The 67,180-nt window shown below is 36.2% G+C and overlaps 1 protein-coding gene and 1 long non-coding RNA gene across 2 annotated transcripts; both read left to right on the forward strand.

Moving 5' to 3' along the window:
* The first annotated feature begins 10,613 nt into the window (after positions 1 to 10,613).
* LOC133517429 (protein timeless-like) lies at positions 10,614 to 43,726 on the forward strand. The gene is made up of 16 exons (XM_061850745.1): positions 10,614 to 11,186; positions 13,604 to 14,151; positions 25,693 to 25,846; positions 25,936 to 26,180; positions 26,269 to 26,540; positions 26,635 to 26,995; positions 27,084 to 27,275; positions 28,610 to 28,710; positions 30,203 to 30,401; positions 30,958 to 31,127; positions 33,292 to 33,749; positions 35,787 to 35,987; positions 38,844 to 39,024; positions 40,242 to 40,346; positions 41,004 to 41,270; positions 43,269 to 43,726. The coding sequence occupies exons 1-16, from the start codon at positions 11,090 to 11,092 to the stop codon at positions 43,474 to 43,476; spliced, it is 3,759 nt and encodes a 1,252-aa protein (XP_061706729.1). The 5' UTR covers positions 10,614 to 11,089; the 3' UTR covers positions 43,477 to 43,726.
* LOC133516909 (uncharacterized) lies at positions 15,504 to 18,129 on the forward strand. Its single transcript, XR_009799300.1, has 2 exons — positions 15,504 to 17,557; positions 17,970 to 18,129. It is a non-coding gene; the product is annotated as an uncharacterized LOC133516909 (long non-coding RNA).
* Positions 43,727 to 67,180: the final 23,454 nt, after the last annotated feature.

Below are 67,180 nucleotides of genomic sequence, written 5' to 3' on the forward strand. Positions count from 1 at the left end.
AAGCAAATACTGTTATTATTAAATACAGTTGAATGGTATATGAGGTATTTACATACACGGTGTTTTTTAGGGTTCCGTAGCCAAATGGCATAAAACGGAACCCTTATAGTTTCGCCATGTCCGTCTGTCTGTTTGTCTGTCTGTCCGAGGCTTTGCTCCGTGGTCGTTAGTGCTAGAAAGCTGAAATTTGGCATGGATATATAAATCAATAAAGCCGACAAAGTCGTACAATAACATCTAAAAATTTAATTTTTTTTAGGGTACCTCCCCTATTCGTAAAGTGGGGGTGAATTTTTTTTTTCACTTCAACCCTACAGTGTGGGGTATCGTTGGAAAGGTCTTTCAAAACTAATAGGGGTTCTCAAGAAACATTTTTTGATAAAGTGAATATATTCGGAGATAATCGCTCCGAAATAAAAAAAAAATGTGTCCCCCCCCCTCTAACTTTTGAACCATAGGTCCAAAAAATATGAAAAAAATCGTGGAAGTAGAGCTTAAGAAAGACATTAAATGAAAACTATAGCGGACATGATCAGTTTAGCTGTTTTTGAGTTATCGCAAAAAGTTTTCCCTTCATAGTAAAAAGACTTATTTTAATTAGGTACTGATTATGCAAATTTGCCTATTTGTTTAACTCAGGTGAAAGGTACCGTTTCATCCCTTGGTTAACAATTTACTATACTTTAAGCTCCAGTTTAGCTTATTGTGACGGAAGAGTAACTACGGAACCCTACACTGAGCGTGGCCCGACATGCTCTTAGCCGGTTTTTTTTAAATCCGTTAACTTTGGGGTACGGCTAATTATATTTAAAGAAACGAATGGCATATTTATTTTTTCGTAAAAAGTAAATAATAGCGTTGTTATAACACGAACATTATATTTAAATTTTAAATCCACCAAACAATTGAAAACTATGACATATCAATGACATTTCGAATATCGATCGTCCGAGATACCTAGTGTACTTACAATAAGTGCGGGCAAGGTATTTAATGACATAATATTACTCCCCACTCTGCCCTGAGCATTTCGTGAGCATCGTATCAAAATAATATCAAAACCTTACAAATTTGTTAATCAGAATCGCATTTGTAACATTTGTGTTACAGTTATTATTAGGAGTAGTAAAACAGTTTATTGCACACAACAATTTATAGGCTCATGTCTCTCTGTCACACTAATATTATGCATGGAAGAGTGAGTGTGCATGAATAATAAGCCCCCAGGGCAGCTTGTGGCGAGCTGAATGGGAAGTCACGTCCTTTGGGTCCCATACCCCGAGAGTTGGTCAGGCCCCTCTCTCCGGCTTGCCTTCATTGGCTGGCTGGAGTGAACACTGAGTAGGGGCCGCAAGACTCTCACCTCTGGCTTGCCTTTACCAGCCGTCCAGAGTGGGGTGTCAGAGCTACATATATGCTCGCAGGGTGGAAGTGAAATATGCATAAGACGCAAGTTGGCACAGTGACTGCTTACAGCCACTGGGTAAATAGCGGCGCACACCTCTCCACACCCTGAGCCGCTCACGCAATGTTGTCCCCTTGTCGCTCCGTGCGAGCGACCGTTTTCGGGGATCCATATATTGTGAGTTGGCGAGTGACCACCTGTCCATTTTTTCGTGTTTTTTAACATATGATCAGGGCAGGTGCCATAGTCTCCTCCATAGTCTCGGTTACCAGTCCACTAGCTACTCAACCCAATAGCCTGGTTTCTCTTTGTACCTTTTCTTACAATAGTCCTACACTGACCGGGGCTTGTCCTTGGGTGCACTATTATAGTGCAAACAGGGATAATCGTCGGTTGGTGTCACATTAATTACTCTTACAATAAATTGTCTTATTACAAGGGGAATCTACGTGTTGGCTTCGGCCCCACGCACGCCTTCCAAATGCCCGGGACCCCATGGTCCCGAGAATTTGTAAGAGACATACAAATAATAATAATATATTCTTACAAAATAAAGGAAAATCTACATCAATGGCAATATTCAAGATCTTTATGCACATATGGGATGAGATTAATAATAAGAGACCATGTTTTGCTCTTTTGTTGGACCTATCTCAAGCCTTTGATTGCGTTGTTCATAATACTGTTTTATGTCAGCTAGAAAATTTAGGAATACGAGGAAATGCTCTGAAACGTTTAAAAACTTACTTATGTGACAGGAAGCAGGCGACAGTTATAGAATCGTTTAATAATTTAACAAAATCTATAGAGCAGGAACTATATGACTTTGAAACTATCAACGTAGGAGTACCGCAAGGAAGTGTATTGGGTCTAATATAACTATCGTATTCCAAAGGTAAATAATAAACTTATGGATAAAAGTGCCTACATTGCAGCAATAAAAGTTTTTAACAAGTTGCCTGTTGAAATAAAGTCTGTAGAGAGTAAAAACAATGCACTCCCAATCCTCCACTTTTACTCAACCGGTGTAACTTGAAAAGCGACGGGACGTCTATACCCACACAATTTAAACAAAAATGTAAAATGCTCGGAGCTATGAATTGTTATTGACATGTATAATAAAATTAACATTTTAATTTAATCTTCAATAACTGTTTATTTATATTTCGTTAACTAAATACAAAATCCGACGTAATTTTGTTTATACCACGTATTGCACGTCATCATTTTTATCAGTTATGTTTACATTTATTTATTTAATAAATAAATATTATAGGACATTATTACACAAATTGACTAAGTCCCACAGTAAGCTCAATAAGGCTTGTGTGGAGGGTACTTAAATAGACAACGATATATATAATATATAAATACTTAAATACATATTTAAACTTTATTGCACAATAAAAATAAGTACAAATGGCGGACTTAATGCCTTAAGGTATTCTCTACCAGTCAACCATAGGGCAAAACAGAAATTCTCGAATGTGGGTGCAGTGAGAAAAATAATTCAAAAGAAATGACAACCATAAAAGTAATTACATTATGTAAAATTTATTTTTCATTTCAGCAGTTCGAGCTTAGGTGCAGTTAGGACTTTTGCTAACTTGCGCACTTCGCGATTGTCTCTTATGATGATTTCGCTGTATGTACATATTGCGCATGCTTGGGATACCTACATAATTAGCACCCAAATAACCAACGAATAAAAAACGAAAATTATATGCTTAACTGTTTATATTTTTTCATTACTATGAAATCCATTGGTATCCTACATTTCGATTTTAAAGTTACCCATAATATTCGAAAACAATTTTTTTGTGTTTTTAATATTCATCCCTTAACCCCAGAATGCTCGGGCTCTCATAGCGCTATGAGCATTTTGCCGCCCCGCCCGCGACGAAAAATCCGTGATTCCTTGAAAACTTTTTCAAGGCCAAGCGTCCTAGTAGCTGTCCCCCCCGTTTCTCACCTCTGTATTTTTGCAATTTGGAGAAATTTATAACGGTGGTGACCGCAGGAAGCAAAGGTTGTTTGTTGCCCTTGTCTCGCGTTTGACGTAAGTAAAATTTGTGTCCATTTTTTTTCTTTAGTCAATATATTAATAGTTTTTTTTTTACATTTAATGTTGTTTTCATATAAACATAGTAAAAATAATAAATAATAGGTATTAATATTTAAATGATTAAAAAAAAATCAAGAAAATACTAATACGATCTTTTTTGAAAGATATTCCTCGCGCTATTAAGCAGTCGGGTTTTTGTTTTTATAATAATTATTATTTTATTTCGGACTTTTTAGTGTTACTAACATATATTTTTGAAATGGGCTTTAATAGATTTAATTTGATACCCCTTTTGCTATGGTAAAAACACCCCTCTTTTTTTTCCGGGCGCAATTTTTAAAATTAATGTAGCCTAAATCAATACTACAATTCTGACGAATTCAACGACGTGCCAAAGAAATGGACAAACATACATAGGTACATACGCTCGAAAACTTTACCCTCCTTCTGACCCAGTGGGGTAAAAAGGACGTTATTGGAAATTATATGATAGTATTTTGTGCAACTGATAGGGATACCTTGGACCTAGTTTTACCTCGGATCGGACAGTTGGCAATATTTCCACATTGCCACGGATATTGAAATATTTTATTTAAAATATTTTTAACGTTATTATTAATTATCAAAATCAAGCTATCAACGAAAAAATAATAATTGTGTAATGAAAAGTCAGTATTTCAAACTTGACATCACGGATTGTTTCAACTGTAAGAAGTGTATTTTTTTTAACTTAAGGTTTAATATTTGCCATTTTTCTAATTATTGGTCTACGTTGTAAGTTACCAAGTAATCGACCCTTCGGCCGCGTACGCAACCAGAGCTTCGTAACCAGATGCGGTCGAAAACTATTTCTGCCTTGTACGAAACCGGTTGCGATCAAAAACTAATTCCGTCTTACTAGTTATCAGTTACGATCGAACACTTTTCTTTGTTGTACGAAACCTTTCGACCGTTGATAAAGTCAGCTAAGATTATATTTATACACCTTGTTATACAGTATAAGTACTGTACACGTTATATATCTAGTCAAAAATCAGAACACAAAAATTATACCAGTTGATAATATTCAAATACTTTGTTGGCAAATACAATGTAACCTTGTTCCTTAAAAGACACTGGCTTAAGAGACATGGAGCACTGACATTCAGGATAAGAAATTATCATGAGTATCATGACAAAATATTTGAAAAAAAAAAACCTATAGCTAGATGGCCCAGACATTGGTTTCGTATAAGAACGAGAAGTGTTCGATCGTAACTGGTTACGGGTAAGACGAAATTAGTTTTTGATCGCAACCGGTTTCGTACAAGGCAGAAATAGTTTTCGATCGCATCTGGTTACGAAGCTTTGGTTGCGTACGCGGCCGAAGGGGTAATCGATCTTAGAAAGGATTCCTAAAATGTTTTAAGCAAAAATAAAATATGACCAGTTTATTTTTCGAATGTAATTTGTACTAGAACAATATTTAAATAGCGTAAATATGCTAAAAATATCTGTGATTGCATATATAAATTTTATATATGCAATCACTTCATATAATATTACTTCTATGACTATATTTTAAATTTAGTAATTAAAATGATTATGTCCAAGGTACAACGTGTTATGTCCAAGGTGCATCAGGGGTGTTGTTCCTTGGACCCTTTTCCCTTTTTAGGGTTCCGTACCAAAAAGGTACAAAAGGAACCCTTATGGTGCGACTCTGTCCGTCCATCTGTCTGTCACATTGCTTAATATCTTGAGAACTATTTGAGCTATCGATGTGAAATTTGGAATTGTTATGAACGACGCTAACCCAAACACATTGAAAGTAGTATTTCTATATATTTTTTTATTAACTATGGAAAATGGCCAATATGAAGAGGGGGCAAAATTTCAAAGTTTAATTTTTTTTTATTCCACGATGGTGGCAAACAATCATACGGCCCGCCTGATGGTAAGCAGTCACCGCAGCCTATGGACGCCTGCAACTCCAGAGGTGTTACATGCGCGTTCCCGACCCTTTAAAAACCTGTACACTCCTTTTTTAGGGTTCCGTAGTCAACTAGGAACCCTTATAGTTTCGCCATGTCCGTCTGTCTGTCTGTCTGTCTGTCTGTCCGAGGCTTTGCTCCGTGGTCGTTAGTGCTAGAAAGCTGAAATTCGGCATGGATATATAAATCAATAAAGCCGACAAAGTCGTACAATAAAAACAAAAAAATTAATTTTTCTGAGGGTACCTCCCCTACACGTAAAGTGAGGGTGAATTTTTTTTTCTGCTTCAGCCCTACAGTGTGGGGTATCGTTGGAAAGGGCTTTCAAAACTAATAGGGGTCTTTAACAAACATTTTTTGATAAAGTGAATATATTCGGAGATAATCGCTCCGAAAGAAAAAAAAAAGTGTCCCCCCTTCTAACTTTTGAACCATAGGTCCAAAAATATGAAAAAAATCGTGGAAGTAGAGCTTAAGAAAGACTTTAAATGAAAACTATAGCGGACATGATCAGTTTAGCTGTTTTTGAGTTATCGCAAAAAGTTTCCCCTTCATAGTAAAACGACTTACTTTAATTAGGTACTGATTATGCAAATTTGCCTATTTGTTTAACTCGGGTGAAAGGTACCGTTTCATGCCTTGGTTAACAATTTACTATACTTTAAGCTCCAGTTTAGCTTATTGTGACGGAAGAGTAACTACGGATCCCTACACTGAGCGTGGCCCGACATGCTCTTGGCCGGTTTTTTTGAAGAACCCCATACTGTAGACCCTCGGGAAAACCTCGGAAGGGAGCTCATTCCACAGCCGGAGCGTCCGGCTAATTATTAAGGGTAACATTTGAAAGAGCTCAAATTGAACATTCTAAAACAATTTTTTATTTTATTTTCGCAGTGTTTCCACTGTTACTTTTTTACAATTAAAATAGTTAATTTTTCGACGTAAATGTAAAAAAAAAATACCATCTTCGAAGTTTACCAACCAAAAATTATATTTTTTTATATAACATTAACATTGTCACAAATATTACAGGAAAAATATAATTATACCTCTATCTTGATAACTTTTTAATTGTCAAAAAACATTTTCTAATTTTATTTGCAATTTAACTTCCTTTGCGAGTGTTTATTATATTACACTTGAAATTTCTATGAGATTACATTAAAAATACGTTCTAATTTTTTTTATTAAAAATAAAATGGCTGTCACATACGGACAGACGGACGGACATGACAAAAGGGTTCCGTTTTTGCCATTTTGGCTACGGAACCCTAAAAAACGAAGTTAGTGTGGTTATGTTGTTTTTTCTAAGACAGCAAACACCGAAACTGATGATTAAATCGAAGTTTACTAGTGTAATTATTTTTTGTACAGTTGCTCAAAAAGTGCTACTTTACGTAGCTGTTTAGCGTGCGAAAAGTTGGATTTCGCGAAGTAGTGCTCTTTACTTTTCCACTTGTTCCAATTCATGACTACTTATTGATGAGTGTTAATGTTAGTTTCCTTTAAAAGTCGTAATCAACATAAAAACCTACTTGTTAATGTAAAAATAATAAATATAAGCATATTTCATATTTTATTACTTACCTCTTCATCATTATATAACACATTTATTTTTTAATATTGAATATTTTTAAACCGTTCTTAATAAGTTGTCTAAATGGAATGAAATAGCTGTCGAAACGCCTGTCAAAGCAGAGGCGTTTTTTCTTACTGCAAGAATGTTTTAAGAAGGCAACATTCGATATTGTTTTCATACAATTTAAATATATTATGATACACAAATAATCGTAAATAATGATACTTCGGTAATAATAGCATAATATTGTATATTTACAATTGTTTCTCTCTTATAGAATATGCAAAGTAAAGTAGGTACTTATTGTTTTTCTTATTTTTTCGCAACTGTATTAAAAAACGTCGTACGATACACGTGCGGAAATGTCATTCTTCACTCGTCCAGAGTAATCCTGAAGTAATGACATACTTTCCGTACTAGCATCGAAATGTACTATTGTTTGTAAATTTTTCTGGTAACAAATTACCTCTTACTCTTTAGGCCACTAGCTTCGGGAGCATACAATGAAGGCTCTATGTCACTTATATTCTTATATTAGTTAAATAAATGTAAAGTTTTTTTAACTAAGGATTTATAGCCATGTAAACAACTTTGTAAGTAGAAAAAGGCGCGAAATTTAAAATTTCTACGAACGACAACCCGCCTTCTCGTCATTTTTTTTTAATATGCCGCTTTTTTCATCTGAAGGATATGGCTTGCCAGACTATTACGAACGTACCTAAACTTAGGTACTAAAAGTTCTGTCACAAAGGTTTTGACTGATAAAAGGCAATACAAAGCTATTAATAAAAAAAGTTTGCCATGATTTGAAAGTTTGTTTTATACTGATCAAAACGTAATATAATTAGTTTAGAATTAAGATCCCGTCTTTATTTACTACTTATTTACTTTAGGATTTTCGTTACACACGAATACGCGGCTTGATTGTGAAAAATTTTACTTTACAAAGGGGAGTAAAAATCAGTGTCATATTAATAAAACAGGTACAATTCTTTATTTTTATGAACCCAGGTTATTAGAATGTTATTTTATCACCGGCATTTAGTTCTCCGACAAGTCTGCACTTCAGCTATTACCCTTCAAACTTAGGGTACTTTTCAGTGATACGCTAATTTTTTACTGCCCTCGAACGGTTTGGTAAAACACGTACAGTTGCAATTTTGGCAATCCAATATACATAAATTATATATTTAAAGGAAGATAAAAGATTCAGTTTTTGTTTTATGTAAGATTCCACCATCTAAAAACGAAAAATAAATAAATAGGGATCAAAATCACCTTGACCAGGTCGCGTATTTTTTGCATGTTTTATTATAACATTTTTCCGAATATTACATAGAATTTTGCAAAACTGAAAAGGCAAATTACGTTTAATTATATTGTAAGTAATTCAGCATGAAATAAGTTTTCAACCCATATAATAAGGGATTCGTACCTATAGCTGTTTCATCAGTCAAAACCTTTGTGTCAGAACTTATATGACCTTTTTTTTATTAGGAAAAGGTAAGCATTTGACCACAATCTCACCTGATGGTAAGTGCCGATGCAGTCTAGGATGGAACATGCTTATCTAAAATATGTCTATTCACTCTCGATTTATAAAGATCCAAATTATAGTGGACTGGGAATAGATTTGCTGGAAGTGAATTCCACTCCTTAGCCGTTCGCATGATAAAGCTGGATGCGTAGCGTTTAGTGCGAATCAGCGGCAGAGTAACGACGTAAGGGTGAAACGCAAGTCCGCGTCTAGTCCCACGGTGGCAGAACGGAGATGGGGGGATTAGATTATGTAATCCCATCGTACACTCCCCGAAATGTATCCTGTAGAATACCGATAAACAGGCTACCTTTGTACGGTGTTCTAGGCTCTGCAGTCTATTAGCCTCAACCAATCTCGTATCTCCAATAAGCTTCCTAGCGCGTTTGTCTATTGAATCTAAGGCGGCTAGCTGATACTTGGCGGATCCATCCCAAAGGTGGCACTCCATACACGACCGGACTTGAGCTATGTAAAGCTGAAGAAGCTGCCCCGGTGTGAAGTACCGCTTGACATTAGAAAGGATGCCTAACCGTCTTGCTGCAGATTCAATATACGCTCCAAAGCTCAGGTTAGACGAGATACGCAAGTATCTCGTACAAACCAAGTAGCTGAAGTTGGTTGGTTATCGGTACGGATACATCTCGGAAAGTCGGAGTCAGATCGAAAGGAACCGTTTCGCAGAGAACAGACACGCCTGCGTTTTGGTAGCGCTGAATATGACCAGGTTTGCGTCGCCCCAATCGGATACTGCCTTAAGTGTCAAATTCAGACGGTCTATCATAGCCTGTCGACAAGATTGGACCTCCTCTGTTTTGGCCCGAGCGTTGGAGAGATATCTGTCCACGACAGTGCTGTCATCGGCATACCCAAAAGTATCTGGGACTAACATGTCATTGATATGCAGCAGAATAAAGGCGAACAGAACAGAGCCCTGAGGAACGCCGGCATTAATAGCCCATTTTTCAGAAGTGTAGCCATCTAACACCACCCGAATGGAACGTTCGCTCAGGAAATTCTCAATCCAGTTGCACTGGCCGACTGGTATCCCATATGCCGGAAGCTTGTTCACCAAACTTGCGTGCCAGACCCGATCGAATGCTTTAGAGACATCGAGAGATATCGCAAGGGCTTAACCGTGCCTTTCGATTACCTCGTTCCAAAGATGAGTAGCATGCACCAGAAGATCTCCAGTCGAACGACCCCCGTGGAAGCCATACTGAGAGTCGCTGAGTAAATCGTTATCCTCTACGTGTGATAGGAACCGCTTGTTCAGTACACGCCCCATAATCTTGCAGAGTTTGGAGGTGACTGAGATTGGTCGGTATTGGTTGGGTCTGATCGACTACGCAGTGAAGGGCGGCAGAAATTTCCTTCACCCGCTTTCGCTAGGGACCAAAACGCTTTACTTCCCGGAGGATATGAGGCTAGTTTGGTCCCAATACGACGGACATGGTCAAACCTGGCCTTGCAAAACTGCTTCTTACAGGACTTGGCAGCTTTATTTAAACTTCTTCTTCATGTCATGTGTGTGACCTGACTAATATCATAATACAGAACCCCAAAGTTCAGTTCAGTTTTAAAAAAAATGGCGTCTGTCACCCAGAACCGCATATCTTTTGTAGAATCTTCGCACAAAAACAAAAGTTTTTAGGTATGTTTTTGATTTTTATTGCATGGACAACTACTTAATGCGTACTAAACTATAATGAAACACACCCAACTTTTCAGTAGAAAAAGGCGCGAAGTTCAGTTTTTCTATGGCAAGTCAAATCTTCGTGCCTACATTTTTTAATCTTGCCGCCTTTTTCTACTGACAAGGTCTCTGTGGCAGAGTATAGGTATAATGTTGATAATAAAAACGAGTATATTATTTCCAACGTCCAACAAGCTATTAGCTCTAGAGTCAGGCCAAGCTAACTCTCCAGCGATTTTGATAGCAAAGATTGCGCAAAAGTTACATATTTTTTTAAACGTCAAAATTTCATAGAACTTACATTTTCTTCCACAATTTTCTTATTTTGAATACAGAGTATTTTTTGCGCTGGTGGCCTAGTGGTAAGAGCGTGCGACTTGCAATCCTGAGGTCGCGGGTTCTAACCCCGGCTCGTACCAATGAGTTTTTCGAATCTTATATGTACGAAATATCATTTGATATTTACCAGTCGCTTTTCGGTGAAGCAAAACACCGTGAGGAAACCGGACTAATCCCGACAAGGCCTAGTTTACCCTCTGGTTTGGAAGGTCAGATGGCAGTCGCTTACGTAAAAACTAGTCTTGGCAAATCTTGGGATTAGTTGTCAAGCCGACCCTAGGCTCCCATGAGCCGTGGCAATAATGCCGGGACAACACGAGGAAGAACAAGAAGAAGAATAGCGAGTATTTTTGAAATATTTAGTACCTAAAATATGATATCGGACAAGGAGTATATTTTAGGCCACTTTATATTTTAATTTAATAGAGTCAACAGTAATTTAGACATGTATAGTCTTCAGCCTCTTATCAAAATTTTTCTTCTTGCAGATAAAATATGGAGTGGGTTCTCAGGAGTTCGCAGTTCTATAGCACATTCAGCAATCTTGGCTTTATGCACGCTGGTGGATATCATGTAAATGATAATTGTAATGGTGAGTTCAATTCATTGGTCGATCAATTATTAAAAAAAAAATAACTATATAAGTTTAAGTTTTATAATATAAGTCATTTGTTTTCATGATTAATTTTAACTTTTCAAGTTTAATTAATTTTTATTTAAGCTTTCTTGTCGTTTTGTGTTGTCCTAGAAATAAGAAATCTTGTAATAGAATAAATTTACTTAGTTCCGAAAATTTTCTATGTTTGATATTTTTACATTGAAACTCAACTTCAAATGTCGATTGTGTAAGTAGATTTATTTTTATTTCTAAGTGTATTGATAACGATATTCTGATAAGAAGTGAAGCTTCCATTGACCGGCCTCCCTACAAAAAGTTCCGGCGACCGCGTAGATCTCATAAGCACTTATTAGTCCATGAATTTAGTGCCCTTGGACTATTGTAAGTAGGAACAAACAAGGAATGCTCTTAATTAGTATCTCACATTTAGGTGAATCGGAGATTTTTATTAGATACAAACGTAGTCTTCCTTATTATCCTTTCTGAATACTAACATTACATATAATTTATTTTGACAAAATTTTATCGCTGTGCCCTATCGTTTGATGTTTTATTATTTTTAGGGGTCCGTACAAAAAGGTACAAAAGGAACCCTTATGGTGCGACTCTGTCCGTCCGTCTGTTGGTCAGTCACATCGATATCGGTCGTCATATCTCGAGGACCACTGAAGCTATCGATTTGAAATGTTATGAACTTTTTATATAATATTAAAATTACTATACATTTTACACGAAAAATATAATCAGATCTCTATCTTGGTAACTATTTTAAAATTAACAAATATATTTCAGAATTCAGTTAACAATTTAACCAACTTTACGTATGCTTATTACACTTGAAATTTCTATGAGATTATATTAAAGACACCTTTTTAGGGTTCCGTAGTCAACTAGGAACCCTTATATTTTCGCCATGTCCGTCTGTCTGTCTGTCTGTCCGAGGCTTTGCTCCGTGGTCGTTAGTGCTAGAAGGCTGAAATTTAGCAAGGATATATAAATCAATAAAGCCGACAAAGTCGTACAATAAAATCTAAAATTTTAATTTTTTTTAGGGTACCTCCCCTAGACGTAAATTGGGGGTGAATTTGTTTTTTTGTTTCAACCATACAGTGTGGGGTATCGTTGGAAAGGTCTATCAAAACTAATAGGGGTTTTCAAGAAACATTTTTTGATAAAGTGAATATATTCGGAGATAATTGCTCCAAAAGAAAAAAAAATGTGTCCCCCCCCTCTAACTTTTGAACCATAGGTCCAAAAAATATGAAAAATATCGTGGAAGTAGAGCTTAAGAAATACATTAAATGAAAACTATAGCGGACATGATCAGTTTAGCTGTTATTGAGTTATCGCAAAAAGTTTCCCCTTCATAGTAAAAAGACTTACTTTAATTAGGTACTGATGATTATGCAAATTTGCCTATTTGCTTAACTCAGGTGAAAGGTACCGTTTCATCCCTTGGTTAACAATTTACTATACTTTAAGCTCCAGTTTAGCTTATTGTGACGGAAGAGTAACTACGGAACCCTACACTGAGCGTGGCCCGACATGCTCCTGACCGGTTTTATTTCAAATAAAAGAACAGTTTTTGTAATCGGTTTACATGATAGAGAATTATCCTCGAAAAACCAATATACGTGCATTACATCGCGCAACTTAGACACATTGCCGATAGATGGCGCTGTACAAATACTTAGTATAGGCTATTAGGATATTATGTATATAGTAAAGAATTTGTGTTTCGCTCCTAATTATGTAAAAAACATCAAATAATGTAAAAATATTTTCCATAATGTCAGTATCCAGTATCCAGAGAGTAAAATGGGGACTACGTTTGTATGGAGAAGCGGCAGTTCCCTTTCCTCTTAAATGTATTTCACGAAATGTGACCGGTACCTACGAATACTATTAATTTCAGTCGTCATCAGTCGCTATATTCCGAAACCCTTGCTCGAAACTAATCCTTTAACGATTCTTTTACTTGAGTATGTTATTTGTACACTGGGTACTACAAAATTATCAGTTGTTAAAACAGTATTATGTGGCTGGGCTAAGGTGATTGCGGAATGCGGAACCCACTGTAAGTGATACAAGTAGTCAGTGTCATTGTTAGTAAACAGTGTCTGATTTGAAGGTGGTGCGATCTTAGGGCCGAAAGCCGAAATAACATAAAAACTTTGCCCCGGAGTAAAGTAAAAGCCCGGAGTAGTTGCCAAGTTCTAGGTCATCGGAAGTCCCCTTGAGAGAGTCGACTCGATACCTCCACGGGTTCCCGTGATAAAGGGTCTTGATAGACAGACGGACAACAAAGTGATCCCACAAGGGTTCAGTTTTTTTTCCTTTTGATGTTCGGAACCCTAACAAGGAATTAATAACTTAAAATATTGTTTCAGCTGCCCTAGAAACTATTTTATACAATATTATAACTGAAGACAAGTATCTACGGACATACCGCAGGAACATCAGTTTCGGGCAAAATATAAAAAAAGACTCAATACCTCTTTTGATACACGCTAAGGAAGAGAAAACTATAGAATTACTAGTGAGAATACTAGTCAATTTGTCAATACCCATAGAGTGCTTGCTATCAGTTGAAGTAACATCGCAATCAGATATTGGTTCGCATATAGTATTTGAAATAAACCAGTTACTGACCGCCGCAAAAGTGGCCTTTACTGGTCCGCAAGCAACAAAAGTAGTCGTAGACTTTTTAAAGAAAAATGTGGATCCTGATCAACCAAAAGTGTCACCGGAACAATGTACAAATATAAATGACGGTCTTTTGTTATTGAGAAACATACTGCATATTCCAGAGGACGTGAAAAGTCCTATTTCAGGCAACAATGGATCTGATCACGCCGTGCAAAATCAGATTCTTTGGAATATATTTAGCCAAGGCGTTGATAAAGTACTGATTAAGCTAATGATTATACCGGAAGCGGTAAGTGATCAGTTTTCCAATGTTTAAACGTTTGTTTTAGAATCTCGCAAAATGCTTGTTTGCTATTTATCAATTAAAAGCAGTTCCCGTCTTACTGTGTTTTTTGCCAAAAAACTGCATTTTGAGATGGAAGCAAGCCATTATGCACGATAATTGTAAATAACCAATAAAACGACTTTTTTCGAAGGACCCATAATTTCGTCCCTTAGGAGCCGAGGTAAAGCGAGATCTGTTAAAAAAAGAAAAATAATCTACAAGTTTCACAAATCATCCGATTAAGATACATTTTGTGTCAATCGAAAGAAAATAGCTTTGTTTAATGTAAAATAAATAAACACAAAATATTTTAAAATAATTATAGTGTTAAATTATAAAAATAGAAACAAGACGCTTTGAAATTCAAACATATTTCTTAACGGAAACTGAAAAACGCATCAAAATCGGTTAAATGCTTTATAAGATTCATGTTCCAGAAGTTGGCCTAGCGTTACAAACGTGACGATTCTTAGTTAGTGACTACGTCTAAGTATTAAGTTCTAACTATTTTGTGCTTTCCTTACAGCATAGAGCTTAATTATACAGCATAGTGTTTAAAAGGAGGGGACTAGTACTTAATCCCTACCGAATTTTGGGGAAATCAAAGTATAATATGTATTATGGTATCAGTTCCAATTCCATAAACGTATTACGATATTACGTCTTTTTTCAGTTTAACCAGGGCCCTTATTCGACATGCTAAAAGTGACGTTTCGTGTTGATTTCCATTTGATGTGGGAAATATTGTGACTTGTCGAATTGCTATCATCAACACCTGTCAGTGAACAATATCCACACTAGAGGCGGGGCGTTGTACCGGAATAGTTTTTGGAACAGGTTTTTTGTAATAGACTACTTTTAGCTTGTTGAGTATTTAAAAGTACGAACTTTGATTTCTGAAATAAAACAAATATGAAACTTTCATCACCTCGTACCTCCATTCTTACCGTTACTTTAAGCAAAACAAAATTTTGTTAACAGACGGTCGTCTGGGCGTCTGTTGTATCTAAAAATAGTGTAATAATATATAATAAAAATATGTCAATGGATTCATAGCCTTCACTCAAAACGTCATAATATTTCCGACCCCTACCGAAATAATAAGTCGATATTTGCATAAATAATCCTTATTTGTAAGACGCCTAAGACCGGCAAATACGTAAACTGCCTATTGGGGGTCATACTCGTAAAAGTGGTATTTTAGACGTACTTTTGGTACGAGTAACAGAGACGTACTTTTGGTACGCAGTCCCAGCTCTAGTCAGGATTCTAGTTGTCAAATATAAGCGTGTCGAATACGTATTAGTTAACTGTCAAATGAAATTAGATCAACGGTAGACTTTTTTGTCGATGGGTATGGCTGCCATGTTTGGATTTATGACATTTGAAAGGGGATCCTAAGGCAGAGAGTAGTTTTTTCTGTACGATTTTGATTCTTCTACTCGACGCAAGATGGAGTTAGCTGCCAAATTCCGATCTTGGCGTTATAAAAATATACCGCAAGAACCATGACAATGACATGCAGTTGCGTCGATGTAGATCTATCATAAAAACGTACATGTGACAATTGTCCAGGATTTAAAAAAATCTTGACAATTAATAAATGTCAAAAAGAAAACTGATTTATTATAAAAATACAAATTATATATAAAGTTTGATTTTAAAACCAATGATCGTGGGTCCTAACCCCGGCTCTTAACAATGAACATCTTGTAACTTGTGTGCAAAATATCATTTAACTTTTACCAATTACTTTTCGGTTAAATAAAATATCACGAGGAAGAAGTAGCCCCAATAAGGTATATTTTCCCCTCTGGGTTAGAAGGTCAGATGGCAGTGAGACAGGGAGAGATAGTGAAGAATGCGGCAAAATAATCATTAATTGTGTTGTTAGACTAGCTTTTTTTGTTAATATGAAAATTGACGCAACAGCAAGCTCAAAGCCCCCTATGAGCCAGAGCCTGTTAGGTGCAGGCTTAATTGGCTCATCCGAGGGAAGCGGAGCTTCGGCGACTAGCTGGTTGCGTCTGCTTATCAACTTCTTCCAATTCACTTTTACATCAACTCCTTAAAAATTTGTAAATTAAGGTCAACTTTGTAAGAACTAATACCTGTGCCATACTATAAATTGGACGATATGCCTAATTAATTGTTATTAATGTTGAATTTTTAATGGCGTATAATATAAGACAGCGGTCGTATAATGACTGAGAAATTTGGATTTTTCTGTTTGAATAAACAGCAAACTGGAGACATTGAGATTAATTATAAACTTATTATTTTAGGTGTTATCAAGAAAAAAGGTCTTAACAGATTTATGAATAGGCATTGGCAGAAAAACAGGCGTCCGACCACGCATAATGGAGGATTCTATTTCTTTTATCATGTAGCTATATCTATATGACCTCTGCCGCCTACTTTTTCACCCGTTGGCGCCTGTGCCTAAATCCTTCTAAGACCGAAGTTTGCTGTTTCCACCTGTCCAATAAGCTGGCACATAAGACCCTCAGAGTTAGATTCCGGGGTACAGCCTTACAACATAACTATTCCCCAAAGTATCTCGGTGTTACACTGGACAGAAGCCTGACATACCGATTGCACATAGAGAAGCTAAAAAGTAAAATAAGGACCAGGATATTTTAATTACGATACATAAATAACTACTAAAACATGTTTTCTGCAAGAAATTAGTTATCTTATTATATTATAAAATATTTATTATCCATCTGTGATGTTTATTTCTTGTGAAGATATCGAAGTTTCGCTGTGTAGCACTTATCGATATATAATATGATCAAAATCGACCCGTCCACATCCCTAAAAATCCACACATACACATTTTTACGCACATATACAAAGCAGTATAACCACCAAAATGGCTACGGCTTGAGTATTCAAATTTGTATTGAGAAAAGGCAACTATATCCTGTCTTTATTTGCCTCTCTATCGCTCGAATATGCAATACGCATGCACTCTTCGTCAAAATCGGTTTCAAACTTTTTCGACTGAGTACGCGCAATAAACGCCTAGTAGTAGTATTTAAATGTTTACCGTATTCATTTAAAGCATCGTAGGACAATGCCGCTATGTAAACTGTAAGGTGGGTCTTAAATTAGTGTGAGTTATTTTGGCACCGGACTCAACCTTCACGTTACAATATTTAAAGTATTGCGCTGTCATAGTAACGAAAATGATAAACACGTCAATCGGAGTAAACAAGTAACTAAATGATGCAAACAAGAAAATATTGCAAAATAGGTACATATATATGTACCGATAATAATTTTGTGTTAAAAATATGAGGCAAATTATACTGCCCGATTATATGGACTACATATTAAAAACGATTATCTTGGAAACAGTCAATAGGTGAACAAAGTTATAGTAAAATTGGTGCATAATTTCAGGGCTTGCCTGGCCCACGCATGATGTACCTACCTACCACGACCACGGCCGTCTCCTATTACTATTTTTTTCTAATTCCCTAACTAGCGAACAATATTTCATGTTCATAGTCTAGAATTTAAAACCTTAGCTACATATTTGTGGCGCTTGGGGTTGAAGTTGAAACCCTGGGGTCCTAGCGTGGGTCTATGAGGAAATGTCAAAACGCCTTTTAAAGGTTTCTGGTGACCAGAGGCCTGGCCTATATTTCAATCGGCGGATCAGCATTGTTATCCAGAGGGGCAGCAGCCTTCTGGACACACCACCGACCGACCAGAATTTATTTATAAGTTTTTATCTTAAGTGTTTTTATGATATTTTATATATAAACTTACAGATGTCGAACCACCAGCAAAGTTTTTGAAGAGGTGTAGTTCCTGGTACCAACTGGAAACTGAAACTAATAATCTACACTCAAGAAAATGAAATATAGTCACAGAAAACTTTAATGTTTTATTTTATTAAAGAAAAACGTTAAAAAAATGTGTAAACAGAAATATATATTTTTAAATTCGTAGTTGAATAACATAATATGTATTTAATCTCCTGTACATAGGAATCGTCTTTTTGTAGGTTTATATAAACAATAAGTACTTAGGTCGATTTAGGCATCAACTCATCACACCAAAATTTTGTTCTAACCGGTCACACCGCCAAAAGCAGTATTATTTGTTTCAACCCGTCACAAGTAGATTTAGTTCTATTAGGACACATCGTAATTTTGTAGCTATTGGTCAAACTGCAAATCTGTTCCTATTCGTCATCCCGTCAAACTGTTCTAACTAGTCACAAGGAGGATACCTAAACAAATTTCACTACCCGCGAAACGTGTAATATAGACCATACAGTAGGTCTTAATGGTGATGGCGACTGTACAATGGGGTTGCGTATACATACAAAGAGCATTCAAATAGTTGGTGATAGACCAAGTGACCGAGTTACTAACAGTTATATTATATCTTTTTTATAAATAATGTAATAGCGTAATTTTTGGAAAAATAATAAAGGATTCATGAACCATCTCGTAATTTTTAAAAAACGGACTTTAAATCATATGCCTGAAAGATGTGTTAAGGTATACTTACAACTTGGATCGTGAACGTGGTTTAGAAGCAACTGGGTGCGGAGTAAATTGCTTGAATTTTTTCAGAATTTTGAGCGTTTCTAGGAGAATATGTGGAGCGAGCATTATTCGATATCGTATAGTTTCACTACTCGCCGCCGCATTATTCATAGCGCATTACTTATCCTATCGGATACAAGATGTCGCTGATTCTTGTAAAGTTATGTTTTAAAAAAAAAGACGCCTTACTCTATGCCATATATTGTATGAAAGGAAGGGTATTCCCTGTCGTACGTCAAAAAATCCAAGATGGTGCCCAAGCCCATGGACAAAAAAGTCTAGCAATAAAATCAACACTTGTCAAAATTTGACATTAGCAATCCACAGTCAGGTGACAATCAAATCAAACCGATCCACTTCGAGTTCAGAGCCATTACAAACTGTATAGTAGTAATAAACAAAGTTGATTTTAGTTTGATTATTTTTTCTATGAATGAGTTTTGATTGTTCCAAATGATAATATCCACAGTTGATAGAATCAACACTTGATACAATCAACATGCGATAGAATCAAGTGTTGATTTGATGTGGACGCGAAATTTGACAGTTGTGCATGTCGAATAAGGCCCCAGTTTGGCCAGTACGAATGAAGCTGGATAATTATTTTTTTGTAATTATATAGTATACTTAATGATATTATACATACATATCCCTAATGTAGACAAAGTAAGTTCCTCCTTATTTACTTAAAATGTACTACTTACTCGTTTTTTGGAGTAAATAAGACAAACAATTCCATATAAATAAAAGTAAGCTAACTTCCGAAGCTTGTATCTCAAAAACTGATTAACCGATTTTGATTCGATAATTTTACATGAAAGAATATAGCGCAAAAGAGACAAATTAGGTTTTTAAATATTTCACACTAACATTGTTTTACGTTAAAAAAAGTTATTTTCTTTCAAACGGTATAACATTTTTCAATATTTGTCAATCCCTGATACATGTGGAATTTTAGTCTATTTTCTAACAGACCTCGTTAAACCTCGGCTTATAAGAGGTGAATTTTTGGGTGCTTTGGAAAAAAGTCTACTTTGGTGTCTACTGTCACCATTTTTTTTCATAATGTGCATGACTAGATCGTATGATTCTATTTCTTTCAATAACAGTGCCATAAAGAGTTAGTACTGATCAACTCTTGAATTCGAATCGTGCAATATGGTAGGTGCTTCCAATGTTAAAAAAGCAATATCCAATCGTAAGATTCGATTTATTATAGCAGTGCAACAGTTAAACAAAGTTAAAAATACAGTTGAACAACTAAGTATTGTCGAAAGTACTTAGTTTAAATTAAAATTGAATTGGCATGATGACAAATTTTTTAATCCCTATTACTATTATCGGTACATTTGTATTGGCCGATTTTATCCGAAAAATACAATATTTCAGCTATACTTATAACTATTAACATAAATAATTGATTTTTTTTTATAGCTACCTACTTTAAACCTCGCACGAAAACGGCTCGCGCCCCTTTGGGACGTCACGGTTTAGTTGGTGTTAGGGTGGTAGATATTGTTTACATGATTACTTTACACACGAATATATTATTTTACATATTTAGAGTTACGAATTTTCCCTTGAACCTGAATGATATTGTTAATTCAGTACTATATATTACGATTAGCGATGATAAATACATTACAAAAATTATTCATAATAAGGTAAAGGCGCCTAATACCGTGGTATTTTGGAATTTTTGAAAATACTCCAAAAAATAAAGCATATCAAAGCTTCTTGACGACCGAGAATATTTTTTTATTGAAGAGTGTTTATTAAACATTCACCTTCGTAACTTTTAAGACTCATCTTAGTTTATTATATTTAAGAAAATAATTATTGTAACCAAAATGAGCGAGTCTTCTATTACAGTGGTAATGACAGGCTGTGATTCTAATACCGCGAATTGAGCTTCAATTACCGAGGGTATAAAAAAGACCTAAATTGGCCATCGGTAATAGGAATCGGACTTACGATTGGGAACCTAATACCGAGGGTTAAAAAATATATAATAGCTTTGGTTCCGTATACTATTATATTATTTTACATTAAGTTTTATTAAAGGAAAAATAAATGAAACTTTAGATAATGATTATATGATTTGTATTTCGCTTGTAGTTACAATGATTTACAAATACGAGTAATTAAATTTATACCTACCTACCTAGTTATTACTAGGAAGGTAGTAAAACCAATTATAAAATGTATATAACATAAATCAACAAATTATACCACCTAATTTTACAAACAAAACTTATTATTAGGACGTGGGGTCAAAGAAGAAACAGAAGGGCTAGCCAAATTACAATTCGTTTGCGCCGTAGCGAACGAAACGCTAATGTCTCTCCGTGGAACTAATACTGAAGAGTGATAGAGAGACAGTTCAACAAACTTAACGAAGAATACCAATCGCCAAACGTGAAATACTAATCCTTTAAGAGTTCCATTCTGGTCTTCATCAACAGGTTACGTCATCAAATTGGACAAACATAAAAAATGCCTTCGAATTAATAACCTTCTACTTTTTTGAAGTCGATTAAAATTAAAACGAAATGAGAAAGATTGTGTAATAATACGTATCAGTATGTACAAATCGTGACCACTACATACGTAAACCTCCTTTATGGATCAGTACCCCTAGTGTAAATTTAGTCGATAGCGAAACGTGACGTACGCGTTTGCGTTAAGTCTCATTTTGTATGGGTTTTTGAACAGCGCGCCAAGCGGGACGTTTTGGAAAGTCAAAAATCTCATACAAAATGACACTTAACGCAAACGCGTACGTCACGTTTCGCTGTCGAAAATATTTACACTGTCTAAATATTTAAACTTTCAAACTGATGAGTAAGTCTCAATTTTACCATAAACACTTGTACTCACGGTACCCTAAATCCTAAATGTGACTTATTTTAATTTTAAGACTAATACTTATGTCACAAGGTAATAGATGCATCTTTAAGAATTTATCACCGACCCAAATAAATATTGAATGGGTCGGTAATAGACTCCCATATATTCTATTACCGAGGGTTGTGTGGTCTTACCACCGGTAAAATGCTTAATCTGGACTGTTTTAAAATCTAATTTTGACCCATAAAAATAATACGATACAGTCGTGTTTTCATTACAAATCAAAAATATATATTACAACCTTGGTATGAATACTTTCCATACCACGGTAATAGTTCTTTAATTGCGTGAATAGATCAAGATTGGGATAACTGGAAGAAAGTATATAACCGATGCCATATAGTAAAAATAAAGCATAATAAATCAAAATCACCATTTTGCCTAATACCGTGGTATACCAGGCTATTAGTCACCGTTGTATTTTTTTTTAAACGTATTTCTCGTCAAAAAAAATTATAAAGACTACTCGGAGACACGCAGAAAGCTATAACAATCATTTAAACTTTATATTAAATCTTTTTGACTATTACGTAAAATACTAAATAAAATTCGAGTTCACTTACATGTGGCGTCGCTCCTTTGTATGGCACGTCCTCCAGCTGCCTGTACCTGCCTACGCCCATATATTAGGCGCCTTTACCTTCTTCTTTATCCTCGCCTCATCCCGTTACGCGGGGTCGGCTTTCCTAATCTTGAGGCGCCACTTTGATCGCTGATAAGCGTCGTCACTGGACAGGCCCAACTCCTTCATATCTCTTCGGACATTCGTCAGCCAGGTAGTTACTGGCCTGCCCCTTCCTCCCTTTGCTGCAGCCATGGAGAGGCACTTCTTCACTACGTGATTTTCGGGTCTACGCATCACATGTCCGAACCACCTTAGTCTGGATTCCTTTAGCTTCTCGGTAACTGGTGCCACTTTGAAGGTGCCCCGAATGTATTCATTTCGGACTTTATCTTTAAGGGTAACTCCTCCTGCCCAACGAAGCATACGCATTTCAGTAGTGTGTAGTTTTTGCTCATGTATTTGCTTCGTAGCCCACGTTTCACTACCGTATAGTAGAACTGGCCTAACGGCAGTTTTATATACCTTGCCTTTAGTTTTTATTGGCATTTTTGGGTCACACAAGACCCCTGTTAGTTCGCGCCATTTATTCCATCCAGATGTTATTCGATGCGTTATGTCGGCTGTAATCGTGCCATCCTCAGCAATAACAGAACCTAGGTATTTGAACTTGTTTACTCTTGGTAGGATTTCTCCATCAAGCTTCAGCTCAGTGTGTGTCGTGCTAGATTTGTCAGCGCTGAAGTTGAGCACCATATACTCGGTCTTGGTTCTACTTATGCGCAATCCGTTTGGCTCCAGAGATCGCCTCCAATGATCTAAACTATCCTGTGCTTCTTGTTCATTGTCTGATATCAGAGCCACGTCGTCAGCATACAATAAGTTCCACGGTAAGGGTTTCTGGATTCTCTCGGTGAGGTAATTCATGATGGTATTGAATAGTAAGGGGCTAAGAGCACTTCCCTGATGAACCCCAACTTCAATATCAAAGCTCTTTGACACACCTGCTGGGCTTCGAACGCTTGTCTGCACGTTGCGATACATGTCTGTTATAAGCTTTATGTATCGTTCAGGAACGTTTTGCGACCTTAAAGCCTGCCATATCAGCGTTCGTGGTACGCGGTCGAAAGCTTTTTCTAGATCTATGAAGATCATCCACAATGTCTGTTTATTTTCACGAGCTTTTTCTATTACCAGCCTTATCGCATGTATTGCTTCTGTGGTTCCTTTCCCGGCAATAAACCCAAATTGATTTTCTGTAAAATTAACTAAACTTTGAAGGCGCTCACTTAGGACTCGCTCCCAGATCTTGAGAGTGTGTGATGTAAGTTTAATGCCCCTAAAGTTTCCGCAATCTCTAACATCTCCCTTGTTTTTGTAAAACGGGACCAATGTACTTTTTCTCCAAGCATAGGCGCCTTTACCTTAACTCATTTTATACAGAAACTCTCACACGGTTGCAATTTAAGATGCATTATTTAGATACATGTACTTAAATTTTGAATATAAATACCGGGCGCCGGTTTTACTAAAATTTTTCATTTTTTCTGTTTACGAAAGCCAATGATAGTTTCATTCAGTCAAATAATTAAAAAATATTTTAGTGAAATATCGTATTATTTAGCATTTTAATGATATAATAACAAATAAATATTTACTTTATATCGTGTAATAATATTTTTGTACGTAATAAATGTTTAATGGTTAAATAAAAAAATATATGAAATTTTGAACATCTTAACTCTTTGGTGTAGACGTATGGATTACGGTGAACGAGATTGTCTGTGCTGCTCAAAAAATATGTCATGGAGTGATGACGTCACGGTTTGGCTCGCTTCTGATTGGTGTCAAAATGGCCGATTGGAGAATTTAGCACTTTTCGATTTTGCATTCCACTGTTTAATTTAATGAAAATGGGCCATTCTTTAAGAATACTCATACTCATTTATTCATAAAGTCAATTTATATGTCAAAATAAACTTCCTACTAAATAATGGAAATGCTGCTAGCGTAATGGGAACTTTTGGATCAGATGCGATTCGGGGTGGTCCTTTTTAAATGAAATGATTGTGTACCTACTGAAAATGACGAAGCTTGTTGCGGATAGCTTTATTGTTTGTGTGCAATGACGACGTCTGTTGCTGATTTATGGTTGTACCCTCCTGACGAAGCCTGCGTTGCGGATATAAATTTGTCATTATTTTATTAATGCTTGATTTTGACTACTAAATTGAAGTTAAAATGTAGACAATAAGTTATACTTCAATGAAAACAAGAGCACGGTAATTTCTCCGTGCCGTTTTTTTTATTAAAAATCAACATTCATTTTTTTATTGTATAAATTTAGAAGAAAGACTTTAGAAAACAATGTTAAATATTTAAAAAAAAACAATTTTTATATTATATAGAAAGTAAAATGTGATATCAACTAAATAACCTATACAATAATTGTTGCATATTGTTGCGTTGGAAATTAAAATCAAGATCAAAATATACATTAAAATAAAAATGAAATTAACTATTGAGATCCAAAATTATATTTAGAATCATATAAATATGTATGTTTCTTTGAAACCATTATTTATTTTCATAATTCTTTGTTACTGTCATCATGCCAATTGGGGTGCACACGCGGATATTTTCCAAGTCATTAGTGACCACAGAGACCTTTGGTGATGGCTCCGAGCTTTGTGTTACGTGATGGGATTAACGTAACGACGATTCCTGCGCCGGCGCTGGCGGGGCCCGTGCTCCAGCGTCGTGCTGCCGTCTCTCTGCTCTCCCACTCACCACCCTTTTGGTCTGTATGTTTACACACGACTGCCTGCCGGAATGTATATTCCCCAGGTTATTCTACAGCCAGCATCAAAAGTAGCGCATCAAACAACGCTTCAAAAGTATCTGCCATTCTGTAACAGCTTAACAAAAAGTGATGGTTCTTTATGTAGAACAATTAAAACTGTAAAAGATATACTTTTTGACGTGAATTTAGAGATTTGTCTATATTTGGAAAAGTTATCCGAAATATCAGATCCCATCAAAAACATTTTCATGTAAAATGTAGCTAAGACGAGACCATAAGGCTCGCACTGTCAAAACGTTATCACATCTCTTGTAGAACCAAGCTTCTAACTCTACAAGCACTAACTTTACAATTTCTACACCTTAGTCAACATGGCTTGGCCTTTTCGCTCGCCTTTTAGAAGATATACCTCATTATTATCTATTAAACAGAGCTCTCACATATCGTACAATATGAAATATACATAATTCTCTTCTCTTTTCTTCTCTTCTGCGATTTTTTTTTCCTGTTGATTGCTTTAATTTAAAAAACCAATTAAAAATAGACTATGCTAATAATATTAGTGTTGGTACGACTCACGATACTTTAAACTTGATTAAAATATATTTCATGCGATTTTGAATGATATTAGGTGTTTGGTTTGTACTTACTTTATATTCCAGACTAATTGGGGAGTAACAATGGTACAACTTGTAGCACTGATGTATAAAGATCAGCGTGTTGTTACATTGCACAAACTTCTCAATATGTGGCTGGAGTCTTGTAACTCAGAGAGTTCAGAAGACAATGAAAGTAACACTTTTCCACCGGATAAAGGTATAAATATAGTCAAATTATTTACACGTTGTATGAGATTTATTTAGTAGTAGGTACCAACATTAAAACATATATGTAACATGTTTTAGGTAGTGCAGATTCGTCACTTATGCTGACATCAGATCCGACGTCAGATTCGTCAGATCTGATTGGTACCAAAAAAAGTAACGATGAACCAAATTCGGAGACCAATGGGTGGGGAACTTCCGAAAACAATACAATGAAAGATGTGAATCAACAGTTTCAACCTCCGTTACCTGATGACAATGACATTCACATGAGGGACCAAGGTGCATCGACTGGCGATGAAAACATGAAGTTTGATACTGATAGTGTATGATACGTTTTTATTATTTAAATTAGGTCTTTATTAACTATTTATAAATGAAATCATGGTTGTTGATGTATTATCAATATTACAGGAAGAAAAAGTGATGTCAGTAGATTTACTAATCGAGACAAGTAATAATCAACAGCCAGCAAAGGCTGAGAAGAAGTGGAATGGGCTAATATTTGAATTAAAAAATCAAGGGTCAATTTCTACTTCAAGCAACGATGACGAGATATCTTTAATAAAACCAGTTCATCGAAAACCACACAATCCTAAACAAAGAGTGAACACCAAGGCACGGATTGGTGTTACATTACAAGAGAGAAAGCATAAAAAGATAACTAAAAGGGGTAAAGCGAACATGTAAGTAAACCCTTCCATGATTTTTAAAATTTGCAGTAAATAAATAAATTAGGAATTCATTACATTTCAGTGAAAATAAAATTCGTTATTTCAGCATAAACGTACAAGGGCTCACTCGTCAAGCTCCAACAGATGATGACATATCCTATGTACTTAAAGAATTTACTGTTGACTTTTTACTCAAAGGTTACAAATCTTTGGTACAAACACTCCATGGTCAAATTCTCACAAACGTATTATTGGAAATCGATACGTCACATTTTTTCTGGTTATTGACTTATTTTCTAAAGTTTGCTACCCAAATTGAGGTGGATTTAGTAGAAATTTCCGATGTATTATCATTTGATATAGTATCGTATTTGACCGCTGAGGGTGTCAATTTATGTGAACAATTTGAACTGGCTGTTAAGCTAGACAGAAATAACTTGAAGATAATTAGCCGGCCTCTTCATCTGGTAAGTGTTAAAATCTCATTTGATATTCTTTAAATATTAATATAAAATGTAATATGATAAACCCTTAAATAACCTTGACTCTTTTTAGGTTGTTACAGCCATCAGAGAGTTTGTAAAAGCTATTGAAGCGTACAAAAAGTTTCCGCATATTTGTACCGGTGATAAAGACGGCCTTATAAAATTACAAAACAAAATGTGTGAAACCGATGAATTGAGGTCACTTTTAGTGCTGCTGTTGCGTCACTACAATCCGAAATACCATTCCAAACAGTATTTACAGGTATAAATTAAGAGTTTTTTAATCTTTTTATGTGAATAATATTTCTGTTTTAAACCAATTTTATTTATTGTTTTGTGTAAAGGAATGAATTTGGAAAGAATTTAGCACACAAAAGTTTTTGTTGTATTATTCCAAGTTAACTTAAAGTAAAATTAGGTGTACCCTTGTTTTGTCGACAACCTTTTCATCGACAATGATTCATCGAAACTTTAGTACTAGTAATATTGTTTGGCGTTTTTTTATTTCAACTACTTTTATTTAAATTTAAATTACTACGTAGAAATACTATTTAACGAATCGCTGATTTGTTTCAAATTATCTTAATTGCCACAACTACAAAACATTGAAATTCATTTCTGCCTGAAGTGGGTTAGGTTAGGTTAGAACTGCGACCCCCAAGAAAACGAACTGTTGACAGAAGTGGGTTAGGTTAGGTTAGAACTGCGTCCCCCATGGAAACGAACTGTTGCCAGAAGTGGGTTAGGTTATGTTAGAACTGCGACCCCCAAGAAAACGAACTGTTGCCAGAAGTAGGTTAGGTTTAGGTTAGAACTGCGACCCCCAAGAAAACGAACTGTTGCCAGAAGTGGGTTAGGTTAGGTTAGAACTGCGACCCCCAAGAAAACGAACTGTGGCCAAAAAGCCACACATTACATGAAAAAAAAAAATTAAATAAAAAAACCCGATATTAAAAGCCATGACATGAATTTTATTGAAATAAGTCAACTATCAATTAAAAGACCTCGGTTCAAATTACCTAGTATCGAGTCCTCGACGCAATGACTTGTCGATGAAATGAAAATACTTGAAACGTTGTCTTTTAAATAATATTCGATTGTCTGTCGGCAATTCAATGGTAAAAGTACGTATGAAATGTAAATTATAATACGATATGACTACCTATTTTTTAAAGGAACTCGTGTGAGCGTGTGCTCTTCGATATGAATAAAATAGAATAGATTATAATTATTTTATTCATAAACACAAACAAGACAAATTACATACTCGTAATATAACAAAAATATAGAAAGTATAAAGTACCACGAAATCGCTTCACCTCAGCATGTTGCTGGTGGCTTCCAGCGCTGATCTGATATGCTGATATGACAGTTCGTAATAACATTATGCGTTTCACTCACTTTATAACTACATAGTTGTGTTTTTCGTATTTTAGTGTTCCGTACAAAAAATTTCACGTAGCACTTAGGTCTTGATAATCAGTAAAATGCGTTTTTTTTCCCTATTTTATTGACTATGGGGAAACAAGGACACATCATATGATGTAAAACCAACTGATTGCCAGCATTTTATGTTCTGTTTAATATGTTTTGCAGGACCTCGCTGTAACAAACCACATACTGCTGACATTTTTGGATAGCGCCATAAAAAACCCAGACTACACCGGTTCTACCAACATTGTAGAACATATTAAACAGTACGTACAAGCATTCCCTATCTCGTGCAGTAGGTATATCGATATAGTTATGTGCCAGACACAAGATACAATAGTGATATATTTTTGTAAACGCATGCTGTGTCGCGTGATTTACTAGGTTTTATGTCATGTACTTATTATGTTAAAAAAAAATTGTCGTTCCTCATTCACCATGGTAAAGAAACTTTTTCATGACTATAATTAGGGCCTGTTTCACAATTTCCAAGTATTGGATAGCTAATTAACAAATAAATTAACGGCCAGATAAAACTTCCTACAAAACTTACCACTTAATTTACCAGTTAAGCTTATTTGTGAAAAGTTTATCCATGAAAAGGGACCTTATAGTCGATGGCGCTTACGCCGCACTGCGTCGCGCAGCTTTGTATTTGTATCGGAACATCGTTTATAACGACGGAAGCGCCATCGACAATAAGGTCCCTTTTCATAGATAACGTCACATTTGAAGATTGTGAAACGCCAACGGTGTGACTTTATTTGTCAGATAAGTGGCAAGTAGCTTATTCAGGACTTTACTTGGACATTTTTAAACAGGCCCTTAGTCTATTGCTAGAAAAAAATATGATAGACATTGAATTCATGTATAAATTTTGATTAATTAAAAGATGGTAACGCAGTGGTAAATGCCCTATTCACATTCAAATCGGGACACAATCAAGGATCACTGAGTTACTGACTACTGTGATTAAAAATATGTACATTTGTTATTTATAGAATAAAGCTATAGGGGTTGATAGCCTCATTAAGCCTCTATCTTTGTCACCAAAACAGAAAATGAAAGTAATGAATAACTATTATAACTATTATAAAATATACATTATACTTAAAAGTGTCAATAACTTATGTAAAACCTCTTGAAATATTGATTGTTTGTGTTGTTTACGGCTTTGGTTAGATGGCCCACGGATGAATCAGTTTGTTGCGTTCTTACTGTATGTAATAAATTGTGACTGGCGGGCGGATATTACATAAATTCTAGTTGACGAAAACTTAACCTGTTAAAATCAATCATGAGGAAATGATTTGTTCAAAGCGTGTGACGGTACTGCGTCTCTCTTCTTCCTTAGAACGAAGCTAAGCAATCTTTATATTCCTAAGAACTATACTAGAAAAATCTGCTGTTGAATTAAAATTAATAATATAGGATTCAACTTCAAAACCGAACGACACAAAAGAAAGTGATTGTGTCCCAATTGAAAATGCTTGAAATTGTATTGATAATAAATAATATACGTAGGTACCACGGGCAACAAAAACAATGATTAGGTACAAGCTGTAACTAATACTTGTGTAACAAAAGAAAAAGCCAATTTGTAAGAGAAAAATGTCCCTTTACAGAAACTCTTTGAGACAGCACCGACACAGTGCTTCCGCAAAAATAAGTTTAAACAGTCAATTTTCGTTATTCAACACTATTGTATCGTGTTCAGTGTCTAGATCGATTCGCACACTCAAAGAAGTTTTGACACAGGTTCGCTACCCCTGAAATAATGTACCAATACGGGCTATTGCTAGAAGACTACGCGGTGAACGGGGAGTTCATCAACGACTGCGTGTTCACGATCATGCACCACGTGGGAGGGGACCTAGACAGTTTGAGCAGTTTATATCAACCTAGGATATTGAAGACTTTCACTGATATTTGGAAGTCTGAATTTGAAGTTTGCGACGTAAGTGAAAGATATTAATTGATTTCGTCTAAACTTAAGAAGAAACATTAGTGGTAAATTTTCCATAGAAACGTTCTCGACATTTTCCTTTCTGGATTTTGAGCCTAGACTGTTTTTATATGAGTTCAATATTACCATTACCTGTGTCTGTATGTTTTGCATTTTTGATATTCTGGTTTTTATAAGTACTTGTTTACTTCAAATAGCGCTAAAAACGGCATAAAATTCACCGTAAACAGACGCTTAGCATACAACATCGGCAACAATAAACGCAAAAATCAAAACGGTCAGACACAGACCATTTATTTATCATTTGGTTCCCGAAATTTCGTTACGATTGTTTAGTTTTTGGAGGAGGAAAATTTCGAAAACGAAGCCTTGATGCCTGAGATTTTTACGCAGGGTTTTTTGCCTAAGCTGCAGTTGTCGCACTAATTTTTGGAGCTGCCTCCTCCATCAGCATGACGGAGAAATTTTCCTAAAATTCTCAAAATTTTCTCTTAATAGGCATCGTGTTATTTGCAAACTGTTTAAAATTTATGAATTACCTTCGCAGGATTGGTCTGATTTAATACAATACGTGATAAACACATTCACAAAGAAGCCGCATGCGCTGTCAACGATTGACAACTTTAGAATGGATACAAAGAAAAATCTCCAGCCTGCGGCCAAAGGGGGGAAGAAAAAGTCTGTACGTAGCAGTGCGAGTCGGTCATCTAAAGCAAGGTATTACATAACATTTTAGGCAAATTAAATTTAAAAAATACGATATTTCAAAAAACAAGTAGGATATTTAATCGACAATTTTATCTCCTTTAATTCTATGTACGGATACACTTTTTTCATGCGACGATGGTCATTTCCTGGGTCATTCATTTATTAAAAAATGGTTGAAAAACTTGGTTTTTTTAGGATTTGCATTCACCAGTTACGCATTTTTGTGGTGCCTACCTAGTTATATTATAAGCTCACTATATGTATCTATAATGGGTCATCTACTAAGCATGTTAGTACTACGTGACGCCAATTCGAAAATCATACAAGTCCCTTCGTACAAAAATCGCATTTGGTAGTTGACATAGAATAGAGAAAGAGCTACAAACGTCCTGCAGTGCCGTTCTCTCAACTATTATTGGGCTCAAATCAAAAGTGTATTGAAAGAGAAGAATGAAACAGCAAAAAAACATTAACAACTCCAGCAGGTGACGGGCTGATGCAGGCAAATATGAAAAACGGGTCCGTAAAAAGCTGCCACTGAATGCGCTAGGAAGAAGATAAATAAAAAAAACTGACAAATATCTAAAGTTATTTTAAAAACCTTACTTTGTTCTCAATCGCTTAAATTTTTTAACCGACTTCAAGATTACAAAAGGAGGAGGTTCTTAATTCGGTTGTTTTTTTTAATGTTTGTTACATCATAACTCCGTCATTTCTGAATCGATTTTGAAAATTATTTTTTAATTGATTTGATATATATATATATATATATATATATATATAAATTGGTCCCGTTTTGTCACAAGAAGTTCTGATGATGGAATCCATGAGGAATCGAGGGAACTCTTCAAATGTGAAAGGCACACATATAGTGATTTTTGTAGTTTCATCAACAAATCAAGCATTTACATTTAAAAAAGTGACATTTGATGAAGTGGAACTGCTGATGCTGATCAGAATGGAACTCTTCAACGACGCATAGTTCCCGCTTGGTGATTTGTCGTCTTCGTTATTTTTGTTAGGCAAATTAGGTTTTCAAGGCAATTTTTTGTCAAGCTCAAGATCTGATGGTAGAATCTATGAGGAATCGAGGAAACTCCTCAAATGTTAAAGGCATATATATATATATATGTATAGTGATTATTGTATTTTCTTTAACAAATCAAGCCTTTAAAATGCTTGATGAAGTGCAACTGCTGATGATGATCAGAATGGACCTCTTCAACGACGCATAGTTCACTTTTGGCGATTTGTCCTCTTCGCTGTGTTTGTTAAGCAAATTAGATTTTCAAGAAAGTTTTTTGTCAAGTTCGAGTTCTGACGATGGGGTCCATGAAGAATCGAGGAAACTCCTCAAATGTGAAATATATAGTGATCTTAGTATTTCCATCAACAAATCAAGCATTTACATTTGTAGAAGTGACATTTTATGAAGTGGAACTGCTGATGATGAACAGAACGGAACTCTCCAACAATTTGTTCTCTTCGCATGTTTGTCAAGCAGTTAGGTTTTCAAGACACATTTTTGTCAAGCTTGAGTTCTGATGATGGATCCCATGAGGAATTGAGGGTAATTCACAACTCTTTTAAGCAAACTTATATCCATTTTTATTATTATTATATTTTCTAATAATTATATGGTGCTTTATTTTATGCTTGGTGTGAAATAATTTATTATAAATACAGTCGAATACCCTGTTGTATCTTACCAGTCAACCATAGGGTAAATCTGAAATGTGTCAAGGTGGGTGCAGCAAAAAAAATACTTCCTTTTCTACATAATTAGGCCGTAGGCGTAGGACGCTGTCTTTTTAATTTCATTGTATTATACAAAATCAACAATAATCTTTTTTTCACCGGTTTTTTTTTTCTTAAAAATGATTTCATTTCAAGTTAACAGTTTTTTACACCACTTAATATAGTGGCATGTGTAGTTAATGTGTGGTGTGTGCTTACAACATAAACTTTCATAATTAAATAGAATTCATAGTTGTAGAGTTCCTCATTGATGTACATTTAAGTCTAGTTACAAGCAATATCTCTTATAATAGATTAGGTATGTTATGTTGTCTACTGAGTGACGGAGCGCCGCAAAATTCGCAAATAGACGATCCCCCTTCTTTTACCATTACTGTTATTTATTATTATACTTTAATATGATTTTATGCTGCAGGTGGACTGAAGATGAACTGTTAGCTTTAAATTGGAGTTATCTGCAATGCAACGCTCATGCGGATGTCATCGGCGAAATATTAAGATGCCTTAAACAACGCGGCACAGTTAAGTCTAGCGATTCTGTGATCAGAGAATTATACAAGCAAAATATTATAAACAAAGAGAAATATGAAAAACTGTCCAAGTCTGAAGTTAAGAGCGATAAGATGAACAAAGAAATAAGGAATGTCGAGATCGGAAATCTTTGTGAGCAACTAAGACAAGACGGAAAAACGAAATGTATTGACTGGGTCCAAAAAGTTTTACTTGAAACTTGTTACGCAAAATTGCAAATTGAGAAGTGGTACCGTAGCGAATGCGGCACGACCGCGGATCAAACGGGTATTCATCAGTTCAAATTGTTTAAACAAGGGTTCAATCCGCCAGTGATGTCGCCTGTGTCCTATCACGCTCTACGTAAGTATTTATGTCGTCTCGTTTTTTAGGGTTTTGTAGTCAACTAGGAACCCTTATACTTTCGCCATGTTCGTCTGTCTGTCTGCCTGTTTGTCCGAGGCTTTGTTCCGTGATTGTTGGTGCTAGAAAGCTGCAATTTGACAGGGATATTTAAATCAATAAATCTGACAAAGTTGTAAAAAGAAAAAAATTGTCCCCCTCCCTCTAACTTATGAACCATGGTCCAAAAGATATGAAGAATAATCTGGGAAATAGAAAAAGACATCAAATGAAAATTATAGCGAACATGATTAGTTTAGCCTTTTTTGCATATTTTACTCATTCTATTGTTATTTAATTTCTCTTCATTGGCCGTTGACAATTGAAAGTTATAGAATAATAGAACGAAAGTTAAGTAAAAAAATAAAGTACCTAAGATTATCCCGCTGATTTTCATACTTTAATTAACAAATCATTTTAAAATTACTGCAGTTTCCTAAAGTATGTGTTTTTTTATATAGATTGCAATTTAATATTTTATGCTATTGGCCGGATGCAGATGCAGAGGGCTTGGCGGGAAAACAAAAAAGATCATAGCGCTTGATGTGGCTTAAGTTGGCGAAAAATCTCGCGGTGTTTCGGTACTTCTTAGTTAGTATGTTCGCGAAAAATTAAAAAAACTACTGAACGGATTTTCATGTGGTTTTCACCCATCAATAGAGTAATTCTTGAGAAAGGTTTAGGTGTATAATTTATTAAGGTTTTGTATAAATTGGTTGAAATATGACAATGTTTGTTAAAGATGTCGGAAAAAATCACGCTGTCTAGGAGCTTTAATCAAAAACGCTGCGTAATCTGTTTGAGAAATAACAACACAATGTATGGTGAAATTGGCGCTCTTTGATTTGTCTACAAAAAAGTCTGCGATGTATATATCTGTCTTTTAAGGATAACTTGCTATATCCATTCTTAACTTCTAAAAAAGAGATCACATATAATCTGGTATTGGACGCCGGTTGAGGGACAGAGGCTGCGACCCCCGGGCTGGATCTTATCTGGTCCAACAAATATCTTTAGCCATTCAGCGCCAAGTAGGGAACAGATCGCAGATAGGGTCTTAAAAGTTAATTTTTGCCGGGGCTAGTTTGTGGGGTACTTTTATTTTATTTCTGTATTAATTTATAATGATCTAGTGTTAACAGTTTAGTTTTTAGTTAGCTTTATTTTAATCTACTGTTTCTGTGAAATTACTGTCAATAAAGATCTGGCATTTGTAAAGCTAATTTACACAAATAGAATATGTATTAATCATCAAGAAATTAAATACGTTAGTTACATTATGAATTTCATACAGATTATATATTCAATGATGTTCGAGTCGTAAGATAATAAATAAAAAGTAACGGCTAAACATTTTATCTAGCATATGTCAACACAGATTTATTTTAATGCTTGCTTGTTAATAAAATGGCCATAGCTAACACAGCTAATCTAACCTAACCTAACGATAACGACACATCGTATGACGGTATCCATAAACCCCTTTTAGTTGTAGGGCTCTTCTCCTTTTTTCTTAGTCACCATTCTCACCAAACATTATATTAATTTTTTCATTTCTGATACTCAGAAAGTGGGTTTTTGTTGTTCTAAAGTGTGCAGAAAATGATACGTTTCTGCACTAGACCATTTTACTTCCCAGTAGGTTTTTTCGTTTATATTACTTATAATTAAAATTTGATATTAAATTGTTGTAAATTTCCATTCTAATATTTAACTCTTTGTGCCACGAATCACGATACTTTTACCTAAATTGTTAATTGAAAGTACTCTCAAGTAATACTATAAAAGTTTATACTTAGTCATGTTTTTTAAATATTTTTTTAAAATTTTACTTTGCTCGTATTCAAAATAAAAAGAAGTGTTTAACTCAGGTAAACGGCACCATTTCATCCTGTGATTAACAATCTGCTATTCTTTCTTTTTTACCTATCAGTATCACTCGACTATGTTACATTCTTTAATGTTCTATTACAAGTTCAATTTCTATTACAATTTCAGTTCTTAATCAGTCTGTGCCCCTGGTACCGTGGAATTGTGAACAAGCTGCCATGTGCAAGGATTTAAAGTTTTTGCAACTGCTACATAAATTGGGGTTCCAAATGCCGGTTGACGCCGGCAAAGTATTCATAAGGATACCGCAGGTCTGGTCAGCTGAGGTCTTGTACGAAGTGGCTGGCAGAGTTGCTGTTATTGACACAAGTAAGTTTACTCCTATTAACGTTACACTGAGGCTGATCTAGATTAATAAAATGCGAATTTGTAGAGATTTTAGACTTAGATATTTACAGGAATACCCTTTTTAGGGTTTCGTAGTCACCTAGAAATCCTTATAGTTTCGCTATCTCCGTCTGTCCGTCCGTCCGAGGCTTTGCTCCGTGATCATCAGTGCTAGAAACCTGCAATTTGGCATTACATAAATCATTCATTGTGACAGAACGGTAAAATAAAAACTATAAAAAATATATTTTAGGGTAACTCCCATACAAAATGATTTTTTCGATATTTTTTGCTTTGACCCAATAGTGTGGGGTATCGTTGGATAGGCTGTGTCAAAACGAATAAGGGTCTCGAAAACTATTTTTTGATGAAATTAATATTATCGGAAAAAATCGCTCCGGAAGAAAAAAAAAAGTGTGTCCCCCTCTTCCTTTTAAACCATGGGTCCAAAAATATGAAAATAAAATCGTGAAACAAAGCTAAATAAATACCGTCTAGTTTCGTATCTTCGCCTGGATTTTGACACTTTTCCCAGAACATCTTTCAAATATGAAAGCATTTTAGTGTGTTATGGCAAAAAAAATACCACTAAAGCTTTGAATTTCATTAGTTAACTTGGTAATAAATGGCCCCGAAGGCAATAGGCGAAGTATGGGTATTCTTCTCAATCTTCGCCTATGGCATGCTTTACCGCTAATAATTAACTTTTCTCTGACTTATGCATGTTAAGTCATATCTCCTTGGAACGTGTTAATATACTATGAACCTTAACTCCACTAGACTAGGCATATTTTTAAAAAACGGTGTGGTATGCGAAGTTTGGTACCGGTCTGAAGTTGTTTACATACATTTTCTATAATGAAGCTAGGGCTGCCAAAAATTAACCAACATGCCAAATAAAGGGGAGTATTGGTTTATAAGTTATAAAAATATTTTTAATAAATTTGTTTAATATTTAAAATCAAAACGTATCCCTTTGCGCTTATTATTATGATAGTAATTGAGATCAAATCAACCTTATTATTCAAAGTAAGACATATAAAAATATCTACTCAACGTCGGCAAGAGTAGAGATAAACATTTGCATATAGTCATATACTTAGCGTAAACTAAAATATTTATCCCTCAAAGGGTTAAGTTCGCCTTTGTACTTCTTACTAATTGTATGTTACTTTTAATATGTATTTTGGTACAATAAAGAGTTTACTACTACTAGAATATTTAACTTCTTAATTCAAATGCTTTTTATTACCCACTTATTCTCTCTTACTCCAAATCGTTAAAGCCATTTCCAAAAAAACCAAAGACAAGAAAATATTTAAATTTGTAAACAAGTAATGTGGTACAACAAATTTGACACCCTAGGTGTAGGTGAAATATGGCAACAAGAATGACGCAAAGGTCGCAAAGTACCCTCACCAATGTTTTATCCAATTGTGACTTCTAAACGTAAGCTAGCCATTAAATAATAGTTTCATTTGAAAAAGAAATAGTTGTAGGATGTAATCATGTAAAAAGTTTAACATTACCTGGTCTGTATCACTGTTTAAAACTTAAGTCTAGCCGTTTTTGAGTTATTCCACATACAAAATCCCATACAAAATGACACTTAACAACAAACGCGTACCTACGTCACGTTTCGCTATCGAATAAATTTACACTAGGGGTACTGTTACATTATAATAATTTTAACATAGCTTGGGTACGGTGACAGCCGTGTCGCTGTACCCACGTAACCCGCACGTATTAAGCTATATGAAAAATACTATAGTTTTAAGTTTTACGGCAAGTTACAAGAGTCAGGAACATCATTTATTTGTATGACATCTCGCGCCACGTTTATGATCAGAATATCGAATATTATATACCTAAGGGGTGTACCGAAATAAAACTGTGAAACTTCAAATGAAAAAAACTGATGCAATTGAGAACAAACTAAGGTTTTAGAATAAATACAATAAAAAGGGACTTTTAATTTAGATAATTGTCAGTTTTTTTATTATATTAAAATTATAGACAGCTTTTTCCTAGCACATTAAGTGACAGCTTTCTACGGACCCGTTTTTCATATTTGCCTGCACCAGCCCATCACCTGCTGTTTTTATTGAGCCCAATAATAGTTAAGAGAACATCACTCCAGGACGTTTGGTGATCTTGCTCTGCTCTACGAAAATTACCAAATGCGATTTTTGTACGAAGGAAAACATATTTTTTTCGACTTGGCTTAGAATTAAATAACGCAAATTTTCGATTACTTTAGCTATTCCAACCTTTGTACGAAAAACTGAACTGACTTTCGTCGTAGTTCGTTTCATTTTAACCGCATATGTATGTACCCCAGTTTTTACGATGAATGTCGGGCATGCTTCGTTTTCGCAAATTCTATTAGTAATCTTTCTTACGGGCACTTGTTCCTAAAGGTCTGCCGCTTCAAGGTCTCTTTTCAAAAGAAAACATACTAAATTAGTTATTTATTATGAAATGCACGAAACTTCGAAGTAATTTTAAGTGTTTCGAAATCAGGCATATAGGATGTTACAAATTTTCTTGCTATTTGGAAAAGACCGATTTTCAGTGACCTCTTTTATTTACCAGTGTAACGTCGCTTAGCGTAAAACAGAATTATTTATATTAAAATATATAATGTAATAATTAAACTTATTACCGCGGTAAGACAGTCGTAGTCATCTTGGTTAGAAACAAAATTACAGCCGTTTGAAATTTACAGTTTTTAATCGGTTCAGGCCTTAATTGGTATAATTTGTTTCGAAATTATCCCCTAAACGAAATGTTCAATTGTTTTATTGTGCTAATCAAATATTTTGTAATTGTTTCAAGCAAAACTGAAATTCTCCATCGCCGATATAACTAATAGCGGGTCTAAGAGCGCTGTGCAGCAGTGCAACCCGCCGCTGTCGACGACCACCAAGGACGCCACACCGACAAACTCTGCGCCAGATTACACCTATCAGATGCACAAACAGAAACACATCGCTGCTATGATGAATTTTACGCCTAGGTAAAACACGATGATTTATAATTATTTTTGTTTAAATACATGTAGTAAATTACTACATGTATTTAAACATTTAGATTGTACCTATACAGGGCGTCCCACGACTATGGGACATCAAGGGAAAGTACCTTAAATATTGCAGATGGGATATTTTGCTGAAAGAAGACTTTACGTTATTTTTAAAAGTCAGTAATTCTGCATTTAAAGATTTTCTAAGAATTACTTGCTTCGTCTGGGAATCGAACCGACTTAAATGTGAAAAAAAAAATCACCCCTGTTTTTATGATGCCAGTCGAAAGAATAGACAAAAAATAATAAATCTTCTGAAGTAACATAGTATTTTAAAAGATAGGAACAACGTAAAATGTTTGAGTCAAATTTCAAGAAAATAATTAAGTCGGTTCGATTCCCAAATGAAGCAAGTGATTCTTAGAAAAAATTTAAATGCAGAATTACTGACTTTTAAAAATAACGTAAAGTCTTCTTTCAGCAAAATATCCTAACTACGATATTTAAGGTACTTTTCCTTGATGTCCCATAGTCTTGGGACGCCCTGTATATTAACAATAATTATGCCAGTAGGAAGCTCGGCCGAATTTCACCTTCTCAAACAAACGGGGTACGTGTTGGGTTGTAATGAAACTTTGCACATACAATGACATGATATATCTATGCCTGTAATTACATATTTACATTTATAGGTACAGTAGAGTAATTAGTTTATATCGCTCCAGCTTATAAAACAAATGAAATAGAGCTAAAACAAGTTTTGTATGAAACACTGAAATTCACTTTATTTTTTTAACTATGGTATCTGAAGCTACATAAACTAATCATAGGATATACCTTATCCTATTGTAAGTACATACTTTCAGAGCAATCTAGCAAGTCGTTTTAAAATGAGAGCGTAACTAGGTTTGTATGGAGAACCGAGCTTGCTGCTGACTTTTAATACGAAGATTTAAAAACATGACGGACTTTTTTATGTTATTTATCAAAAATAAGGAAAACATGCCTAGGTACGATACACTGGACAGTGAATATGATAACTTTTGATATACATACATGCAATCTATAAAAATAATTACGGAGAGAAGTCTACATTTTCATACGTGGCGTGGTGTACTTAAAAAGTTGGTAGACCTTATTTTTATTAACCTAAGTATAGGTAGCTGGTGTATTTCAAGTCACATTATTAACTAAACTTCGATGAATTACAGGCCAGGTTCATCGTTCAACACGGATGTTCAAAACGAAAGCAAACGCAGTTGGCTGGCAGTTGTGCAACAGTCTCAAGAGCTTAAATTGACTTGTATCGTGGGAAGGTAAGTACCTACGATGTTATTAAGTACATAGGCGTAATCAGGCTTTTTATTCGTCTGTAACTGCTTTGTAAGTATTTTTATCTTGTACTTAGTTAGGTCATAAGTTCTGTCACAAAGGTTTTGACTGATAAAAGGCAATACAAAGCTATTAATAAAAAAAGTTTGCCATGATTTGAAAGTTTGTTTTATACTGATCAAAACGTAATATAATTAGTTTAAAATTAAGATCCCGTCTTTATTTTCTACTTATTTACTTTAAGATTTTCGTTACACGCGAATAAGCGGCTGGATTGTGAAAAATTATACTTTACAAAAGGGAGTAAAAATCAGTGTCATATATATTAATAAAATAGGTACAATTCTTTATTTATATGAACCCAGTTTATTAGAACGTTATTTTATCACCGGCATTTAGTTCTCCGACAAGTCTGTACTTCAGCTATTACCCTTCAAACTTAGGGTACTTTTCAGTGATACACTAATTTTTGACTGCCCTCCAACGAGTAGGTTTGGTACGTACAGTTGCAACTTTGGCAATCCAATATACATGAATTATATATTTTATTTATAGTGATTTTTGTATTTTTTTCTTACCTTATCATACAAACATTGCAAGTTCAATAAAAGCTTCTAAAAATAATTGTTGTATGTACATTTATTAAGTGTCCTGCAAGACGTGGGGGATCTAACGAAGTCGAAGGTGCCGGCGACGGTGCAGCGAGCGGCATCCGCGCCCGTCCTGCCAGTGCCGTTCGCGCCGGTCCTGCGAGCGGCGCCTGCGCCTGTCCTGCCAGCGGCGTCCGCGCTCGTCCTGCCAGCTGCGTCCGCGCCCATCCTGCCCGCGGCGTCCACGTCCGTTCTGCTCGAGATTATGCCTCCCGAGGACTTCATCACTCAGCTGTCGGAGGTCAAGGATAACAACAGGTATAACTATGAACAGATTCTGTGACCACATGCAATGGAAAAGGCATACAATAGAGTCCCCCGTAAGGTTCTGTGGTGGGCTATGAGAGAGAAAGAAATGCCAGAGAAGTATGTGCGGCTTATTCAGGCCATGTATGATAGAGCCAGTACTCACGTCAGGTCTGAAGCTGGAGTAACCGACAAGTTCAATGTGGCGGTAGGTTTACACCAGGGGTCAGCTTTAAGTCCGTATTTGTTCCTCCTGGTTATGGATGCTCTGACATCGAACATAAAGGAGGATGCACCCTGGTATATGCTGTTTGCCGATGACATTGTTCTTGTCGGAGAAAATGCACTTGAGGTCCAGAGCAGGCTGGGAAAATGGCAAGAAAAGCTGGAAAGTGTGGGACTGAAAATAAGCAGAACCAAAACGGAGCATATGTTCTGCGATTTCGGTGGTTTATAGGTAGTAAGAAAGGAGCGAGTGCTGAGGTGACGAAAGATAGAGGAAAATGGAAGAGAAGAACATGTTGTGCCGACCCCACATAACGTGGGATAAGGGTAGGAGGAAGAAGAAGATGCAATAGATAATATCCCACTCCAACAGAATCAGGAACATTAAATTAGCACAATCGGATTAGCACCAACCTCGAAATCTCTGGAACAGTCATGAGATTTGGTATGTATATAAATTAAAGTCCCCTTTTTCATGCCCACACCATTTGACATTTGGGAACCTCGAGGAATCGCAGCCATCTTGGAAAATGTGTACCGTCCAGGAGAAATTCGATGTCTATTTTATTGAAATCCGCTAAATAGTTTAGGCGCTAGAAAACAAAATGATTTAAAATTCGGAGTCCTCTCAAGGCAATTGGTTTAATTTTTCTGTAATAAAACAAGTGTAAACCAGTTGTGAAGGGTAAGAGCAATCTACCGATGAAGAAGAAGAATTGGCCACCACATCTATAGCAGATGATTGTTGCAGCGTCGGGTAAAATCTACCGATACGTCATTTAAAAAAATCCGTCCAGTATCCTAAGCTACAGGATGTACTGAATCATCAGTACTTAAATCCATAACCCTACTTTCTGTTTAAGTCGCAGTCGGGTAAAATGTTAATATTGGGGTAGATCACGCACAAATGTATAGTTAATAGTGGAATTCATATTCCTCCAAGTTTCCTATTATGAGAATGTCCCCTGGAAGTGTATAAGCGTTAAACTTAGATTCAGCAAGTATTTTCTATAACAAGATGTATTTTTTCCGCAAAGATATCCAGGACTTTTTTGTGTAGAATTTAATAAGCTTTAATATTGCCTTTCACTATATTTTCATAAAGAATGTAGATTTAGAGTAAAACGCTAATTTCTCCTGGATGGTTCACATTTTCCAAGATGGCTGCGATTCCTCGAGGTTCCCAAATGTCAAATGGTGTGGGCATGAAAAAGGGGCCTTTAATTTATATACATACCAAATTTCATGACTGTTCTAGAAATTTCGAGGTTGGTCTTAATCCGATTGTGCTATATCTTGTTATCGTAATAGCTGTGTTAATTTTAGCTTTATATCCTTTATATTGTTACCTAGCGATAGTTCCTGTAGATTTACCAGTAGGTAATCTAGTAATCTGTGGACGATGCTGTTGGTCTCACACTTTATTATTCTTAGTACTCTATTTCTGTGTCTAAACACGGTTAATATTTTTTGTCCAAATAAAAAGAAAAGAAAAACAGTCGTGTGTAACTACGTTTACTTGCTTCATTTTGATATGCAGACAGACATGTCTACTGTTTTTTATTAACGACCACTATTTTTTATTTGGTAGTTCGGTGTTCTTTCACTAATCAGGCACAGATAAAGGTTACAAAGGTTATAAAAAAATGTTTTTCTAAAAATAAATATATCCTGTAAATTCTTAGTTAGACATAATTAAGAATTTACATAATATATGTATTTTTAGCAATTCGTCGTCCCGTCAGTCGCTGTACTTAAACCATGCATGTGTCTTTACTGTTACAGCGACAGCGAAACGGAATCGGTCGCATCAGAACTAATCCGCATGTACGTTTCGGACGAAGAGGAAAACTTGGAGATAGCGCTTCAGCCGAGCGTCACAGCGAACGCCATCTGCGATGGCCAGGTCGAAGTCGAAGCCGGTTGCGCCGGCCGCCCGGTTTTCCGGCGAGCGTACCGGGGTCGACGCTCCATGTTTCTGAAGAAAGCCTAACGCAATTTTCATATTATATTCTGAAGTATGAATAGATATTGGCTATGTGCATGATATTCACGCCAGCTGGCGCTTATCGTGACCCATCAACTATTTGACAGCCTTTTAACAGATTTGGCGATACATATTTTGTATTCAAATTCATATTTATTTATTCATAAGATTAAATAAAAAAAACATTTCAAAGGGGTAATATTAATGATTAGGTCGATGTCAATTAAATTACAGATTTAGGTTTCAGTTTAATTTAGGCTAGGATGTTTGTGTTTAATATAATTTTATATTAATGTATTTCTGATAAATAAATATTTAATAAAAAAAGTACGATCCATTATAATAATAATCATCAATTAAATTAAAATAAAATAAAACAATAACTGACAAAAAATGAATAATCAATACATTTAATTATCAAAAAATAAAAAAATTACGTTAAATTCAATCATTATCATTATATTCTGATATGTCATAAAGCAAGTGAGAAGAATCACGAAAGGTAACAGACAAGAAGACGAAAGACATAAAATAACATAGAGTGAAGAAATGGTTAAATAGGAAAAATATAACGATTATCCGAATAATAAAATCGGACTGATATTGCAAACCCTAGTCACAGCCATTTTACTCGGAAACTATAAAATATATTTTAATGACATTTAAAACGTAGTAGTTTAGAAGTTAAAATGTATAAAAATATACTTTTAAGGGGTAGGGGGAGGGGCACTCCATACATGCAACTAAATGTGAAAAAGATTATTTTTAAGTAAAATCAATGAAATTAAGTAGAATCATTCGATAGGTCTTGGAAGATCATTAAGGGTCCTAATAGTGTTCTTTCATTCTGTGAATACTCTTAGGAATAACCGCTCCGAAAGTCTAAAATTTTGTTCCATCCCTTTAACTTTTAAACCGGGCATGAAAAAAGGATGATGTTCCGCTCCCATGCAAGTTTGGCCCAACACTCCCTAAACATGTGTGGTATAGTGTTTGGTTCTAAACATGATATGAAAGCCCCGATAGGTATTAGGAATTCACGGTCACTTCACAGAACATAAAAGAGGAGTATGGTCGTACGGGCTATGTTCAATTTTATTATGCCTTATGACAAGGAAATACGGGGCCGTAAATAGTGTAAGCATATCGAGGACATTGGGCGTTTATGTAAATTAAAGGCTGATGTCAAGGAACAAAATATTGAAAGAGTTGGTATTAGGTCATACTAAAATATGATAATAAATTTAATACGGCTTCCATAAATTAATAAGACATACTTAATGCGAACCAGAATAAGGTATAACAGCTCTATTATAGCATCAAATGTAAAAACTAATCACTTAAGTAAATATATTTTCTATATTCGTTCGCTGTCCACTTTTGACGTAAGTCATTTGGGCATGTTACAATTAAAGTCATTGGAATAATAGTAGTTTATGTGACTGCTACATAATAAAAGGCATTAAAATACACGAGTTTAATAAAGGAATCAAGTGAGAGAGAGAGAGAGAGAGAGAGAGAGAGAGAGAGAGAGAGAGACTGTGCATAACACTTACATACACTATTTTATTTACACACATGTTATAAACTTTCTATGATATTCACTAACCCAAATTACAGCCAACGTTGAGGCATCGTTGCTCTCTTGGCGGAACTCGCGGATATGTGGTGGCGTCACCGAAATATTTTTATCGCTCATTTTAGACGAAACTTTTGCTATAAGACAACAAAACAAATTCATTTTATACTTAAAACTAATTAAAAGATAAACTGTACGTCAAATGGCGGTAAATGATAACTTTTTTCACGCATGTCACGCTGCGTGACTCACGCATCCACGGCAGTTTTTTTAATTCAGAGACAAAAATCATGCGAGATTTGTCAAAATTGTATGCAATTGACATTTCATTTGTGACTTTTACGTCTCTAAAGAATTTTAGTATTTGTTGTTTGTGTTTCTTATCATATTTTTTTTGTATAATCCGACAATTAGAGACTGTATACTTTAGTATCTAATATTTATTTGATTCCATATTTGTAATTGTATTTTGTTATTTATTGTAAAAAAATGACATGTAAAAGTGCCCCTGTGGCCTATTTGCTGAATAAATGTTTGTTTGTTTGTCTAATAAATTATCATTGTATAATTTTGATATGGGTTATAAAATGCAGTTGGTATTCTTGATACACCTTGAGTTGTACACATATCATCATCATCAAAAATATCGACTGATTCCCGGCTTTAATTTGTTTATCACTAAATACTAAAAATATGTCACATTTCACATGATTGCTCTCCATTGCGCGTAAGTTTCGTAAAAACCCAAGAAAAAAGTACATGAAAAAGCAATGGATAACACACTTTGGCAGAACGCAATGGAAAATGTGTTAAATTTTATTTTGTGGTAAAACACCCGCTACCGAATAGTCTAAACTGTGATTAATAACATAACCCCATTATTACTGGGACTTATAGTTTTACTGTGATTTATACATTAGGTAATTACGGCGGAAACCGGCATTTTATATTGGTAATTAAACCGCAATTGTCAGTTGTACAGTCACTGACATTGGAATATTTGTAATCATTGCAAAAGTTAGGGGGTTGGGGGGGGGGACACATTTTTTTTCTTTCGGAGCGATTATCTCCGAATATATTCACTTTATCAAAAAATGTTTGTTGAAGACCCCTATTAGTTTTGAAAGACCTTTCCAACAATATGCCACACTGTAGGGTTGAAGCAAAAAAAAAAATTCACACCCAATTTACGTGTAGGGGAGACTTTATTGTACGACTTTGTCGGCTTCATTGATTTATATATCCATGCCAAATTTCAGCTTTCTAGCACTAACGACCACGGAGCAAAGCCTCGGACAGACAGACAGACAGACGGACATGGCGAAACTATAAGGGTTCCTAGTTGACTACGGAACCCTAAAAAGGCTAGGCGCTAATTCAAAGAAATTTTCCTAAGAAAAAACATTTTTATTAAGAAAAAACGCTAAGGTACAATTATTTTTATTACGCCAGGATTTAGTACCTGTAATGTTTAATCTGTTAAATTCAAATAACTCAGAAAATCATGTCTTAAAAATGATTTTTCATAGGAAGATTTCTTTAAATTGGCGCCTAGCCTTTTTTGAACTTAACAGATTAAACATTAAAGGTACTAGGTAAATCCTGGCGTAATAAAAATAATTGTACCTTAGCGTTTTTTCTTAATAAAAATGATTTTTCTTAGGAAGATTTCTTTGAATTGGCGCCTAGCCTTTTTTAAGACATGATTAACTGAGTTATTTGAACTTAACAGATTAAACTTAAAGGTACTAAATCCTGACGTAATAAAAATAATTGTACCTTAGCGTTTTTTCTTAAAAATGAAATCGATAACTTGAAAAATTATAACGCCTGCTAAATTGTAATAGCAAGCAAAATATAAAATGAGTAAAACTTGGAAACCACAAATAAAATGACTCATGTTATAATTGAATATGAAGGTACAAAAAGGAAAAAAAATTGGCTTTTATAGAATTTATCAATAACCACGGGAACATAGCGTAATATTTAAAATACATCCGCCATTCTGACTGTCAGGATGGTGGGTGTACTGTTTTTTGGTGATAACTTTAAGTACCGTGAGGTAAAATTTTTTTTAAAGGAGGTACTAAATAGTACAAATTAAGTACAAAAATATGATGTGGTTTTCATTTAATTTTATTTAGGTACACCCGCCATTCTGACTCTCACAAAATTTTGGTCGCATACTAGCTCCCAAGCATGAGGTGAAGCGTACTAAAACAAGAACTATGAAATATTTCGATGGGCCATTTCGCCCACTACCCCGGAATTAACCTACCAACACATACATTAAGTAGGTATAGTTCCGTAGTCAACTAAGGACCCTTATAGTTTCGCCATCTCCGTCTGATGGCCCGCGGCTTTGCTCCGTGACCGTTAGTGCTAGAATGGTGCAATTTGGCATGGATTATGGATATATAAATCAATTATGCCCACAACTATCTCATTTTTTATATTAAGTAGTATGCTGTGGGAACTTTCAGGACCACGAAGCTCAGTCACACATGACGGCTATAATTCGCTCAGATAAGTGCAAGATGGGGATGGGTTGACAAATTGATAAGTTCGTAATTAGTGGTCGCGTAGCGGGCAGTGTGGTGGCCTAATTTGACTATCGCATGTGGCGTATGGCGCTTGGCTATAGCCCTCTGTGGGAATCACACGTCAATTTGAAATGCCAATGCCGCAGTGTGTTTTTTCTAGAATATCTAGAGTACTCGCCGTGGACGATTATACTGTTTAAGCCCTGTTTTTGTGTGTGAGAGTGTATCTTTTTAATATCCCCCATACTAAAGTCACAGTGCACACCCAATCATCCTGCTTTTGTACCAATATTGTGCTTGATAGATCGGTTGGACAAATTGGGGCAAGCGAACTGTCATTTATGTCATTTATAAAAAAAACATGTGTGTGTCGTGGCACACTCGGGTGGAACAAAGTATAACTATCATTAACGACTAACGTAGTAATATTAATGATCAACAAATACAAAAAAGTTAATCGACCAAATTATAATAATCGAAACTGCTCAAAGATAACACAAATCAGTTCAGAAAGGCGACTTACAGGCAGGGAGAACAATTAAATATAAGAAAACATTTTTGTACAAGCTGAAACTGATTCGAGCTTCACACTCGCTTAGTCAATCAAAAATATGAAATTCAAAGCAAAAAATAAAAACAAAAACTAATATACACTATCTTAAACCTCCACATACACATTCCTACACATATACATTACATATACATATACATTATCTTTCCTAGATTCTGCAGCGCATCTGGCATGTTTGCCGACGCCCACGTAGAGGACTTCCAAGCCATAATGCGCAAAGGAATCATGTCCATAAGAAGCAGAATCCAGGGTAGCCCCAACAGCATAATAAGTATGTTAGCGGATAAGCCAGACAATGGATGGATGGATGGATTTTTGCAAAGACATTGGATGTCCGCACAGGCGCGGATCCAGCCCTCAAAAAAGGTTGTGGTCACAGCCACCCGAAAATCGGCCAAGTGCGAGTCGGAGTACGAACTCACTCATGAACAATCATGACTCATGAGTCATGATCGTCATCGTTCATGAACGATCATCAGCCTATCGATCTCAATAGACCGTGAAAGTGTTACGTCACAAGACTATAAGGGGGTTCCCCGACCTATTTTTTGTAGATTATCGATTCGCAGACAACGTTTCGCCGATCATCGTTTTGCAAAGGGATTTATGCGTACCTAGATGTAACTTTTATTTATTTATTATTTACAATAAAAAAAAATATTATAAAAAAAAACCCGACTGCACACTAAAAAAGAGGAAAACAAGCCCCACAAGAATATTGTTGTAGATGGTAAGTATCGCAGGCGGGGATCAACAGAGGGTTACTTATAGTCATTTTGGTTGTTGGTCCCCGCCTGCGATACTTACCATCAACAACAATATTCTATGATGGCAACTAAATAATTCGAGGTATAAAAACCGGCCAAGAGCATGTCGGGCCATGCTCAAAGTAGGGTTCCGTAGTTACTTTTCCGTCACAATAAGCTAAAATGGAGCTTAAAGTATAGTAGATTGTTAACCAAGGGATGAACTGTGGATGTACGTTTTTTTACTATGAAGGGTAAACTTTTTGTAATAACTCAAAAACAGCTAAACAGATTATGTCCGCTATAGTTTTCGTATAATGTCTTTCTTAAGCTCTACTTTCACGATTTTTTTCATATTTTTGGACCTATGGTTCAAAAGTTAGTGGGGAGGGACACATTTTTTTTTTCAGAGCGATTATCTCCGAACATATTCATATTATAAAAAAATATTTATTGAAGACCCCTATTAGTTTTGAAAGACCTTTCCAACGATACCCCACACTGTAATGCTGAAGCAAAAAAAATAATTCACCCCCACTTTACGTAAAGGGGAGGTACCCTAAAAAAATATATTTTTAGATTTTATTGTACGACTTTGTCGGCTTTATTGATGTATATATCCATGCCAAATTTCAGCTTTCTAGCACTAACGACCACTGAGCAATGCCTCGGACAGACAGACAGACAGACGGAGATGGCGAAACTATAACAACTATAGTTGACTACGGAACCCTAAAAATGGGGACAAAAATTTTTGAAATACGGAAATGTATAAACATTGTTTTTCGAAAAATCTCATGCAATACATTTTTACGAGTATGCTATGTATTGAGTGGAAAAATGATTAGTTGGCGTTTATGTTTTTACGATAGATTCTTTGGAAAATGAGAATCAAGCAAAAAGCTTTTGGTAATCTTTTGGGTCTTTGAATTGGTGTCTTTTTTTTCTTTATTCCTTACTTTCTTATTTAGCAAAAAACTTAGTAATCCATTAGTAACCTAAGAATTTCATTTGGCAGAGTAATCTGTCCGATTAAACAAATTTTACTCGAGTAACGTTTTTTTTACATTTAATTTCGAATTAAGTGACAGTTAAATTATAACAGTTTAGTTAGTTTAGCAATTGCAGTACTACATACATATTATCGGCGTATAAAGTAATGTATCGGAAATGGCAAGCAATTTATTGCAGTCCATGGAGCCGTTTAAACAGATAACTAGGCTAATAAACTCCTACGCCTGAAAATTAAAAGCTGGTATTATTTTTAGAAATTTGTACTAATATTTGTAAATGTTTCAGGTTTCTAAGACTCCTTAAGCTAAAAACAATGTCCCTTTTAATGTTAGTAAATAATTATTATTCTTGTAAATAAGTATCAGAGCTGATAACATGCTCGAATTTCTAATTAATATTAAAAATCACTCTAACTATCGTGTTTCGACCAAGGGTTTCTCGGGTAATCGTGACGGTTACTAAACGATTATTCTACCAAAAGTAAATCTGCTTATCAATGTTATGCCAAGTTGCCAACTGACTACTCTGCGTAATGAAATTCTGCCAAACCGTCCTCTGCCAAAGCGTCTGCGAAACGAAAATCAGCGTAATTTTACTAGGCGAATCAATAGGGCACCCTATTAGGGTTGTGGGCATGCCCATCGTGCCCACAACGGTGGATCCGCCCTTGTGTCCGCATTAATAAACCCCCATTCTGGGGTAGTTTATTATTTAAATTAAAATTTTGTAGGTAATCGTTTTTATTTTTATTGTTTATTTTTTGTACAAATAGTAAATAACTACCTAGCTTATAAGATACTCAAACTAACAAATGTAAATAATTTATTTATTTAAACTAGTAACAACAAAGCATAAAACAAATATCGGCAAAAACTTTAGTGCAAACCGAATAGTAAATGCCTGGAACAAATTCCCCTATGACATTGTGAACTCTTGTAGTGTGGATCAATTTAAAAACAATCTTGATTAACTATCTAAATAGTTCCATCGTGCTAAGTGAACTCTGATTTAGACTTACCAGCAACAGCTTCCTGTCTAAAACTAAATAATAATAATAATAAACCCGCGGGGGCAGCTTGTGGCGAGCTGACGGTGAGTGGCGACACCGCGGACCCCTATTCCAGAGGGCCCTTTTATTTGGCTCTCGCCTCTGCGCTTGCCTTCACCGGCCGGCCAGAGTGGAGTCGCAAGAGCGGGACCTATGCTCCAGGTTGGAAGTGTAAAATGTCATAACGCCGGCGGCCTGCTGAACGGATTACCGGGATCTGGCTTCCGCAGACTCACCTCTCGACAACCTCACAGCCGCTCCAAAGTGTTGCCCTATTGTCGCACTGTGCGTGCGGCCGTTGTGGGGCCCACTCAATGAGTTGGCGAGTCACCGCCTGTCTTACACAATTCCGAGACTGATTGTCACGGCAGGTGTCCGCTAGTCTCCTCCCATAACCTATTATCCAGTCCATCCAACTTTCAAATCAATAGCCTTATGACCTTAGATCCCATCGCAGCACAAAAGTGCTGCACTGCAATAGTCTTTGCACCTGGCGGGGACCATCTCCGGATGTATCATATTGTGCGCTCGGAGATGGTATCCGCCACGTGTATCCCTTGCTTGTAGATTAATTTGTATTAAAGGGCCTCTGCGCTGTTGGCTTCGGCCCCACGCATGCCTCCCAAAGGTCCGGGACCCCATGGTCCCGAGATATGGTAAGACAGACAAATAATAATATAAAATAATATATAGAATTTAAATGAATAAAGAGAAATACAATCCTAGCTTAAGATGAAAGAAAAATAAAGAGCATAATAATAAAAGTAATATTTGTATACACGTACGGGGATCGTAACCGGATCGTCGCTGTTACCACATGTTTCTAAGCGGCTATTTGCTAACTGTGTCACTATAGGATACACGTATGTCGGTGAAATTAGGCTTCTTATTCTGGAGAAAGAATTTAAACAAAAGAGGGCCGTGACGGAAAAATGCGATAAGGAACTTCGTTCCAAACAAGCTTTGATCACTAGGATCCGTGTGTGATGGCGCAATGCTAAATACGGAATTGAAAGAGCAGTAAAACAATAGATGAATCTAGCTTAGAATTTTATTTGAATACAAAATTACGAGTCTCACAATCACAAAAAACGTAGATGGAACATTCGTTTGTCTCAACACAAGACAATGAGTAATGCCCCCTTTACACGAGGCAAATAACCAAGACAATCCACTGAGCCAAGACATTAAGCCATTAAAATTGGTTTGGTCCTTTTTCACTTGGCTTTACTGGATTGTATTAGTAAATAGCCTCGTGTAAATAACTTTTATAAAATATTAGTTCAGGTAAGTGAATCAAGACTGCGATTTTTGACTTCGGTATGAAACAATGTTATTATAATCCTTTATTCCTAATTTAATTTTGTCACTCTGCCATCGCACGCTGAAGCGTATCTGCAAAAAACATTATTAAATTAATTGACTTAAGGAGGTAAGGATGTACGTTAGGATTATTCCGATTTATGATTTTATTCGAAAGATACAAGTTATTAATTTGCCCATAAAAATAATATTGATTGATATTGATATTATGTTCGATTTATTCTGACCAACGCTTCATGAAAGTAGTATTGTTCCAAAATATGTATGTATCTTAATTGTTTTTCAAGGGGGAAAGTTTTAGTTTAAGGCGATAGTCGCCATTTTTGGTCGTAAACTCGTACTTTCTTGAGTATAACTTCTTAATGGTTCAACAAAAAAATATAAATTTACGTTTTTTGTACAACATTTCTAATTTTTGACTTTTTGCTGTGACTTAGGTATAGTTTCTCGAACTAGAAAAAGCGTGGCCGGCAGTCGTGTGCTAGCTTTGAGACGAAGAGGCCCCAGTCCCAAGTAACACACAGAAGCAGTATAATAGCCGAATTACAGCATTTTTGTATCGTTTTGGCATTATAAGTTAGTTCTACAGTAGCATTGTAAACGTTTATACGGCTACTATAATGCTTATTTGGGCACAAATTATGCGACTTTAGATCCTACAAAGGTTCACAATAGTTATATAATGGCATTACAGGCGAACTATATTAGCATTATTATGGTCGATGAAGTTGCCAATCGCATGTTTTAGCGTAGTAACTGTTTTTTTGTGTTGTATTTAATAATAAAAAATGTACGTGATAAAACATAATAATAGGGTTAAATGGCTTTAATGGGAATTTATGAAGTTTTTCCAAGTAAATGTGTTTTAGCTATGTATAATGTAAAAATAAAATAAAATAAACAACTAGCTAAGCGCTTTTCTATTATTTATAGAAGAATAATGTGGGTTTGCGATTTTATAGTATTGAGAAGTAACAAATTATAATGCAGTTAGCCTGTTAGGTCGAGTCTGTATCTCCGTAACTACCAATGATAAAATTATGATTCCAAGACCAGTCGATGGGGATTTTTTTCCTGTTCTAGAATATTCATCCAAACGAAAACTGGTAATATGCAGCTTTGGTGGGATTTAGTGATAGGACAGCAGCATAATGCTTTTTTTTGTCTTTTTTCTTTTTTGGGTTCATTATATATTATTTTAGGGTTCCAAGTGGGAATGAAAATTTGATTATTTTTGCGCTACGGCACTGTTTAGGAGATACAGCCCTATAAAAATTTCTGCATGACTTAAAAAAAACTTTGTAACTCGACGCACAGAATAACCTATCACATTAGGTCATGAAACAAGCATCATCATCATCATCCTATTTTTTATTATTATTTCATTGCAAGTTTGCGAAAAGCACTCTGCGAGAAACGGGGTTGCCGGACGCGTATCCCTATTCGACCTCGCTACGCTCGGCCATCTATATCTACTTGGCCTGCAACCCTTCGTTTCCCGTCCTCTATAGTAATGTACTATTAAATAAAAAACAGCACTGTTTTATGATCGACAGTAAACCACACGTGGATAAAATGCAACTTTCTCATTCGTCTTTGAATAATTAAGAGGGCCTTTACCAGTTGGTGTGGTGAAAAATTATTTAATGTGTTTTAATAAATAATCAACCAATTATATCTATCTCTGTTTAGCCCTACTATGGTTGACTGGTAGAGAATGCCATTTGAAATTAAGTCCACCATTTGCATTTCAGTATGTATTTTATGCAATAAAGATTAAATAAATAAAATACATAAAATTATTTTGAACTCCGAAATTGTGGAATAAGTTCAATTTATCTTACCTACTCACATGTAAAAATATACAGCTGCTTATTTTATAATATTATATTTGTTTAAATAAATACATACCTATATATCTACGATTTAACAATAAGATAACAAAAATACATTAATAGTACAGGTCAAAGAAAATAATTAAAGAATTACCCAATTATAGTAAAGATGGATTGATTGAATGCTGTCGACTAACCACCGCGGGCGGCTGGGTTGGGGTCTGAAAAACAAACATTAAGTGCTTATCATGAACTGTTATGCCGTGTGTACACGCACGAGAGACCCCCAGACATGCCGAGAACGAGTGTGGACATACTGCTCCCGTCTCGTCTAGCTCCTACTCTCGACGAGTGTGTACAGGCGGTATTAGACTAACAACAACAAAAACTTAATATAGTTTTTCTCAAACTTTTTATCTCGCATACCCTTAATCAATTTCCCAGATAACTGCAAACAAAAAAAAACACTACTCTTTAAGAAAGTTTGATTATAAAATTAATTTGTATTAGTTACTTGTCGCGAACCCCTTTACAACCGCTAGTGAACCCCGGCGCGCAGAATCCCTTTTAACGAACTAATGTCATAAAAAAAAACACTTCATAACGTCATTGGTCAAAAGGTTATAAATAATAAATAATAATAAAATGTTTATTGAGTTAGCACAAACAAACGTGATTTTGACTGGGCTGGTGCCTCTTTTTAAGCGTACATGACACTTGTTTCCACTCATCTTGGTCTTTTAAATACCTTGACGCTAGTCTTCCGTGGAAACCCTTCCAAAAGTGCGCGACTAAGGGCCTGTTCCTGTCTGAGTATGGTATTAATTAACAAATAAATTAACTGCCAGATAAAACTACCTGCATAACTTAGCACTTTATCTACCAGTTAAACTTGTTTATTTGAAGATTGTAAAACGCCAACGATGACTTTATTCGTCAGATAAGTGGCAAGTAGCTTATTTAGGACTTGGACATTGTGAACCAGGCCCTAAGCAATACAAATAAACATTTCTTATAAATTTTACTAAATCTATGAGACACAAGTACAATATTTAAAATCTGAGATGAACCACTAAAGCAGAAATAAGTATTAAAATTGTAGGGTATTAATAAATACATTGTAGGGTTAGAGTACTAAATATTATAGGACAATTTATACATATCGACCTTGTGCCAGAGTGCCACGGTAAGATCAGCAAAGCCTTTGTTGAGGGTTCTAGACGACGATATATATATATAATGCATAATTATATATAAATACTATTATATACATAGACAACATCCATATCTCAAGAAAACATTTGCGTAGGTGGATAGGCACCTACTTACTTCTTGATTACTTCTTACTACTAAATTCTTGATTAGTCTGTATTTTGTCTTAATACTATTGTATTTCATGTTTTTTGTAACCTAGTAGAAAAAAAGGAAAATATTTAAACAAAATCTTACATCTCTGGGGCCTGTTATCTGCGAACAAAAAAAAATTGATAGGTATTAAGGATACTCAGTGTTAATTTAATACAATTCTGGTTGAGCATTGTGATAACTGTATGTAGGTATCTTTTGTTTATTTTCTTGGTTTACGCCTGCTCTTTACTTAAAAAAATCTCAATTGGAAATGTCGTCTGTTGGGGTAAATACGTTTTTTTTTCTAGAATTAATACAACAATATGACTAGTTTGTGAAACCTATTCGGCAAGGAGGTCATGTAAACGCACTCTTGGTAAAATTACTTCTTTGGGATATTAGTCAAGTTGTGTAATAATAATAATGTCCTATAATATTTTATAGGACATTCCTACACCAATTGACTAAGCCCCACAGTAAGCTCAAGAAGGCCTGTGTTGTGGGTACTCAGACAATGATATATATTACATATAAATACCTACTTAAATACATAGAGAACACACAAGAGAGTGCTCATCACACAAATAAATGTCCTTACCGGGATTTGAATAACCCAGACAGAACCATCGGCTTCATAGGCAGGTTCAATACCCACTAGGCCAGGAAGGTTATTAAATCTATATTTACCTATTCGTGACAAAGCGCATTTACCTCAACAGATGCAATTTTTCGTTATGTTTCCTCATTTATCTTATCTTACTAATCAAGATAAACTTGAACTCTTTCTTTTTTGGAAGTCATTTAAAAAGTTTTACTTACTGCCACTCACGGAGGGACGGCCGAATGCGGGATCAATGTCTTGCCCTGTTAAGTGTAAACATAAATATTTTTTAGTTAAATGTACCTAATGAAGTATATATTATTAAAGTGACTCTATCCACATTCTATCACACAATAAGTACTTATTTTATTAAATCGATAAATCCAGAATCGTAGCCACTCACAGAGGGTTCTGCACAATCAATCACACAATTTTTAACGTTTTTTTTTTCTTGAGTACAGTCAGTTACAATAGTATTAGATGTAACTAAACGTAAAATATCTAAGTACCAATATATTTCCTAATAGCTTGACAATAATTTATACTTACCGTTGTTAGAACCTCCTTGGTAAAAGCCGGGATCTGGATTAGCTGAAATAGTAAAAACGAAAAATGAATTAATAACGGCCTCGATAACTAGTGAAAACATTGTTATGGCAAGTGCCCGAACGTCTTTGCACTAACCCAGTCTCATTGTCCTCCCAAACTTCAATCCATAGACCGTTTTATTGTTCACTTTTTCTAAAATAGTCCCAATGCCTGCTGCGACCGGTTCATAGGTGTCTATTGTTGCGTCTGTCAACGGGTTCCAGCAGGCGTTCTACATTAAAGCTCTCCAAGGGGCCTCTACGTGTTGGATCTATATCCCCACGCAAGCTTATCAAAGATCGGGATGTATAGGCCGTGAAATTCAAGATAGAAATAAAATGTAATAGAAAAAAATACTTTTCTGAAAAATCACATAAAGTTACATTTTGTCTAGTTAGAATCTCAGTTGCTTTAATAATTGAATACAAGCTTATATGGCCGACTGTATTTTTCTTTGCAGTGTTTTTACTACTCATCAAGACGGTTCTAACCAGATCAAACTCTGTGTGGTTGGCTTGTTTTATCACCCGTCACTGCGACGCAAAGGAGGGTAATGCTAATGCATTTATTACAGAGTTACTTTCGGTCTCCGTCATCATTATGTATTTATTTTACTTTATTGGGGACACTAAACAGATATCGTATAATATCATGAGAAACATACAATTGCATATCATGGCTTCAAAACTAGCAGTAGATCCAAAACAAGTGTACACATGCTTTACAAGTATAAGGGCAAATATTACAAATAAAAGAGAAAAATATCAAAGAAAAAATAACTATCAAAACATTACAAAATTACAGAGTAATAAACTTTACACCATCATCATCATCAGATTGCAAACATCTGTTCAACAACTAATCTTAGTTTGATGGTAGTTGCTGCCTGTCTGCGTCTCGGCGTCCGGGTTTGCGCTCCACATAGGTGCCCCTGCGGCACTGACGTCGACGTCCTCGGACACCACGGACTCTCCTGCCAAAGGAGCGCCGGCCGGTTCTCTAGACATGCCGCGCTCAACGACATTCTCCGCCGGTCTCTTGCCAGCGTCAATGTGCCAGCTCTACTCGAGCCCCCCGGCATTATAAGAGATGATGGTAAGAGACCGGATGGAATGACACTAATTCCGTGGAAGTTAGGACGGGTGCTGGTGTGGGACGCCACCTGTGTAGACACCCTAGCCCCGTCTCATCTCCACGGCACTTCTGCTAAGGCTGGCGCGGCGGCAGAGGCGGCCGAAAAATTAAAAAAGACTAAATATAGGGGTCTTGGCACCGAATATAATTTCGTACCATTTGGCGTCGAGACTTTTGGTCCGTGGGGTCCGAGCGCCTTTAACCTTTTTAAGGAAGTTTCTGAAAGGATAGGAGAGGTCACTGGTGACTGCAGAGCTGGCAGCTTCCTCGCTCAAAGAATTAGTCTTGCGATACAGCGAGGAAATGCTGCTAGGCTATCTACGGCACCATGCCGCAGGGGATAGTTTTATTTTATTTTAAGTCTAGTTTTATTTATTTTTAGATCTAGGTTTTAAGTTTTGTAGTTTAGTTTTTAGTATATTTACCAAATAAACGTGTTTTTTATTACTAACAGGACATGCTAAATTTCACCTTAAGAGCCCTTAATCCTTGGAGCGTTCTCCGATTTCACGAAATAACGCTCGATAGATGGCGTTGGCGCTCGGTATGCGAGCGCCGGCAACGCGACGCGCGTTTCAATGCAGACTAGAATAATCTTGATAGTTTTCAATATAATTTCAAGCAACATTAATTTTAGTGTCATATGATATCATATGGGCACTCTTTATTTTATTGTATATGCACAGTAGTGTTTTTTTTTTATGTACACTACTACTAAGTGTACAGACTACAGAGTGTACTATAACCCCTGCTCTTTATTCTGTCTCTTTCACACCAATGGAAAATGAAGAAGTTACTAAATGACTGCAGGTATAAATAAAGTATATTAGTGCGATAGAGAGACAGATAGTGTTTCGTTGTCGTATCGTAAACGATTGGCATGTTGGCCACACACTTGCTTAGTGCCTAGCCAAAATACCAATCGTTTGCGTATATTAGTACGATAGAGAGAGAGTAGTGTTTCGTTGTCGTATCGTAAACGATTGGCATGTTGGCTACGCACCCATGATACCTAGCCAAGAAGCCAATCGATTGCGCATATTAGTGCGATAGAGAGACAGATAGTGTTTCCTTGTCGTATCGTAAACGTTTGGCATGTTGGCTACGCACCCATGCTGCCCAGCCAAGATGCCAATCGTTTGTGCATATTAGTACGAGAGAGAGACAGATAGTGTTTCGTTGTCGTATCGATTGGCATGGTGGCTACGCACCCATGCTGCGTAGTCAAGATGCCAATCGTTTGCGCACATTAGTGCTATAGAGTTTCAGTGTTATTTGAAATCACGTTAGGGTTTGTATTATTATTTTTGACCCGAATGAAGTCCATCCAGGTTCTTATGATGGAGTCAGGAGTTGGTCACCAGAACTCCTAAAATCTACTCATTATAATTCCATCGTGCTTGGGCTCAAAAGATTTGCCCTGACGAACACCATCGATCTAGATGAGGTCCAGGGTCTCATGACGGAGTCAGGAGTTGGTCACCAGAACTCCCCAGAACTCCTAATCTACTCATCATAACTCCATCGAGTTTGGGCTCAATAGATTTACCCTGATGAGCACCATCAATCTAGATGAAGTCCAGGGTCTCATGATGGAGTCAGGAGTAGGTCACTAGAACTCCTAATCTACTCATTATAATTCCATCGTATTCGAGCTCAATAGATTTGCCCTGACGAGTACCATCGGTCTAAATGAAGTCCAGGGTCTCATGATGGAGTCAGGAGTTGGTCACCAGAACTCCTAATCTACTCATTATAATTCCATCGTGTTTGGGCTCAAAAGATTTGCCCTGACGAGTACCATCGATCTAGATGAAGTCCAGGGTCTCATGATGGAGTCAGGAGTTGGTCACCATAATTCCTAATCTACTCATCATAACTCCATCGTGTTTGGGCTCAATAGATTTGCCCTCACGAGCACCATCAATCTAGATGATGTTCAGGGTCTCATGATGGAGTCAGGAGTTGGTCACTAGAACTCCTAATCTACTCATTATAATTCCATCGTGTTTGGGCTCAAAAGATTTGCCCTGACGAGTACCATCGATCTAGATGAAGTCCAGGGTCTCATGATGGAGTCAGGAGTTGGTCACCATAATTCCTAATCTACTCATCATAACTCCATCGTGTTTGGGCTCAATAGATTTGCCCTCACGAGCACCATCAATCTAGATGATGTTCAGGGTCTCATGATGGAGTCAGGAGTTGGTCACTAGAACTCCTAATCTACTCATTATAATTCCATCGTGTTTGGGCTCAAAAGATTTGCCCTGACGAGTACCATCGATCTAGATGAAGTCCAGGGTCTCATGATGGAGTCAGGAGTTGGTCACCAGAACTCGTAATCTATTTATCATAACTCCATCGTGTTTGGGCTCAATAGATTAACTCCGACAAGCACCATCAAATTACCATTATGATGAATAGATTAGGAGTTCTGGTGACCAACTACTGAGTCCAGCATGAGACCCTCGACTTAATCTAGATCGATGGTACTCGTCAGGGCAAATCTTTTGAGCCCAAACACGATGGAGTTATGATGAATAGACTAGGAGTTCTGGTGATCAACTCCTGAGTCCATCATGAGACCCTGGACCTGATCTAGATTGATGGTGCTCGTCAGGGCAACTCTATTGAGCCCATACACGATGGAGTTATGATGAGTAGATTAGGAGTTCTGGTGACCAACTCCTGACTCCATCATGAGACCCTGGACCTCATCTAGATCGATGGTGCTCGTCAGGGCAAATCTTTTGAGCCCAAACACGTTGGAATTATAATGAGTAGATTAGGAGTTCTAGTGACCAACTCCTGACTCCATCATGAGACCCTGGACTTTATCTAGATTGATGATGCTCGTCAGGGCAAATCTATTGAGCCCAAACACGATGAGGTTATGATGAGTAGTTTAGGAGTTCTGGTGACCAACTCCTGACTCCATCATGAGACCCTGGACCTCATCTAGATCGATGGTGTTCATCAGGGCAAATCTATTGAGCCCAAACACGATGGAGTTATGATGAGTAGATTAGGAGTTCTGGTGACCAACTCCTGACTCCATCATGAGACCCTGGACCTCATCTAGATCGATGGTGCTCATCAGGGCAAATCTTTTGAGCCCAAACACGTTGGAATTATAATGAGTAGATTAGGAGTTCTAGTGACCAACTCCTGACTCCATCATGAGACCCTGGACTTTATCTAGATTGATGATGCTCGTCAGGGCAAATCTATTGAGCCCGAACACGATGAGGTTATGATGAGTAGATTAGGAGTTCTGGTGACCAACTCCTGACTCCATCATGAGACCCTGGGCCTCATCTAGATCGATGGTGTTCATCAGGGCAAATCTATTGAGCCCAAACACGATGGAGTTATGATGAGTAGATTAGGAGTTCTGGTAACCAGCTCCTGACTCCATCATGAGACCCTGGACTTCATCTAGATTGATGGTGCTCGTCAGGGCAACTCTATTGAACCCAAATACGATGGAGTTATGATGAGTAGATTAGGAGTTCAGGTGACCAGCTCCTGACTCCATCATGAGACCCTGGACCTCATCTAGATTGAAGGTGCTCGTCAGGGCAACTCTATTAAGCCCAAACACGATGGAGTTATGATGAGTAGAGTAGGAGTTCTGGTGACCAACTCCTGACTCCATCATGAGACCCTGGACCTCATCTAGATCGATGGTGCTCATCAGGGCAAATCTTTTGAGCCCAAACACGTTGGAATTATAATGAGTAGATTAGGAGTTCTAGTGACCAACTCCTGACTCCATCATGAGACCCTGGACTTTATCTAGATTGATGATGCTCGTCAGGGCAAATCTATAGAGCCCGAACACGATGAGGTTATGATGAGTAGTTTAGGAGTTCTGGTGACCAACTCCTGACTCCATCATGAGACCCTGGGCCTCATCTAGATCGATGGTGTTCATCAGGGCAAATCTATTGAGCCCAAACACGATGGAGTTATGATGAGTAGATTAGGAGTTCTGGTGACCAGCTCCTGACTCCATCATGAGACCCTGGACCTCATCTAGATTGAAGGTGCTCATCAGGGCAACTCTGTTGAGCCCAAACACGATGGAATTATAATGAGTAGATTAGGAGTTCTAGTGACCAACTCCTGACTCCATCATGAGACCCTGGACCTCATCTAGATCGATGGTGTTCGTCAGGGCAAATCTTTTGAGCCCAAACACTATGGGATTATAATTAGTAGATTAGGACTTCTGGTGACCAACTCCTGACTCCATCATGAGAACTTGGACTTCATCCGGGTCAAAAATAATAATGCAAACCCTAACATAATTTCAAGTGAAAATGCGTTTTTCAGAAAATCGCAGCCAAATAACACTAGACCTTACTCATAGTGTTGTGTTCCTGCCGGTGAGTAAGGTTGCCAGAGCTCAACGAGGGGTGGGAGGGGGTTAGGGTCGGCAACGCGCATGTAACTCCTCTGGAGTTGCAGGCGTACATATGCGGGCCGTATGCTTGTTTGCCACCGACTTAGTATTAAAAAAAAAGTAACACTGAAAATCCATCAATAAGCGAGTCTGTTAGGCATACTGTAAAAAATGAACTTTTATTAAGATTTTCTAATCGCAGTATATAGCACTTCTCGGAACTCCGTAGCTGATTACGATCGCAACGAATGCCTGACAATCGAGCACAGGTCCGTCCTCTAAGCGCGCTCCGCGCGGACTGAGAGCGGGGCGTCGCTGCTGCGTGATTTATACGTGTTTTAAAAAAATATAAATTTACGGCAATGTAGGTCCCATAGTTACGATTTTTTTTTTATAGGTTAACATAAAGTTACAGTTTGCTATAATATTATTTTTAAAGCAAAATATGCGTACAATTTGCGGAAATAAAATATAATAAAACCCTGTTTTCGCCAAAAAAATGAAGAAAACTCGGAAGGTATTTTATCAGTTTTTTCAAATGAATCTTCGATTGTTAATCATTCCAGCCCCTCGTACGAGATATGTTGAATCAAATTGTAGTCATTCATGTACCAAATGATTCTTGTTTATAGCAAAATTGAGAACCGAAACGCCACATCTCACTGCAAAATTTGGAAAAGACTCCCAAAAAACCTCATTAAAAAAGAGGTTTAAAAGAGAAAATGAAAATTTGAACTGTTGGAGCCCCTAGTTTAGGAAACGATTATTTAAGTACGTTATCAGTTTTTGAATAAATACTAATAGTTACGTCGTAATCTTGAATGAAAAAGGAAGCATTTTACAAAATACGCTCGTCTGTAGGAATAAGGACTCTTAATAATTAACCCAGATGTAGAAAAATTTAAAGTTACAGGATTTGAATACATATACGTATATGTACGCATAGACAGACAGGCATGCACATGGACAGGTTAATGTAAAAAAAAAACATGTATCAATTGTTATAACAAAACTTCCGTGGGACTAATACATATCAAATATTTATATTAAAACTAATCACTCATGTTCTATGTTATCGCAACTACAGCTCTCCGAGATTCCTGTTTGCTGTCTGCATCGGTCAGCCAACGTGTGTGGCTCCAGTTGAAGCTCCACGTTATGGAGCGAGATATATGTTGACTTAAAAACCGGCCAAGTGCGAGTCGAACTCGCATAGGAAGGGTTCCGTACCATTATCTATAAAAACGGTCACCCATCCAAGTACTGACCCCGCCCGACGTTGCTTAACTTCGGTGATTGGATGAGAACCTCGAGATTGGAAAGAAATATTTATTTTATTCTGTTTCTAGTATTTGTTGTTATAGCGGCAACAGAAATACATAATATGTAGATATTTCAACTGGCTAACTATCACGGTTCATGAGATACAGCCTGGTGACAGACGGACGGACAGCAGAGTCTCAGTAATAGGGATCCGTTTGACCCTTTGGGTACGGAACCCTAAAAACGTGAGTGACGCGTTAAAAAAAATTAATTACTGGGTAGGTATGTAACAATTGTCTTACCGATAACAACGTTGTTGCCGCCCACCGACGGCCTGCCGAAAGCGGGGTCAATTCCTAGGCGGAAAACATATTATTAGGTCCTTATTTATTTTAATTTTCAACAGGCCCATTTCATACGGTCAAAGCGACCAAATACATCCTTAGAAAAATTCCGTAGAGTCCTATGACAGGGATCCCTAGGGACCCTACAGTCAAAGGTCGACAAACCGCGGTTCTCGACGCACGTGCTGCTTTTTGAAAGTACAATTTGCGACTTTTTTGCAACTGAGTTTTCCTGCAGATGGATTTATCCGCATTCTCCTCAAGTACGGCTACCTCCAGTCTGACACGGACATATTCGCTAGGTGCGTAACTTACTTCCTATGCATCTCGCTCGTACTCGCATATTAGTGCGAGCAAGGTGTATAGAAAGTAACGAGCCGATTAGAAGAATGAAATACGATAACGATGAGTTCTGGTTTAGATATCGTTTGTATGTCGGATAATTGACAGAAGCAGCTAGATTCGGTCAACCAATGTCACTTTGACGTTAGAAATATCGTAAATAGATCTTACTGGGATCACAGCGGAATCGAAATAAACGTCAATTTTGACATGCCGTTAAGTTATCGATCTTTCCAAGATCTTAAACGTGTCTTAATCATTCTTCGAATCGAGCCGTAAGTTACGCAAACATTAGCGAATATTTAAGTTTGACACTGCTAAGGCAGTCGTGGACGGGGCTACATCTTCGTTTATTCGTCGATTTCCATTTTTACCGCGCCTAATGCAAAGAGACGAACAAATAATCGAAAATATGGTAAGTACTTATCGAATAATGATGAGTAAATCGGTGAGGATGTAATCATGCTAATCATTATTCGATAAGTACAATGTTTGCGTATGTTTTGGTGCAGTATTTGCGATAAAGGGATTAGTCTAGCGAATTTCAGCTGGAATGATTAATTAAACAGTATTTGAAGATCAAATGTTCGTCTCTTCAAATTGTTTTTATCAATTCTTTTAATTCAAGTAGATACGCTGCAACGAAATTGCTGGAATGGGTGAAATTAATGGAAAATTTAAACTCACTAGCACCACCTCGTTGAGCAAAAGCCATGGCTACAACTACCAAGAGAAGAATCTGTAACGCACAAAAAAAAAACAATTAAAAATATATAAAATAAAAATAAACTCTAACGAACTGAAACGGATGAACAGATTTTACCGCTAGTAAATATGATTCATATAAAAAACACAAAAAAAAGTATCCAAATCGGTTCACCCGTTTAATGTTAAATTAGTTATCTTGGATACTAAATAAAATCAACATCAGGCAGATTAAAAATGATCCCGGCCTGACAACATTAGTCAGAGAAGTGCAAAATACTCTAGGCCGCGTAGCCAACGTTACAATCGTTATTGCTCCGTAGTGTAGCGTAGTCATCTCTCTCTGTCACTCTTCTATATTAGTGCGACTGTGACAGTTGCGGTTCGTTCGCCACGGAGCGGAACGATAGGCACGTTAGCTACGCGGGCAGTTGTGTCAGTGTCACCAAGATAGGTATGAAGGTAATTTGGCGGCACGGAAAACCCTGATTAGGTGCAATCGTATTGTTTGGGTGCCTCTTGAATCTAGGTTTCAGATGACGTCGTACCTATATGTAGCAAGTTATGTAGGTAATATTTTAATTCAGGCTGAAAGTATATTTTTAACTCCAGTCTTTTTTTATTATAATTATATTTATTTAGCTAGCTTTCAAAGAAACTTCGAAAGTATCCGAGATTCTGTGTGTACGATTTTGTGATTAACTGTTAATTTGGAACAAGTAAATCAACAAATCACGAAAGATCAGCAAAGTGTCCCATTATCCATGGACGATTTTTCCACGTTTTAATGAAAGGGAAATCCCATTAAATAATTCACACGAAAACTAGACTATATTTGAAATGGCAGACTCTAACCAAACCCTTAAAAGGTTAAAGTTGGCTTAGTTAAAAAAAAACCCGAAAACGACATGTCTAACTTTCATTTGTTTTTAATTCTTTATCGTTGCTCTGAATACCATAACAATAAGCAGTATAATTTCAGCATAAAATAGCTATACAGACTATAAACAAGAGCTAAAGAGCTGCTTAAGTTTAATTTTTCATTGATATTTGTTAGTTTGAAAATGAATGGCGCCATACATCCCATGACTGGAGGAAAAAAAACATAGTTTTAATTGGTTAATATTATTGAAACCAATTGAGTAGCTTTCATTAAATACATAGAAAACATAAAGGACGAATGGGACATTCAACTTCTAAGCATATAGTGGTAGAAATTTTACAGATATCGGTGAAATATCAAAAATACTCCAAATTTTCTCTTAAATGTTCCATGATTGGTGCCATTAACGTACTCAAACGAAGTCGCGAGCAAGTGCTAATTTTATTAATATTTAGGACACTCACCGAAACAGCCTTCATGATGATTTCTTCACAACGTTCAAATGGTACAGTGGTACTACATGTGGCCTGCCTCTTTATATACCCACAGGTACCCCCCGAGCAGGTCTAATATTGACTGCCCAAACAAAGTGTGTTTGCGAGCGTTTTCCTGTTTGAATTCGTGTAATTCGTATGTTGATTGCATTATTTTTAAAGCGTCAATCTGTCTTATTTTTCATGAGTGTCAATATTGACCCACTGCATCAAAGTCATACCGCTAGACGGCTAGAGTAATAAATACGCTCTTAAAATAAAATGCACCATTTTAATTTGCTAACAGTAACAGCGGGCAACTTAACTTAACGTTGGTTCCCGAGTTTGTTCCCAAATTGGTTCCGTTTCTGTCTAAACCGAGTTCTAGTGATTGGATTCATGAGGAATCCAGGGAACTCCTCAAATTTTATAGGCATACATATAATGATTTTAGTATTTTGTATTTAAAAGCTATTTACCCGACTGCCAAAGGGATATGTATGTATGTCTGTTTCTTTGTGGCCTCCTGTAGCCTAAACGACTTGATGGATTTTGATGTATGAGTTATCGTTAGATTCGTCTTGATCAGGGGAGTGTCATAGGATGTTTTTTTTAGGATCCCCCTCCCTTGTTTTTGTTAGGATCGTCAGGTATAAACTGCAAGGAACCACCATGAATCTGGTCGTCGTCATAGAACTTTCAAATGGTACTTACATAATAATCTACAAAATTTTCGTTAAATTAAAATAACTAAAAAGTTATAAAAAAAAGTATTATAAAAAATCAAAAAACCCGACTGCACACTAAAAAGAGGAAAACAAGCCCCACAAGAATATTGTGGGGCTATGGTAAGTATCGCAGGCGGCGACCAACTTCACCGCCACCAACGAAAATACCTACCTAAGTAACATTCTGCTAAATGAACTTAACAACCAAAATGACCCTCTGTTGGTCCCCGCC

Source organism: Cydia pomonella, chromosome 4 (genome assembly GCF_033807575.1).
Source record: "Cydia pomonella isolate Wapato2018A chromosome 4, ilCydPomo1, whole genome shotgun sequence".
NCBI lineage: Eukaryota > Metazoa > Arthropoda > Insecta > Lepidoptera > Tortricidae > Cydia > Cydia pomonella.

Excerpts from the sequence above, each read along its gene's own strand:
- LOC133517429 (XM_061850745.1), top strand. The coding sequence starts at position 11,090 with ATGGAGTGGGTTCTCAGGAGTTCGCAGTTCTATAGCACATTCAGCAAT. Across the intron at positions 28,711-30,202 it reads ATTGTAGAACATATTAAACA|GTTCGCTACCCCTGAAATAA; the intron begins GTACGTACAAGC and ends GTTTTGACACAG. Across the intron at positions 41,271-43,268 it reads GAGGTCAAGGATAACAACAG|CGACAGCGAAACGGAATCGG; the intron begins GTATAACTATGA and ends TTACTGTTACAG.